At 32.0% G+C, this 71,484-nt stretch overlaps 1 protein-coding gene and 1 pseudogene across 1 annotated transcript; both read right to left on the reverse strand.

Annotated features, from left to right (window-relative positions):
• Positions 1-18,189: 18,189 nt before the first annotated feature.
• LOC127737126 (solute carrier organic anion transporter family member 4A1-like) lies at positions 18,190-34,271 on the reverse strand. Its single transcript, XM_052247660.1, has 12 exons — positions 34,216-34,271; positions 32,664-33,006; positions 31,309-31,516; positions 30,900-31,002; positions 30,094-30,215; positions 27,440-27,561; positions 26,171-26,309; positions 25,448-25,640; positions 25,087-25,237; positions 23,248-23,414; positions 18,948-19,012; positions 18,190-18,479 (listed from the first exon to the last, which is right to left on the reverse strand). Exons 1-12 carry the CDS (start codon positions 34,269-34,271, stop codon positions 18,190-18,192), a joined length of 1,959 nt encoding a protein of 652 aa, XP_052103620.1.
• A 9,249-nt stretch (positions 34,272-43,520) lies between these two features.
• Positions 43,521-54,723, reverse strand: LOC127737127 (solute carrier organic anion transporter family member 4A1-like; annotated as a pseudogene).
• Positions 54,724-71,484: the final 16,761 nt, after the last annotated feature.

Below are 71,484 nucleotides of genomic sequence, written 5' to 3' on the forward strand. Positions count from 1 at the left end.
GGAGCCTCTGATTTTTGTAAGTCTTATATGTTTTTCTTTAAATTTTGGTTCATTTATATGTTTCGCAGGTTAGTATGACGTCCATTTTCGCTGAACAAGTATCAAAAGCCTTTCTAAAATCCATGAAGGTACAAAACATTTTTTTTAACAAAGGACAAATTCAATAATTTCTCAAAATTTGTTGCTATAATCATCACATTGTGATTTAATACCTAATAAAAACAATCCGAATACAGTATTTTTACTTTTTATAGAGCTATATTTTTATTTTCTACTTCTTATTTCAAGTGGTTATCCACTCATGTAATGCTGCTGTGAATTTCAAAGTAAAAAATACTTGATAGAAGGCACTTTTTAACCCAATAGAAACAGCAGAAGATTTGTATTTCGATAAAAATATATGATTATGTGGATTTTTGCAAGTGTGGAAAGCCATTATCACAGTAAACGACGTAACTACTAATTCTTTTTATTTAGTAATACAGTGAAACCTGTCTAAACCGAACCTCTTCGGGACTTCAGATTTTGTTCGGTTTTGGCAAATGTTCGGTTTAATCAGGTTCACAACGCTTAAAATTTGATATTACTGGACTTCAGAACATGTTTGGTTTTTACAGGTTTTCGGTTTATGCAAGATTAGGTTTAGACAGGTTTCACTGTAAATGTTTTTTCATGAACATTTTTGTCAAGTACAGTTTGGATCAGAAATATGGGCATCAAATATATGTATACAAATATGACGGCGCAAAGAATCTCCTCAAAAGATTGATTGATTGATTGTTCGTTGCTTAACGTCCAGTGGCAAATATTTCATGCATTTTCAAGACGAGAACAAATTAACAATAAATACAATAAGTAGGTCCTGTAATAGAGGTCGTCCGGGATGAAGGTCGGGGAAACATGGACTGCCACGGGAAAATGAGTGTATATTGGATAGGGACAGAAACTATACAATATGAACTCCCCCGAAAGAGTTGTTGCAAGTGGCACTCTCTTAACACGAGGCGTCGGATTTAAAGTCCCCATTCTGACCGGACGTGGCTGCGAACTTGTACATCCCGCAAAGCCAAAAGGACACCCCACTTTTGCGAGGGTGTTACTTCCACAAGGAGGAAGGCAAATGGTGATCATATTTCTATTCCCCAGTCACCCTTTGGGTTTCCTCAAAAGATGTATACTATAGTCAACAAAAGTAACGATACACAAGTTTGAACTCCATTTTATCATAAAATATAATAAATAGGTTAAAAACTGTTAAATTATCCAATAAAAACATTCATATGCAAATCAAATGCATATAATTGAAAGAATCTCACCAACTTGGGAGGTGAGAAAATACCGTGTTATTGAACACAGGGGTCAAATTTGTTTTGAGGAAAATGATTACAAAAGTCGGCACTTAATTTCGAAGATGAGAATTAGGCATTCAAATATCTTCAAATGCATTCAAAATTTTAAGCAGACCATGTTTACGTTTAAAGTTTTAAGTTCTAATATCGATTTTTGGCTTTTTGGGTGAAAATACGAATTTTGAAATAACAAAAATTGCAAAAAAAAAATTCGCGTATTTGCCTCGGTTGCACGCCATTATTCCGACAGCCCATTACTCCGACAGCTCATTAGTCCGACGGCCCATTGTTCCGATAGCACATTAGTCCGACAACCCATTAGTCCGACAACCCAATAACTCATACAACCCATTGCTCCGACAGCCCAATAATCCGACAACCCATTAGTCCGACTCTTAGAAATAATTATTGCGCGGTATCAGGGTAAAATAAAAAATGTCTGTCTGTACTATAACGTATATGTTATTACATATGTACAGAAATAATTCCTTATATGTATTATATGATAGGTATAGTTCGAATACTGTTTATATACTTAATTCGAAATCTGTATATACGTTATTAAAATTTGTGTATAGAGGTATATGTATATTATTCAATTATGTATTCTCGCGCTATGTATTTACAGAATTCAAAAAACGGATATACAGAACTATTTCTGTATGGATATAATACTTCGAATTACGTATATACGGAATTGTGACGTAATAATTCTTTTCATATGCAAATACAGACTATACAGAATTTTAATTATATATGTATATATCGTATATATATGCATAATTCAAATTACTTTATACAGGGAATTTTCTATACAGATTCTCATCAAACTATTTTCAACAAATTAGGCGGGGTCAGAATACGATTTGCATTATAAAATACAGAATCTATTCTGTATATTGGATATTGTGTGGCTCCAATATGGCTAAATCCGACCCGCCGCCTTAAGGATTAGGTGGGCGTCTCTGTGTCTCATTTAAAACAACCTACGACTTTTTTAAAAAATTGATTGGTTGGTTGGTGATTGCTTTACGCAGCATCAGCACAAAAAATCTACATCGCGGCGAGAAAAAATCTTAAATTTGCTTAAAAGTGAGGCAAACTGATGGATGCATTTTTTTAACGCGACCTAAGGGATTCTACTGGGCCCCGTATTGTAATGCATTAACATCAGTGTACATTTTACAAGATATTGTCAATAATAGTAGTATCTGTTTTCTTTAATATTCGCATTTTGAAATTGACCTTCAGCATCACGCGCTTTTTTAAGAGATATTGACGCCAGTTTACTCCAAAATTATAAAAAAAATCTATACGTTAGTGTTATGCACAGTCAGATTGCCTCAACAATTTTCTTGACTTAACCAATGAATGGTAGACAAACCAAGCGTTATTCCAGGAGAAGGGCAATCTAATTAAAATATAGAACTCTGATTTCGTTATACTCCATATCAGTATAACGAAATCAGAGTTCTATATTCTAATTAGGAGAAGGGAAATCATTTGACAAAGACTAACGCGGGACAAGAAAGACACACAATGTTTTAAATACATGATTTTTTTATTAGTTGTTATAGTGCAAGTAGCTGCGAGTACTCTCAGATCTGTACTTTATGTATTTGTTGTAATGAGGGATGTATAAATACCCTGTTACGTCAATTGTTTTGTTATAAATTAGGCCGTTAGTTTTCTCAATTGAATTGTTTCATATTTTTCATGTCTGGACTATTTATAGTATAATACGGTATGGGGTTTACTCATTGTTGAAGGCCGTACGGTTGCCTATAATTGCTTACATCCACTTCATTGGAAATTTGGTGGTAGTTGTCTCTTTGGCAAGCAAACCTCATATCCTTACTTTCATATTACACAAAAACAAGCAATAAACACTTAAAACTAGTTAAACCAACGTATATATATTGACCTCCATTGGATTTTGTTTTGTTATGATTGTTTTTCACCAAAATATAAAAATGAAAAAGAATCCATTGTGATACATACAGCCATGTATTAAGCATATTGACCTAAGTGGTGGTGGAGGCTCCGTTTACATGTTTTCACTAAAAGAATATACGCTGGGGTTACGACAAATTACCCTGTCTCTATTTTCTTGTCTTTCGTGAAAAAAATAACATTTTGCTACGGATCCCAGGACAATTTCTGCATAAATCTATATTGATGTTGTCGGAAATCTTTGGATAGAACTGTTTGGGGGCATGATTGGTTCCTTGCATGACAGCCTTTCAAATTCAATAAAGAAGTAGTCCCAGTTTGCAATGGTCCAAGTTTGTTATTGAATAAAATATCAAATCAAACAATTAAGAAAAAAACATGACCCCCCTCTCACAAAAGATAAATGGTCGGTGACTTCAAGGTTCACGTATTTTGGACGATTATAATGATTTAAGCTGATTGGGTGATCTCGGGTAAGATGCTGTACACCGTACAATCGACTACTTTTTTTAAGAAATCAGATGTAGTCCACCAAAGAACATTTCTAAGATTTCCATCAATTGGTCATTGCCATAAAATTTGCATAATCAGGCGATCACTGCATACAATCTATTTTAGGAAAAACAAAGGGGCTCTGGATCTTTATAATAGATCTACAGCCCTGAAATTTCCAGAGGAAGTAGAAACTACATTCGAGTCATGAATATTGTTTGAAACGTTCACAAAGATGGTGAAGGGCCTATAAAAAATTATACAGAACATATCGAACTCTTATGTTTTACTTGTGTTTGTATTGTTATTTTCCATGCACATATTTGGCTTACATATCTTGTTAGTTTAAACTCACTTCATCAGGACCCTCGCCCTCAAGGGACTATTTGCTATCCCTGTTGTACATACAATTGTTCGCTTGTATCTTTTTTGTCCTTCGACAACTCCCAAGCTTCCTCCCCAACCCAACTGCATTATTAAAGTGGCCTGTTTTTTTTCAAGATTTTGATTTTAAGATAAGCTCGGGATATACCCCTACATATATATTGAGTGTCATCTCTATGTCTGAACGACCGTTATGGGAAGTGCCGTGTGCTGTCTATTTATTTCGTGGATTCGTGTTCCTGAACATGACATTCATCAAATGCACAGTGGGTGTCTTGGTAGGAGCAGTAGTTGCTCATCTTTTAGGAGCACATAGTTCGTCCTATTTGTCATCTATTTCTTCTGGACCCTGGGTTTGTATTTGTCTCGTGATTTTCCTTATTTTTTACTGACGCTTCATTTGTCGCCATTTTCCGCGACAAAATTAAATAAAACTTAGTTGAGTGATACACGGAGTTGCAAGTGTTACGACCGAAGAGGGCGGGTAGGGTTATTCAACTCTTAATACATTTATTTATGTAGTTAATAGTGGTGAAACTTCACTCCCTTGATACGAAAGGGGGAACCGAGAGTCAAGAGACAAAAACAAAACCGGGGACTAGAACAGCACAGAACGACAATGGACACACAAACGCCGAAATATAAAGACAAATAAAATACAACGGACCCGTAAAACGGAAAGGGGGAAACGAGGATAAGGACTCAGCAGTTGCAATAAGCATGATTATCAACTCCAAGGCACTGAGACAAATATCCTGCATGAGAAGAATAATTGGAATCTAAACGGACAACCACTAATATTATCGAGAACGGATTTGGCCTTTTGGAGAAAATTTACCCATGCATACACTTATGACAGATGCAGTGTCGGCATAATGAGCTGTCGGAATAATGGGATGTCGGAATAATGGGACGTCGGAATAATGGTTGTCGGACTAACGGGATGTCACCTTTGCCTTAAATCAATCTGGTTTTGATAAGAAAATAACACTCTGTAAATATTAGACCAATCGGGCAATTATTTACCTTGGTACAGTGTATCCAATTTCATTATATATGGAAAATACATTGCCTTGTATCGTTTCTTTTGTTAACTAGTATATAACAATTAACCGCTTCAATTACTACAGTGAAATATTATTTTCTAATTAAATGTATTCATTGCTGATAATATTTATGAAATTAAAAATTTCCCTTTTTTTTATTAAGACAACCAAACAACACAAAATTTCGAAGTTATGAAAAGGGTCAACTTACGGATTTTATCAATAAAACAGTGTCTAATATCTGAGACTACTGTGTTATAGTAGTCTCAGCTTATGTATAATCCAGCTAAACACCACTCGTAGTCTTTAAAAATGTGTGAGTAAATTTAGTATATGTAAGAGAATGAGAATCCCTTTCTTCATGATTAAGTACGAGCGTTAGCAAGTACTTATCATGATGAAAGGGATTATCATTCTCTTACAAACTTAGAATATTGTAAAGTGCTCAAGGCTCAAATGATCTCTTGATTGGTTGTATTCAAGAATTAGTTTCATTGTTAGTGCAATGTTTATGAGAAATGCATGACTACCTTTTTATGTATTTCATTTATGAATAAGTTTGTGATGTAAGGACTTTCTTATGATTTTTGAAAATATAATTCATTGTGTTTAAGACACTAGATGACACAACAGTACAATGAAATGGTGGGAATTGTATTAGTTTCGTGATTGTGAGTATGAACGTTATTCATGTAGTGTTTAAGTGAAGTATTACCTTTTTGTTTATTTACAGTTCAATTCATTAAATTCAAAATTTGAGTTAAAGCTAAATTTTTATTTCACAGCCAATATTTCAGTCCAGCTCTTTCCATCAATTGCTACTTCATTATGTCAGGGACATATTCGAATGAAATGCCTCTAAAATTTTTAAATATATTCAAAAGTTAAGTGAAATTCCCTTTTTTTATCAGAATATTGGAAATTACTTCTTATACCAAACGCGGATTTTTTTTTTACTTCTTTGCACTGCTTTGGTAGAGTTTAATTTTTAGTAATTTGAAGTTATATTAAAATATTCTAATTAATTATTGTAATTTTTTTGTTTGTTTCAAAATTAAAGTTTCATTTATTAGTCTCTTTCAATCGCAAATCCTTTCAAACTGATAAATGTGCTTCGGGGCAGTTGTAACTCATTTATAGAAACTCTTTGTTTTGAACTGTAAATAGGCATAAACAATAGGATATCCCTTAATGTTAATAAGAACATGATTTACATTCATTCTTCACAATTAAGAAGCATCAAATCCTATTATTTCATTGGTCGAGAGCAATATGCCATATTCTAAACTATAAATTAAAGATGTTCAATAAATTCTATTGTTCTAGAATTTTAAATATAAGTCCTTGTTAACTTTGTTATTATTATCGATATTTTAAATAAGGAGAAGTTTTGAATTCCATTTCTCTTTTTTTTTTTTTTTTAAATATTAATATTGATGATAAAGGGTGCGATGTTGTTATTTTTTTATTTTTTGCAAAAAACTCAATCAAAATACCAACTTTCTTAAACAGTCGTGGATTGATTATATACATAAAAAAAACAAGTAAATAGTCAAATGTTATGCTACACATTTTAGTAAAGTTAACATCTATTCATGAAATCTGATACAGATGAAATTAAACACTACAATATAACATCTCGGGTATTTAAAAAAAATCATATTTCAGACGTATTTCGTCATGGTTTCACATACATGTACATGTACCTATAAAACCACAGCATACGCAACAAAAGCTGATGATATTTATCGACCACATCCTGTTATCTGCATGGGATTGAAATATGTTATACAACATTTTTATTTATATACATATATACGGACATCAAATTGGAAAACCCCATTTTTTAAATCTAATTTTGACATTTGAGGTTAAGAATTAAAATAAGTGAAATCATTAAACAAAAGAGTACGTTTTAGCTCAAATGGTGTCCTCTGTAAAAGTGGAAAATAGAAACATAGGTTTTATAATTACTAGATTATTTCTGAAACTCATATAAATTTTATGTTCAATTTGCTGATAATGTATCTCAAAGAAATTGGGAGTGACAACGACATAGATCAAGACATCAAGGCCTAATGAACAAATATTTGAACAATTATCTGTCTGTTATTGAATACTAATTCAGCACTATAAAAAATAATCTTAAGGTTGAATTGGCGCCTATTAAAACGTTTAAACCCGCTGCATTTGTTTGCACCTGTCATAAGTCAGGAATCTAATGTTCAGTGGTTGTCGTTTGTTGATATGGTTCATAAGTGTTTTTTATATAGATTAGACCGTTGGTTTTCCTGTTTGAATTGTTGACACTAGTCTTTTTAGGGACCTTTATAGCTTGCTGTTCGGTGTGAGCCAATGCTCCGTGTTGTAGGCCGTACTTTGACCTATAATGGTTTACTTTTACAAATTGTGACTTGGATGGAGAGTCGTCTCATTGGCACTCATACCACATTTTCTTATATCTATAAACATATTCTCTATTAATTATGAAATTTAAGGAAACCAATTCTAAATATGAAGCTGGAATTTCCGATCGAATTACCGCGTGGTTTTAGTTCGGCCCACATCCTTTACTGATTTCACTATACAAATTTTCATTGAAATGATTTGACGAAATACATAGAGAACCAATCAATAGGTACACTATTGGTAAACTTACTACAGATGCATATGTGAAGGCTTTGTCGCCACATTACTTAAAACCTTTCTTTGAAAAAACAGGAATATAACCATTGGAAAAAAACTGTGTGCCTGCCATCACTTTGCTTCCATCAACGGTATTTACGACGGACACAGTTGACCCTGACGACGTTGTACAAAACAAACGAGCTGGCAATGACAGTGAGCATTCCCCATCTGTTGACAGTGACGCTGAACATGATGACCTACCTATTGACTCTGGACTTGTCTTACCTGACACTAGACTTGACTAACCTGACACTGGACTTGACTTACCTGACACTGGACTTGACTTACCTGACACTCAATGATAAATGATGAACCAGGAACTGGACTATACAAAGTTGTCGATGGACCGCTACAGCGTGTATGGACTTAACAAACATGAAGAATTGTACTTAATTAAATAATAAAATTTATCATGCGAAAGCACACCTTACATAGTGTTAGTTATTAATTTAAAAAGGACATATGGGACGTCGACTTGACTTACCTGACACTCAATGATGGATGATGAATCAGGAACCGAACTTTACAAAGTTGTCTATGGACCGCTACAGCGTATATGGACTTAACAAACACGAAGAATTGTACTTAATTAAATAATAAAATTTATTATGCGAAAGCACACCTTACATAGTGTTAGTTATTAATATTAAAAGGACTTATGGGACGTCGCTGCCGCTGTAATGCGTATATAAACAGGATAAAATATAAACAGGCTAAAAGGGGGTGAAGATGCTCATCCTAACCCTTTAACCCTAACCGCTACCGCCTCGGGTGACAACCGATAGCCTTACGGCACCGAGGAGTACCGAATGTGTGGTTGAAATGAGCTAGGTCTGGGATCCGGGCCCGTCTGTCCACCACATGGGTTCAAAGTTGCCCTTTAACGTATTTTCGATACCAACCACACATTCGGTACTCCTCGGCATATTCCTACGGCAAAGTTCCGAACCAGACCTAGCTCATTTCAAAGGTATTGACCGAGGTTATTCGCCACTCAAATATTTTTCTGGGATCCGGGCCTGTCTGGCCACCACAGGGGTTCAAAGTTGCCCCTTAACGTCCTTTTCGTATAAAAAAGTGGCTGCTATCATCATTGGTATTAAAAACGGACTGTCATCTTTTGAGAATCACGACAAGCCGTGAAAATGTCGAATTCCGCTGTCAAATTATATTTAACTACGATTTTGAGATTTTTGGAACGTTTGAGTCTTATACAGTTTTTTGGTTTTTAGACATATCATCAAAATTGGCTGCTGGAAAAAAAGTGGATGCTATCTTGATTGGCTGCTAAAAGTGGCTGCCAGCTTGTCTTATTCAAAGACGCAAAGCAGGTTATACTCATATCCATGATCTAAGCAATGCTTTTGGGTTCTATATTGACAAAAATGACAATATATTAGACATCAAAACACTTTTATTTCAAATGTTGTCACACAGTGTCAATTGCTAAAGCATTACATCCAAGTTCGATATTCTATCGATTTTTCGTGTGAAATATTTCTCGTCAGCTCTACTCCAATCGGTTCAAGTAAAGAATTTGCATTGGATGTTACCCAAACTTTTCTGAAAATTTTTATATTTGTTGCCGAGTATTATTGCATATCTAAATCTAAGATTTATTCATGTGTAAATGTAACAAGCTAAATTTCAACAACATTTCCAGACTATGATTCCGTTGAATTTTTCATTAGTTATCATGAGGGGTTTCCGAAAAATTGTCTAAATGTAAAAAAAAAGGATTTTTGAAAACCCCCTTCTGATCTTTGACAAAAAATTTCAAAGATCTGCATCTCTTTAGCATTCTACGACCGGCTTTATTCAAAAGAAATTATATTCATTTTCAAAATAAGGTATGCCGGTCCTTTAAATTTTTAATTTCACCTCACTGTTGTCACTGTACTAAATGATTTTTATAAAAAATTAAACTCTGTATTATTATGCAGATGACAATGCTTTATCTTACTGCACATGTAATCCATATTATAATGTTTTAATTTCTACTTTAGGATATGAATCACTTAAACTTATTGAATGGTTCAGAATTAATAAAATGCAGGCTAACCCTGACAGGTTTTAGCAGTTGGGGGAAAAAGACATATAACAAAAATCCATGTATACGTATTGAAAGTGCTCATATTTCATATGAGTCAACTGTTAAACTTCTTGGCATTGACATTGATTATCAATTAAATGTTGTTACTCATATCAGTAAAATATATAGGAAGGCATCTCAGCAACTAAATATTTTGAAACGTTTGAGAACTTTTTTGAACAAGCTAAATAAGCTAACTATATTCCGTACATTTATTTTTGAGCAATTTCAATTGTCCTTTGGCATGGCGTTTCTGTACATATAAAATATTTAAAAAAATAAATAGAAAAAGTGCACGAAAGAGCACTGAGGTTTGTGTATGAAGACCATTCATGCGCGTACCAGCAAAGCTGTTTGAAAAGTATAAGATGCCTTCACTGCATATTAAAAGACAAAGATCATGGCAATTGAAACTATTAACATAGTTAATAAATTAGCACCTGTCTGTTTACATGATAAGCTGTGGGGACATTATAGAAGCATTTAAAATACTGGCTGAAATATACGATAGTGAAGCAACTACCGATTTGTTTACTTTAAACAACAGTACAAGTAGAGGACATAAATTTAAAATTAACAAACAAAGATGCAAATTAGATGTGCGTAAACACTTTTTCACAAACAGAATAGTAGACACATGGAACAGCTTGCCAGAACACATTGTAACAACCACTAAAGTGAAAACATTTGAAAATAGACTAGACACTTACTGGAAAGATCATCCTATGAAATTAGACTATACAATTGGGTATGGACAATACACAAATAGAGTAACCGGAAAAGAAGACACTACAGTAGAAGAAACGATAGAGATGAACATAGTTAGATCATAGAAAATAAAACTTGGCGGTTAAAGTGTTTTTGTTTTTCTTTGTATTTAACATTTTCTCGTTAGGCAAAAAGGTTTTTAGACCGTTTCAAAAAGTATAACCGTTTTGTAACAACGTTCGCAAAACATAATTGATGTCATGCTCGGGTTTTTAATTTTATATCATAATTATTTGTTTCCAGTTTAATTCAAATGAAAATCTAAATAAATTATAATATGACCAAAGTATGAGGAAGGAAAAGTTGAAGTTTAAATTCAAATCTTGACCAAATGAGATTGATAAAAAAAGTACCGAGATCTTAGTTTTTTAAGCATATTTGTTTTATTTAAGGAACGTTGTCTATCTGTAAGTTTTAAATCGTCAAAAGCAACATGTATAATTTTTTGTTTATAGAATAAAATACAGAAAACTCATTGCTGGCAATTATAACAAACAAAGGAAATGCATAATGCCACAAAAATACGGAAATGAGAAAAAACATGAAACCCAAAGGTTCAACTACCTAGATATTTTGCGACAAAGAAAGCATCGGTAAATGATAAAATATAGAAAGGAAACGGAAACGGAAATGGAAAGAAATGTAACAAAAGGAGTGTGTATAAATATGCAAAAAAAGGGAATACATATTCAAAATCTAATTTATATGAAAAATCTGTGTAAATTTGGAATAAATGTATGATTCATTAATGAAACTGCTACCAAAAAGAAAATTGTCAATTATGGCCTGGAAAGACTTGCAACTCCTGTAAATGAATATTCATTTAAAAAATATGTATGCATCTACTTTGAGTTTTATTTGTAAAACTATGCAATTTCAGACAAACCGCAATCGGTTACCAAATTCACAACAGTAAATTTACCTCATCAATTATTGGCTTAAACGCTTGAAACGTTCTTGGAAATCGTCGAAATCGCCTTATTATGAGGAACGTCGTGTAACGCTAAGTAGTACCAACATCGTGCGCAACGTCACTTCTATTTTTTCAAAGGTCCAAATATAGGGATGTGCGGCATATTTTCAACGTTTATATGCCCCGAACTTCGAAGAGTTTAAACTTGCACTTAAATCCTATACTACTCCTACCTTGACTCTAGGGTTCCCACATATTCCAATTTTACAGATATGCATATGTATATTTACTGATAATATTCAAAAGTTATGTCTCTACGAGATGAAACATATAGGATCATATCTGGGAACCAGTATGTAAACAAATTTAATTATCTATGAAAAAAATTTAAAACAACACGTTTAATAATTTCATGCGTCCGAAGCGCTTTTTTGGATTTAACTTCATCAGGAACGCTCAAAGCCAAACATGCGAAAGCCGAGGATGTATAAGTACCGAAACAGTTAAGGAATTATATGACAAAAATACCTAAAAGAAAGCCAAATCCATCTAGGGTCAACTTTGGCTGAGGGAGTTGAAACCTTAGTTTCTTTATAATTTCAAAATTTATCAACGGGTAATTTTATATATCTCCCCAAAAAAGCGTGGTTTGAGAAACAGCTGTATTTACAAAGTGCAACCTTTAGTTTTGTCTTTGTTTTCTTGTAGATTTAGACTACAGAAAAAAGTAAAATCACAAAAATACTGAACTCCGAGGAAAATTCAATCGGAAAGTCCCTAATCACATGGCAAAATCAAATGACAAAATACATCAAACGAATGGACAACAACTGTCATATTCCTGACTTGGTACAGGCATTTTCAAATGTAGAAATGGTGGATTGAACCTGGTTTTATAGCGCTAAACCTCTCACGTGTACGACAGTCTCATCAAATTCCGTTATATTTACAACGATGCGTTAACAAAACAGACATATTAAAATGTAGAAGTGAAAATTACATGCTCGATAAACTTATTTGTTTAAGTCATGTAATACTTCATATTCTTAGATTTTCAATATTCTTATACTAAGGTCATATGATTCTATCACTTCAAATTAACAAATTAATAGTATGTCATAGTGATACTTTGTGAAAGGATTCAATGTATGTGCTGAAAGGAGGAATATATAAACTATAAAAAAGTAAAAGATAAGAAAATAAAATAACAACACAATACTGAAACGAAAACGCGCAACGAACGGTTCATAATGTTACGAAAACGCGCTACGAACGGTGCAGTACTGTTACAAAAACGCGTAACGAACGATACAGTAGAGTCTATTTCATCAACCCGTGACTATTTCAGAAAATCATAATAATTACAATGAACTTGGCATGTGGGAAATATTCTGGAAAAATATACGCTCTCTAACCTGCACTTATATCAGTTGTTAGTCAAAATTATTTAATGTTTACATGTTTGTTAGGTTTTTTAAGCGAGTTTTTGTGATCAGGGTTTGTAAACATACATTGGTTTATCGTTCAGTAAGTACGTACATACAGTTCGAGTTAAAATTAATTTTTTAATTAGTATAAAAATAAGAAGGTGTAGTTTGATGGCCAATAAAACAACTCTCCACAGGAGAACAAAATGACACAGAAATTAACAACTATAGGTCACTATACGGCCTTCGACAATGAGTAAAGTCCATACCACATACTAGAAGTCAGCTATAAAATGCCCAAAAATGACAAATATAGAACTGTGTTACAATAAATCACAGAAATGACTTTAAACTTACAATAAAAAAATCTGACAAAGACCCAGGCAATTTAAAGCGTTTGTAACTGATGGTACATACAATATAGTAAAACATTAGGCATCATACTTTTTCATAAGGACAAATTTTATTGCCAAGTTCATAAATTGAAATCTAGAAATGCTATGAACTAAAATTCCAACTCTTTGTTGGCCTTAAAAACAAAGTTGACCATAGGTAAATTTAGGTAAATTGAACTATTCTGTTGTCTATTTTATAAAGCGGGAGGTTTTGTTTTATTTAAGTGGGAGGTTTTGCTAGCCATTTGAACAGGTTCAATCCACCATTTATTTTTAACATGTCCTGTACCAAAAAGTAAAATAACAAAAATACTGAACTACGAGGAAAATTCAAAACGAAAAGTCCGTATTCAAATTGCAATTTCAAAAGCTCAAACACTTCAAACGAATGGATAACGACTGTCATATTCCTGATTTGGTAAAGGCATTTCCTTCATTTGTATGTATGTCGGCGTTAATGTTTGTTACATTTCAGTGTTCCCGTTGCACCTTTGTTTTCCACTTATAGTTGACGTGTTTACAAATTAACTGTTTGCAAAAGTAAGAATTATTCGAAATACTTTGCAACTGTTTTGATCTGAGAGTCATTCAAGCGTCTGACGTATGAAATTATAAGCCTGATACCTTTGAAAATATTTCTCTCGGTTTTAGTTTGTAACCCGGATTTGTTTTCTCTCGATTTGTGACTTTTTAACGATTGTATACTACTGTTGCCTTTATGCATTTATATAGCTCTTAATTTTACATAGTCTTTTTTACGTTATGAGATGTGAACTTGGGAAAAAAACATAGAATACTTACCAAGGAAACTGAAATAGGTTGCCGCAAAAATTATTAAGCAGAACACGTCCTGTAAATAGTTTGTGTCCATTATTTCTGTTTGAATATCACAAACTGTTCATGCAAAGAAATGTATAACTATCTCCATGTTTTAATAAATCTTATGTATGAATTGAACTGTTAAAAACCTATGAATGTAATTTGCAAGTAAAATATAACTTATCAAATATTAACAACAATTTGATGAACTTCACAAATTTGATTCTTGCTACATCAAATTAATATTTTGTAGTTCAATCATAACAAAAAATAACAATTAAAAGTATTGCCTTACACAGGGTAATAACTCATGTACGTACATTATATATCCACAGCTAAACATAACAAATACAGAACGCAGAAACATTAGAAGAAGAAACCAGTAATTGAGCAATTGCTGTTGAATAATAAACATGTTATTCTCAAAAACCAAATACAGTGTAACCTGCCTTATCCGACACCTGAGTATTCCAACATCCTGCTTTAACCGACACATTTTCATGGTCCCAAAATATGCCTATCCTTGCAGAAAAAACCTGAGTATTCCGACACCCTGCTTAATCTGACATTTATTTCTGGTCCCCCGGTATGTCGGATTAGGCAAGTTCCACTGTATTCTAAGTCTTAATTGATATAAATGAATCAACCCGCCTTCGTGTGTAACACAAAATATATTGTATATCAGCCTTCTTTGTTCTCAAGCATGTGCAAATCGATCACCAATAGTTATCAAAGGTACCAGGCTTATAATTTGATACGCCAGACGCGCGTTTCGTCGACACAAGACTCGTCAGTGACGCTCAGAGCAAAAAAGTTAGAAAGCCAAACTAATACAAAGTTGAGGAGCATTGAGGATTCACAATTCCAAAACGTTGTGCAAAAATACGTCTAAGTTAATCTATGCCTGGGATATTAAAATTTCTTAGTATTTCGAATTATGAATACTTTGCAAAATGGATACAATTAATATGCCATATATTTCCTGGAGTGTAATGAGATGATAAAAGCTAACGATTTAAACCTTAACATTAGCTCTGAAGATTTCGTCATTTAAGGGTTTTATTGACAGGTTGTATGTATTACTATAGAAACCAAATGTATCCCTTGAACAGCAGATTTGTTCCTGTATTATTATGAAGTAAACTTGAAATATCCGTCTTAATTTCATTTACTTTGATTTAACTGTAAGACCTGCTCTCCACGTTTTGCAGCTCATCAAAATTCTAACCAAATTGCAATTTGTTATATCACACCAAACTGTTCAACTGGGCAAACACTTATCTGCTTTAATACCAATACCATGATGATATTTTTACTTATAGAGTTAAATAATTTCGAATTTTACTATCATGCTGCAAAAATTTATCTAAGGGTTCGATGAATTTGAATGACAAGATCGAAGTTATTATTTTTTTATTTACATACTTCAGTTTTTAAAGAAAACTATTTCAAGATTTATGACAAATAAAGGCAACAGTAGTACACCGCTGTTTTGGTCAAAAGAGGAATTTTCGTCTTCCATTTTTTGTCTTCTTATGCAGATGGTAATGTTTCTTAGACACTTGTAACGGTGTGTAGACTTCCCAGCTCGTTGCTATTCCAATGTCTGACTTGGAATTGGTGATGGAATTTTGGGTCCTCGATGCTCTTCAACTTTGAACTTCTTTGGCTTTATAACTATTTTGATCTGAGCGTCACGGATGAGTCTTAAGTAGACGAAGCGCGCGTCTGGCGTATTAGATTATAAGCCTAGTACCTTTGATAACAATTGACGTATTAATATTCAACGTATGTATCACTATAAGACAGTGATTGTGATAGCGAAAAGTTTTCTAATTTTTTTTAAATGATACAATATTTGGTCTGCAAAATTTTCTGTAATTATTGAAATCCTATCAAACACGTTAAACCATCTCCAATTTTTTAAAGAGGTGACGTTGTTCATCGTATATTTAGGGTTCCACTAAAGTCAAAATATAGGACACTTCATAAACATCTAAACTTTGCCTGTATTTTTCAACCTATAATGAGTAAAGTCCTAAACTATGAGAACATATGTTCATTTAAACATACTTAACATATACACACTGTGTAAATTGTAAATAAACTTGAAATTGTTATGCTGTGGCCAAACCGGTTCTTGGGGTGAACACTAAATTTTCAAAAAATCTGGAGGCCTGCGAGACGACTTAATTTTTTTTAAAATTTGTATGGATGTATACTGTTTTATCTAATGCAGGACAAGCTCATGTTGATTTTTCAGAAAATGTATTGATTTTCGAGTTTCAATTAATTTCATGTATCTAGGTGAACAAATATCGAAGGTACAATACAGAAATTGGACAAATATGCCATTATAACATATGTATGTGACTAATCAACATGAGCTTGCCCTGCATTACATGTAACAGTATACGTCCATACCAATTTTAAACAAATTAAGTCGTCTCGCAGCCCCAAGATTTTTTTACGTTTTGTGATAAGATACGGAATAAATTCAATGATTTTATTGATTTTGCAATGGATACTGAAATTAAAGGTCACAATAAAGACATATTTGTTGATAATTACATTTCCTTTTTTCTTTATTTTGTTTATTGTATACCCAAATTCATTTTATAAAGGAAGCAGTAGTATACCGCTGTTCAGTTCAAAAAATCATTAATCGATTGAGAGGATACAAAATCCGGGTAACAAACTAAAACCAAGGGAAAAGCATTAACTATAAGAGGAAAACAACATAACAACAGAAACACTGATGTGCAACAAAAACAAACACCAACATACATAGAAATGAACTCATCATTGATACCAGGTTTGAAATTATGTATTTGCGCCAGACACGCGTTTCGTCTAAAAATGACTTATCAGTGACGCTCGATATTTTTTTGCAAATTACAGCTGAGGTAGAAAAGCCTCAGTATTTCAAAAATTCAAAGTTTTGTAAACAGTTAATTTATAATTATGACTATTTGAACTTTTGTGTATGAATGTCTCATTGGCAATCATGCAACATCCCCTTATTTTTGTATTATAACTGAATATGGCAGTTGTGTTGTATGTCTTTGATCCATGCTTATACAGTTTTGGCTGCTGGATCCCAATTATTGATACATTAACTTATCATATTATTATTTTTCCCATAAAATAAACACTTTTAGATCACAAATATTATCAGCAAGGCAAGATCTATTAAAAAGTTAAATGCCGTTATAGTTAGTAGACTGTCATTCTTCATGGGAGTGAATGCCCTTAAATGAGGATTTCTTTTACCCTCTTTTGTGTTTTGAGAAAAAACTAAAAAAGATAGAGAGAAGCTAAACAGATAAAAAGATCAGTAATACAAGATCAACAAAATAGAAATAATTGTCATGAAGTCAATTATCGTCACTTACGTTGGAGAGTATCTTTTGTTTGATATGCACATAGACCAAGGTGAGCGACACAGACTCTAGTTGTTTTAATTTTTTGAAACTGAGAAATGTCAAGTTGTTAGTAAAAAATGTCAAAATGGAAATGAAATTTTTTAAATTAGAATGTTCCTATCTGCTTTATCTTAATAACATCAACGGTACCAATTTTGCTACACTTGATGCGCAATTCGACAATCACTGTCTCTCCAGTGATGCCCGAGGCCAAAATATTTGAAAATCCAGACTTATAAGAAAGGATGAATAGCTATAAACAAAAACGACCAAAAAGTATAGCCACTTAGAATTTCAAAAGTTTTTTTTATATTGCATTAATATCAAAGTCCATTCCGTAAGCGTCCTTACATATCTTTTTCTTTAATCAATCAGAAAAATGCATGTTTTATCATGTATGATTGACAGTTTTTTCGTATGAAATGCCTCGATTAAGAATCAAAGCTTTGTAAATTCTTCCTCTATGTCAAATTTATTTTTCACTTTGTCACTTTCTGGTTGTGAGACCTTTATTTCTGTACTCTCTTTTCGAGGTTTATAAAATTTAGCTGCTAAGAATAAGAATATAAATCCCAACACTTTTAAGCATATCCACCAAACCATTATACGAAGTCCTAAATCTGACTTGTTATAAATCCAGCAAGATCCCTGCTCTCCACATGTATTCTGCCATACATCACATGAACTGTCAATTATTGCGCCCACAAATATAGGACCAGGAGTGGTACCTGCAACGCATCAATCAATACATTGTAAGATGTTTTATCAAAATCAATTGTATTTCTATCATTATACAAATATAACAAATATAATGGGGGGAAGTACCAATGTCAGTCGCAACAAGTTCAGGTATATGGAAAAAAAAAATATTGCATGAATTTTCTAATTTAAAATTAGGTACGGTGCTACACATGCATCACAAAGTAAGAATATGCAATATAACAGTGATTTGAGTGTATAAAATGAGGAACCAAGAGTTATCTAAAGTGATATTCAAGTATATTGTTCTGTAAAATAAAACAAAAAATGGAGGGTTTTTTTAAAATGATTTATAACAGAGAATCGTGGCCCAGTTTGTCACATTTCAAAGTCATTTATAAAAATTACAAATCTGTCTTCTATTCTACTGCTTTTGTATCTAAATTGTTATGTTTTTCTCAACATTTGTCCACTACTATTGATATTATAATATTTACCTAACAAACGAACAAGTAGCACCTGTAAACCAATAGCAAAAGATCTTTGATCATTCGGGACGCATCTGTATAGATTAAACAAAAGAAAACATAACATTTTATATGTGTTATAACAACCTGAAAATATTGTTTCTTATCTCACACCATTAAAGACAAACTATATTAGTTTTAAAGAATTTCCAAAAAAATAGTTTATTATAATATTCCAGCAGCGCATGCATACGGAGTATATATGTAACACTCAGAAACGTGTCCTTCCCCCCAAACGTGTCCACATTGACGTCACTGAACTGCAAAACATGTCTAGTTGTAAAAGGGCTCCAAAGCTTGTCATTTGTATAAACGCCTAAACGTGTCCATTTTTTTAATAAACACCCAAACGTGTCCAACCCCCCAAACATGTCCATATGAAGCTTATTTTTTTTTTAATTGGAACTATCATTCGTGTCCATATTATAAATACGTATGTTATTTATTGCTTTTTCATTAACTCATTTTACTATTTCATTACAAAATAAAAAAAAAGTACTTTATGTCTTTTTTAAACAAACAGTATAACTTGGATAAAAGTGGGGTGTCCGTTCGGCTATGTTGGATGTAAATGTAAGCAGCCATGCTCAGTTAAATTGTAGATATTAAAACAGATACCTCGTGTAGGGAGAATGTCACTTTCTCTGCGCATTAAAACCTTTATAGCATTTCACTCTTTCATGGTGCCATAAGTTGTATTTTTGAAGGCAACATTTTTTTTTTAATTTCCGCACATTTTATTTAAAAGGGTATCATATTACATAACGTAGATTGAAGTAGTTTCTTACTGAAGTCATAAAAAATGGTCTTTTCTCGCTCTTAAATTTTTTACGTGAAAATCCCAACTAGTATTAAATCCTGAATAACCGTAATACTTTTGTAGAACCTATCTACATTATATGTATTGTTAACAAGATGTCTTTCAAATAATGCATGAAATATTTGGCACTGGACGTTATGTCTTTTGATCGTGGGCCTTTAGTGATGTTGGAAACCTAAAATTTATTAAAAAAACCGGATAACCCGTTTATGATTTGAAGAGCTTTTAAAGTATTAGAACTGTTGACAAAAAAAAGTCAATTCTGCTGAAAACCCGCCGTGCAATATTTGGATTATTATAAAAGGCATCATCGGAGTCTATTAGTACAAAATAATTTACATAGTAAACGATTAGTTCAACTCTAGACTTATTTGTATGTTCGCTCTAAATGAGCATGAAATACTTGCAACTGGACAATAAGCAATTTCATCGAAAGTTAATTCATATGTTACAGATTAAATTTGCAATTATGATATTCATTAACAACCGGCATTGAACAGATAAATGCTAATAAATGACCACTTTATCAACTGTGTCCCCCATCATAGAATTGCCGTAAACTGAACTAACTAGATCTCAATAATGTTAATAAATGACAACTTCATCACCTGTATCCCCTATCATAGAATTGCCGTAAACGTTATCAATTTCATTTAGGACATACATGTATTAGCGCTAAAAGACGTGAGACGTTCTGGCGTTTAATAGTGGACACGTTTTGGCGAATAACAATTATTGGACACGTTTGGGGGTTATGAAATCGGACACGTTTGGGGAATTTTGAATATTAAGGACACGTTTGGGGAATCGGACACGTCTGGTGGAAGGACTCGTTTGTGAGTGTTACATGTACATATATTTACCAAATTGGCAATTGATACGATATTCAAGGACTTGTATTTCCTATCTTGATTTTCTAGATAGAGGGTTGCTGCTCACAAAGAAGCTATTAAACCAAGTTTTCCAAATGGTGAAGTTGAAATCATCCTTTCGTAAATTTTACGGACGCCATCACGAGTTGGTTGACCGTTACGGAATATTCGTTTTACAGATCACAACCAGTTTTTGGTGGGGTTCGTGTTGCATAGTCTTTAGTTTTCTATTTTGTGTCCTGTGTACTATTATTTTTTTGTTTATCGTTTTCTTTTTTTAACCATGGTGTTGTCAGTTTATTTTTGATCTTTGAGTTTAAATGTCCCTCTGGTATCTTTCGCCCCTCTTTTGAAACAGAATTTTGATATAATGTGAACAAGTGCACTTTAATTGCATTTAAAGAAAAAACAATATTGTAATATAGCAGCCAATATAAAAAGAAATTGTTGAAAAAGAACACGTAAATACTCATATTCTACAAAACTTGTGAGCAGAAATCTAATTTATCAAATATAACCATGTTTTGTAAATTATTAAATGAAATAAAAGGATTACTTCAAAGTCTAATTGAAAAATTGTCAATAGTATGATAGTTGTAGATACATTGCATACGGACAAATTAATGAATAAGAATGTGAATTATGTGCTAAAATATATTTTTTTCATAATAGAGTCAACCGTTTATCCCTGAACAATGGATTATTTTTAACACAGGGCCCCTTGTGTATACTTTCCTGGGTTATACAAGGTAAATTATATTCAGACAATTATCAATAAATGTACTTCAAGGCTTAAAGGATGGGACGAAATGAATTCTAAATAAGCATTTCAGTTACTATGGGCTTATTTTCAATTAATGCAATAATTTTCTGGAATGCATGGTCAATAAAATCAAATATGTGTATCATTTTAAAGAGTTATGAATAATTAATCTTAATAATTTGGAATGTTGTTATCAATAAATTATATTTGCAACTGAAAAAAAATCCTTTTAATTCTATCAAAACTTTTGACTTTTCATCCCTATATATTACCATTCCCCATGAAAATTGAAGAATCGTCTAAAAGATATAAAAAGTAAAATCACATAAATACTGAACTCCGAGGAAAATTCAAAACGGAAAGTCCATATTCAAATGGCAAAATCAAAAGTTCAAACACATCAAACGACTGGGTAACAACTTTCATATCCCTGACTTGGTACAGGCATTTTCTTATGTAGAAAATGGAAGATTAAACCTGGCTTTATTGCTAGCTAAACCTTTCACTTGTATGAAAGTCGCATCAAATTCCATTATATTGACAAGGATGTGTGAACAAAACAAACAGACATAATAGGTAAAAATGTCAAAAATAGAGATACAGCAGTCAAGATTGTTATAATCTTAAATCCCTATAAAAACAAACAAAGAATCACAAAAAGGCATATAGAACAAAGAACATTAGCAAAAAAAGAATACAAAAATTACAATAGCACAATAACATAATGACGGGATGTATAAATACAGATCCACGTCATATGTATAAAAGAAACACAAAAAGGCATATAGACAAAGCACATTAGCAAAAATGAAAGACAAGAATACAAAATTATTAGAACAAAAACACAACGAGGAATAAATAAGTACAGAGTCACGTCACAGAGTCATAATGAAGGACAAATAAGTACAGAGTCACGTAATCCACAATGCTTTTCAAGATAAAAAAGGAAGCATACGCTTTAAATTTTTACTTTGGGATGCCTAACGGCATATTTTGATAATAGTAAACAAAAGGGTAAAACCTGCAACACAGAGGAACAAGTGATCAGTATGCTTGAGTTTCTCATAGACAACATATGTGTTGAATTTAAACAAATTGTAGGCATCCTATTGAAACTAACTGCGCGCCTGTCATTGCCGACCTGTTTTTATTGTCATATGAGTCGGAGTTCCTTTGTCAACAACCAGATGGTGAAATTTATTTGTCTTTCTAAATTATTTAAACTTGACTGCTTAGTTCATTTTCGGTAAAATCCGTTTGGCGTGGCTCGGTATTTATACGTCCCGCCATTGTTTGATTGTGCTATGGTAATTTTTGTATTCTTGTTTTTATTTGTGCTTTGACAATTTGCTATTTTGTTTTTCTTTGAAGAAATATTTGTTTGTTTTGTTAGTGATTAAAATTATACAACAATGTTGACTGATGTTCCCTTATTTTTGACTTGTTACCTATTATGTCGGTTGCTTTTGTTCACACATTGTTGTCAATATAATGGAAGTGTATGAGTCATACAAATGACATGCTAACGAGCTACAAAACCAGGTTTAATCCATCATGTTCTACACAAGGAAATGCATATACCAAGTCAGGAAAATGATAGTTGTTTTCGATTCGTTTGAGCTTTGGATTTTGTCATTTCAAAAGGGACTTTTCGTTTTGAATTTTCCTTGGAGTTCGGTACTTTTGTTACTTTGTTTTCAATAATTATTTTAAATAGGATCTGTAAATCCGTTTGTATGTTTTTAAGGCAAAAATTAACTTACTTGCTTTGATAATAGAAATACAAATAAAAATTTTGATTAGAATAAATAATACCTGAATATTGCTGTGACGATTGGTGACATGGTTGAAAATGTGAACCACATTATAAGGAAGAATAATACACAAAACACATAAAACCAGTTGCATTTTTCAGAACAGGAACCAGACACTGCCAACACGGTGTTTTGAGCTGGGCTTATACAATCACAATTCATATACGACTGAAATAGATTAAAATATATAAAGAAATTATATTCATGTATTAATTTGATTGTAAAACTTAAAAAGAAAATGACGGTTACATTATTTCGTTTGGTTTAGATTTGTAACAGATTTCTTCATGTAATGTGCTGTACTTAGTACAGCCGAAATGTCAGAATTCACATACTAGTATGTTCCATAACAATGAGGATAACATATTAAGTTATCAATTATGTTTCCATTTGATCCTTTAAACAATTTAGCGAATTCTACTAAAACAGAGACAAAAGATACCAGAGGGACATTCAAACTCATAAGTCGAAAATAAACTGACAACGCCATGGCTAAAAAGAAAGTCAAACAGACAAACAAACAAAAAAAAGTTAAGAAAACACAACAATGAAAAACCAAAGACTGAGCACCATCAACCCCACCAAAAACTATGGGTGATCTCAAGTGCTCCAGACGGATAAGCAGATCCTACTCCACATTTGGCACCCGTCGTATTGCTTATATCAGTACAAACCAATTAATAATTCTGAAGGTCACATTCGGAAAAAGGGAACGGGATTGTAATTACAACATTAGGAACATATACGTTATCATATCTCAAACGAATATTCCATAACGGCCAACAAACTCATGATGGCGTTCGTAAAAATAACGAAGGGTTGATTTCAACATCACCAATTAGAACTCTTGGTTTCATAACGTCTTTGTGAGAAGCAATCCTCTATCAAGGAAATCATGAAAGGAAATACAAGCCCTGGAATATCGTATCAATTTGAGATATATACCCTGTATGCAGGCGCTGCAGGAATGTTGCTACATAGAAATAGAAAGTTCACAATGGGAAAGCTCAAAATATCTATTTTGTCGTAAAGTTTTGTTTTCAACCGACGTTCATTAACAATATCTAGATGAATTTCAAGATATGAAGCGGACTTAACTGTATCTATTGTATCCTTTAACTCAACTTAGATAATGAGAAAATAAAATCACAAAAATACTGAACTGCGAGGAAAATTCAAAACTGAAAGTCCTTAATCAAATGGCAAAATCAAAAGCCCAAACACATCAAACGATATTCAGATTTGGTACAGGCATTTTCTTATGTAGAAAATTGTAGATTAAACCTGGTTTTAAAGCTTTCTAAACCTCTCTCTCTTGAATTATTAATAATAATACTTTTAACATAGTCACCAAATTTGAAATATTTAGTTAGAGAACATCATCTAGCAGAAAGCTAGAGCATACTGTTGACTAAAATAAACCTATATAGTATTCATCTGTATATGAATAAAGGAACCAGTTGGCTAGATGGGGGGGCACAGTTTGTTCACATGAAAAAAAAAGATTGTTTGTTGAAAACACGTCCTCTAAACGTAACAAATATGTTGTCAATCAAGAAATCAAGCACCTTGATAATGTCATTTTTATTTTTAATCAGAATGATTTTTTTACGATATATGATTTATCCTCCCGTAAGACAAGATACTTGTATCTACATTGGCCATTCTTTTTCATGGAAAAAAGCGGACCAACTCTTTTAATTTTAGTTATCCATTTATCTGAAAGTGGTTCGACTGATGATTAGTATATAGTTGCGTTATTTTTCTTCTCATTTAATCGCTTGCAAAAATTATGTTGTTTACAGAACTCAAGTGTTTAAGAAAATACAAAATATACTACCTTTGTTCCATTTGCAATAATAGCTTCTTTACAACCTGCATGACAAGGTGAAAAGTAAACTAATTTGTTTTCATCACATATTGGTTCAAACCCTGCTGTTGTGCAACCACACTCATTATTACAACCAGCAATCAAGGTAGTTCCAACTTCTCTGAAAATAATATTCTTTGTTAAGTTTTCCGAACTCAGTTTAAAAGATAAAATTTATAACTTAACTTCAGGGAAATTATGTCTTAATATATTTACGTAATTTCTATTTTGATTGCTACGTTTTGTTTACTTTACAATTTTTTCCGTAGTAATGTCCTTGACTATTAAAGTAATAGTATTTATATGACAAGTCAGAAAACTAATAACTCACACTTTGTAGTTTGTTGACACTCCAGCAAGTGGTTGACTCGGACAACTTGCTAAGAATGATGGTCCAAGTAAAGCTGCGAGGCCAATACTAATGCAACAAAAGTATATTATTCCACGAAGCTTCAGATTTAGCCTCTTAACCATATATCCTCCAAATATCATTCCACCGCCAGATCCAGGGATTGTTAAAGCACCTGTCACAAAATAATGAAATAATAAAAAAAGACTTTTGTTTGAGATGATATGCTAATCTCAACACGTTTTATTTTGTTTTGTTTTCTGTTGTTGGGTTTTTGCTTCATTGACGTAAATACCATGTTAATTCATACATTAAAATAAAAACATTATGTAAGGCAACTCAATCAGCCTGGAAATACATGTACTTATATCAGTTTAAACCTTTGTTGCGATAATCACTTGAACCTTTATAGTTTAAAAACACGCAATTTTCAGACCTTGCAATTAACAGTCGGATAGTTTCAGCTGTTAATGTTAACCAATCGTAATGTTACAATCGAATTTTAATGTCTTTTTCTGATAAATAAGTCGTTCATTGTGTTACACACAGAATAAACAATATTCACATAAATGAGTAATCGCCCTCCGAAAGATGCAGATCCAACTGTTATTATCTTTTTACCTGCCGTTTATTCACTAGTGCTTACTCGATCGTTTCAAAGTATACATATATATCCAATAATTAGTATTCTCATTTTGGAATTACCAATAATAATTCCTGCAGTAGCTAGGTCAACATTGAAAAATTCTTGTATTATTTTTGATACAAACGTTGCAGTGCCACCAATAAGCAAAGTTTCACACACACTGCTCAAACAAAGGAAAACATATGTAGGGTTCTTGATCTGAAAGACAGTTTAAAAATCCTTGAAACATAGAATATGTCTTTCGGTCATAGGATACGTATTTCTGATATATGTCAGTGTTTCTGTTTGTAAATGATCGTCGGTTAAACCAATATCATCTTTTTACTTGGTTTCTTGAGGGAAAAAAACATGTTCATCAAAATAAATCCTACATGTGGCGAAATTATAAATAATACTATAAATTGCGTCATCATAGTTTTATTTTTAAATAAAAAGTACAAGAACAAAAACACCGCACTTCAAAGAAAATTCAACACAGAAAATCTCTTATAAAAAAAAGGCAAAATCAAATGCCACGGTACATTTCTTTAACATTCATTTGAATTCCATTATTTAGTCAATAGGAAACATGCTTCAAATGATGTATTGTCGAGAAAACCTAAACACGAGAGTTACGTTCACAGATCATTTTATTCAATAAATTCGTTACCTTGTTAATGTGCATTAATATAAAAATCACACAACAATAAAACGAGGAACACAGTTGAATAACAAAATATACACTTGAATTTTTATAATGTAAATAAATTAAGCTTGTTTGGTTGTTGGACCATAAAATATAAAGAGTAACAATATGCATTACTACACAATCAAATCATTCTACAGGTTCGTAAAGGTTATAGTAGCTTATAAAAAGTTTATAGTTTATTGTTTGACTAACAAAAACCAAATCAACACGAATTACACAGTCAAATAGTGCAACGTTAAAAGACAATTTCGATCAATTTCGATGTATATGTGTGTTTGTTTGAATGAATGATTTAAACATCAGTTTGGTTGCAAACCTTATATATCATGCTAAAATATCTCCATCCAAAATAATAACTGTAACTACTTGAAGGACATTAATGCAAAAAGTTTGTCATTATGTTTGATATTACTTTTTATTAAAATCACGTGTTATATCAATGTGTAGCAGGACAAAATAAAAAAAATCTATTTCACATTAAAATTTTTAAAACAAACACATGGACAGGATTGGGTATTATGTTTGCATATGGTTATCACCACAAAAAGAACTGAATATGCAACACAAACAATTTACCCTCATGTGTACCCTCATAGATATTCTCAAGATTATTCAATAATATTATGAATTCAAACCTTACCAAAAGCTGAAATGATCGTGGAAAATCTTTCCAGTTTTTACCAAATGATGCTTGTGCAGTGATTTGTTCCGCATCATTATCGTACGCTTCAGACTGTCTTTGCTTTTGAAGCTCTTTATAACCTTGTCAATATTAAAAACAAAATCTGACAAAAGGAAATTTTGAATATCATTTTATTTACGCAATAACCTGTTTTTTCAGTAGCCATATTGCATTTCCAAATAGCTATGTCAGTCGTTGATGAAAAAAAATTATGATTCATTATAACATGTTGTTATACCAAAGAGGGTTATCATGATTGACTTCTTCGTAGCTGCTCTTGCCAATGCAAATGTACAATTGTTTCAAGCTTATGATTCAATGTTCAGAAAAAAACATTTGATAGATATAAGAAGATGTGGTATGAGTGCCTATGAGACAACTCTCCATCCAAGTCACAATTTGTTAAATTTTATCATTATAGGTCAAAGTACAGTCTTCAACACGGAGCCTTGACTCACACCAATCAGCAAGCCATGAAGGGCCACAAAAATTAATAGTGTAAAACCATTTAAACGGGAAAACTAACGTTCTAATCTATATAAAAAACGAGAAACGAGAAACACTTATGAACCATATCAACAAACGACAACTACTGAACATCAGATTCCTGACTTAAGACAGGTGCAAACAAATGCAGCGGGTTCAAACGTTTTAATAAGGTATCAACCTTCACCTTTATCTGGAACAATAGTGTAACATCACAACATAGAAAGACACACTATAAAATATTAATTGAAATGGCTTGACTCAATCAAAAGACATAACAAGTGAACATACACTGAACGAATAAATTTGATCTACGATACAATGTAAATACAAAATCAATAAAATAAGGGGTGAATAAATAAAGGAAACAGTAGTATACCGCTGTGAGATGTTAAACAATTAAAAAAAACAATAAACTTGAACAAAAAGCCGCCAAATACAATGATATACACAGGTAAATGAAAATAATTTTGTTGTAAGGTATACAGTTTTAATGAGGAATGTAAATATTTTTAACAAAACAAATAATTTTGTTGTCCATAGTACGAAGAAGTGAAAATTTATTATAATATCAAACATTTATCTACTGGTATTTACTAGTAGACGAGATATAACCCTGAATAAGTAAACATTAAATAACAAAAAAGCATAACAAATAGTATCAACAGGTCGAATTAACGAGAAAGTACGATTTGAGAGTACTCGCAGTTACTGACAGTTATCTAAATGCCATAAACAATTAATAATAAAAAATCATGCATCAGAAACTAAAATCAACTAGAACACATTCCATGGATTAAGTATTTTAACGTCATGGACAGTCAAAGAAGACATGACTTGTGCAATGCAAAAAAAAAAAAAATGTATCGACAGGCAGTAGGATAGTTTGGAGTTAACTTTTTATAGATGGAAATGAACACGGGTGTGATTTTATATCCCGTTAGAAAAGAATACAAATTAAGTTACGTTTTAATTTGCTGATGACAAAATCGATATTTGTGCCAATGTAAACTATATTCAAAGATCTAATTACAACATTGGTAAGATAACCTTCACTTATTTACTAATCAAATCTTTGTATCTATGAAAGAATTTGATAAAAGTTTTAAGTTATTTATGGTAACGAAGTCCCTGACTTAATAATTTACCAGTGATGCATAGATTACGTTCGTTAAAATCTATGACATCACTACACACACGGGCATAACGCACGAGTTGGGATATAGACACACAGTTTGATGGAGCCAAAGGAACATCGCTGTCTAAAAAAGGAAAAATAAAAATAGGGAATGAAAATCGTCTCTGTTGTCGTAAATTTATATAAGGAGTTTCTCTTTAGAAGTTGAAATGTCTAAATCTAGAAAAGCACAACTACTGCTGTTTATGTTAGATTTAGATAAAGTAAGTTCCTTTGGGTAAATTTCGGTAGTGAATTTAGAGAACGCTGGATTATTTAACGAAACAATATCATCAAGATAACAGTAGGTATTGTTCAATGTATCAACCAAATGTAACAATGACGTGTCTTTACTGAGTTTGGTCATAAACTGAGATTCATAGCAATATAGGAATAAATCTGCTATTAAAGGGGAACAGTTAGTGCCCATAGGAATACCTACAAGCTGTAGATAAACTTTATCGCCGAAACGTATTTATAGCTTTTATCATATCTTCACATTTCCAGTGAGTGTGTCTAGCATACTTTCCTTTTTCGTTACAGAAAATGCTTTACATCAAAACAAATTTGCAATGAGATTTTTCAAAAGACCTTTTAATTAAATATGAAAACTTTTTCTTGGTAAGATTGTGTAGAAGTGTAGTGTAGAGAGTAGAAAAATCATAACTGTCAACAGAATTAAAAGGAACATCACGTTTTTTTGTGAAATTACCTTCAATATATGAACGCTGTTGAAATAAAGTTGGAAACCAATAATTATGAATAAAGAGTATAAAGCCAATTTTTTTTCATTGAATAGACAAAAAAGTTTTATTTTAATCATATAAATAATGAACTACTTGTTACTAAACAGATGGTGTATTAAATGTCTGTAGATATGTTAAAGTAGTGAAGAAAGTTTTGTAGATACTCTCGATATATCTTAAGCTATAAAAAAATCAGCATTTACCTGGAAGACGTCGAGGATACCCAAGTATTGGAAAAGAAACTAAAATAAATGCTGGAACAGCTATTATGATTCCAATCCACCATGCTCCTACCCATTGCGGATCTGATGATGTCAGTGGTAAGCTGAAACAATAAAACATTAATATTGCTCTCCTTTTATTAATGATTAACTTGGTTATATACACATGATAAACAGGAACTAGTGAGGTTAAAACACATACAAAGCGAATGGGTTAAAATATGTCATAGAGACCGAGAAGGCACGTGAATCAAAAATTTCAAAGATATCGAGAAGGCATGTGAATCAAAATATTTCAAAGATGCCGAAAAGTCACGAATCAAATCATTTTGAAAATACCGTGGAAGAACGAGTATCAAAATAAGTTTAAGAACATAGAAAGAACATGAATAGTAAAACTTTAAAGGTTTACACAGGAACACGTACCGAAAAAGTTTGAAAATACTTAAGGAAGAACATAAATTCTTTTCTAGGATAGTTTGACAAACATAAATGCTAAAAGATGGAAGATACTAAATCGGAACATAAATCAAAACATAGGAAGATACATTGGAAGAACATGAATAAAACAAAGACTGCAGATGCATAAGAAAAACATAAAGGGAAAATGGTTTCTTCTTCGGTTGAAATATAACTATTAACTAGCTCTCAGTAACAGCGAATACTTTTAGATTGGTTCTTTGTTTTTTTATTGTTCTTAATCCTTTGTCGACCAAATAATTGCACAGTCATTCATACATTGTCAATAGTCGACTGAAGACGCCTTTGTGTATAACAAATGTACTTACTTTGCTATGTCAAATTTGTCTACGTCAACAAAGACGTTCAGAACATTACCTCCTACGATGTAACCTATGGCAACCCCAACTGCATTTGAGCAAAATGTTAAACCTGAAAATTAATGTACAGAATATTGAATAATATTATGAACCTTTCATTGTATCTCGCTACATTATGAAAATGTATGTGTAAGAGAACGCTCCGGATTATGTCACTTTCGAATTATTTCATATCATCATTTCTAACTTCCAATTTAACATAACTTAAAAAAAGAAAGCAATTTCAAGTACTTTGTGTAAGCAATCTGTTTTATGTCTTAAATCGCTGAGAATTTATAAAAGAAAAATTCATAACACTAATATTAATTTTTTCAGATCGTAAGTATATCTATTCATCAAACAACAATATTTATCTCACCTATATAAAATGATGTTAATTTCTGTTTACAGTTCTCGTCTATATAACTAAGCCCAATAGTAAACATGGGAACAGCACCTATTCCTAATAACATCTGTCCAACAATAAACAAGGCATAATAAGCTTTGAAGTATTCTTTGATGTCATCAACGTCCGATGAACATGAAGACGTTGTATTTCTTGTGCTGCAAAGGTTGTCACTCCAATTCTTAGACGAATCTAGTGAAATATGGAAAATTAGATATCGCAACTCCCTTATTTCAATATTATTTACCTCATGATGGCGAAGTCGTAGAAATGAAACATATCTTAAATTTACTTTAATCACATATTTATTAGTATTGACTATTAAAGCTGTTTTAAGTAATCAATTGCTTAACTTCTGTTTTCAGAGAACCTTTTGATATATAAATAAAGGCAACAGTAGTATACCGCTGTTCGCAACTCATAAATCGATAGAGATAACAACAAATCCGGTTACAAACTAAAACTGAGGGAAACGCATCAAATATAAGTAGAGAACAACGACACAACAAAAACACAACAAAAACACAACATAAAAATGTAACACACACAGAAACGAACTATAATATAAAAATGGCCATTTTCCTGACTTGGTACAGGACATTTTAAGAAAAAAAATGGTGGGTTGAACCTAGTTTTGTGGCATGCCAAACCTCCCGCTTTTATGGCAACGTCAAACACAACACCAAAACGACAACATCACATGACAGGACCACAATACAAATAAATGGGAGAACATATAGGACAAAGAAACACACGAATAATAGGTAACAAAATGTACTAGGCATAAAGTTCAATACGCCAGACGTGCGTCTCGTCCACACAAGACCAACCAATGACGCTCAGATGAAAAAAGTTTGAAAGCCAAAACAAGTACAAAGCTGAAGAGCTCCGAGGACAAAAATTTCCAAAAAGTTGCGCCTAACACGGCCAGGGCTTCTGCCTAGGACAAGAACATCCTTATTATTTAGAATAATTTATAATTTTGCAAACAGTAAATTTTATAAAATGACTATATAATAGATTACAGACAAAACCGAAGTGAGGACTAACTACAGAATAAAAAACGGATCTATGATAATATATATGTGCTACCATTTCATTGATTTTTAAACTGACCTCATGATTTTAACAACAAAAAAACAGTTTGTCTTGGCAATTTATAATCATGAAAATCATTCCTTAGTATCTAAATTCATTCAAGTTCCTATCGTAACTATACGTGAAGATGTCTTTAAAACTGTGTAATTGATACCTCTCAACTATCGAGGTCTGTTTTACATAAGCTCTGTGTATAAACAAATAAGAAATCTGCTTAGATGTAATGACACGTGAGAAATATTCATACCTGAAATTGTGTAAGCATACTTTTCTCCGATAAACTGCGGAAGAGAAAATACAAGACAACCAAACGCCATTAATAAGATTCCAGACCCCATCAGTTTAGGTTTATGGCGTCTTTCTCCAAAGTAACCGATAAAGATTAATAGTACGAAAGCTCCAAAATCATTGGCACTGACGATGATGGCCGATTTTGAACTAGACAGTTCATAACGTTTTTCTAGAGCTGGAATGATTACATTCACCACGCCACTTACAATGAATCCACCGAAAAAGTTGAAAATGCATTGCCAGAAAACGTGCCATCGGATTGAATTCAGTCTCTGTATACAACTGAATATAAAAAGTCATGTATAATTTGTAAAAATGCAGAAGATACCTTAATGACAATAACAAATATAATTACAATAATAACAGACAACATCGTGGCCTTAAAGAAAAACATAAAAAGACAAACAACGATCTACAAAACGCTACATAGAACAACACGAACCGCACAAAAACGGGGGTGATCTCATGTGTGTCAGAAGGGTAAGCAGATGGTGATGGTAAGGGTGTTCGATAAAAACATAAAATAATGGATTAATGGAAGTAAAGTAAATTATGATAAATTATAAGATAATGACAAGATTAATATTTTGTACGAAAAAGATCAGATACAAGATGCTGAACATCCATCGTTAAACAGACTTATTATTATTACAATGTGAATGAACATCAAGTCAGGAGCCTGTAGTTCAGTGGTTAACACTGATTGCTGCCTTTCATATTTGTTTTTCGTTTAATTGTTTTATCACAAATAAGACCTTTGTTTTTCGCTTGAAATATATTTTGTCATTGAGGGGCCGTTTAAAGCTTATTATACGATATGGGTTTTGTTTTTTATTGAAAGCCGTATGGTAGCCTGTCTACGTCGTTGACAATCATACTACCTTTTCTTATTTTTATAACAAGTAATATTTTGAACTATTAAACATACCCAAAAAAAACTATGATTAGTTATCATCAAACCAAGTCAGGAATATGGCAGTTGTTATCAGATGGTCCGTTTGCATTTGTAGTTCAGTGTTTCTGTTGTTCCCGTGTTTCATGTCTGTTTGTTTTGTTCACACATCGTTGTCAATATAATGGAATTTGATGCTACTGTGATACAAATGAGAGATTTAGCTAGCTATAAAACCAGGTTTAATCCACCATTTTCTACATAAGAATATGTTTGTACCAAGTCAGGAATATGACAGTTGTTATCCATTCGTTTGGTGTGTTTGAACTTTTTAATTCTGCCATTTCATTAGGGACTTACCGATCTGAATTTTCCTCGGAGTTTAGTATTTTTGTGATTTTACTTTTTCCTCGGAGTTCAGTATTTTTGTGATTTTACTTTTCCGTCCTATATTTGATGTGTTGCTCTCTGATTTAATTAGTAACCGGATTTAATTTGTTATTCATATTATTTCTTGCTTAAACAAATTTAACTATTATACTGCGGTATATTACTGTTGCCTTTATTTAATGAATACTATATATAAAAAAAAAGATTACCTAAATTTTATTGGCCCACACCCATAGCGGCGATCTTCATTTTGATTGGCGACCATTCTCGATGACACAGGCAGAAGAACTTGTAACAACTAGCTAGTATGTACAACAAGTCCTTTTTATCTATAAGATTATTTAACATTATGAACAACTTCAATACAAGTAGGTTCAATAAATACTATTACATATATTTGACATCAACCAAATGTTTATATATATATATATATAGAAAGTGTTACTTCATATCCCACATCACATTCCAAGATCTAAATCGCGACGTTAATATATTTCTATTTGGTACATCTGTTACATTGGTTGAAAGTAGTCATGCGACGCAAAAATTTTTGAGATACATCGTATTTAAAAAAAAAAAAAAAAAAAAAAAAACCAGAAAATCAAGTGTAACAATCCAAGTTTTTCCCTATTGATATGGCATTTAGAAAGTGACAACGTTAACCATAGCATCACTCTTTAAAATGGCATTACGAAAGTGACAAACCTCTTATCACACTATACATACTATATTTAGAAAGTTAAAAACCCTGTTATTATCCTTTAAATAGGGCATAAAGAAAGTGATAACTGTATCATTACCCAATAAAAACAATAATCAAAGACCTGATGTCTGATAATTCTATATTACACGTACACAATTAAATGAACTGTTTAAACCACTGTCAGAGTTATAAGTGTTATTTATTATAATTTTTGAACAGTAAATGTAATCAAAATATAATGACACCATTACGACCTTCATTGATGTGTTTAGTGATAAACCAATCGGGGAAATACCATCCTCGTATCGACGATTCTTATTGTCTTAACATTATAATGTACGACTTATTGTCAATGTTATACGAAATATTGGGGTTATTTCTGGCATCTCTATTATTGCGTATAAAGTTATTTGTATGAAAATAGTTTAGATTGACCTTGGAATACAAGTCTGATAAAACCTTGGTAAAGTTAGATATGGTATTCACATTTGTTTGAAGTGCATATAAATCGTAACACTAAATATGAAAGACAATTCAATCCCGCTTAGGCACATTTTTATTATTGAACAGAGACAGTGATGAGGTACATATAAAAATAGATTTCGTCACATCAAACATTATACGAGGTTATGATAGATATGAAATGAAAAAAATTGAATAACATATGGGAATATCTAATTTTAATGCTAGATTTTTATAATTATGTTTCTAAGCCTACCTCTTCCTGTTTTGTCTTATCCTTGTTTTTGCATTTTTATTGTTTATTATTACATAAAGATCAAACACAACTCAGATAAACATTCAGTTTACATATAAATGTGTTATCTTCAGTGTCTCTTCATATCTCAAATCTATGAGATAACCATTTATCAGAATGGTCCCTACTTATCACTGAAAATGTCATTTATTTTTCACTATTATCTATATTTAAAAAATAAGATGTGGTATGATTGCTAATGAGACAACTCACCACAAGAGACCAAAATGACACAAAAATTAACAACTATAGGTCACCGTACGGCCTTCAACAATGAGAAAAGCCCATACCGCATAGTCAGCTATAACAATGTAAAACAATTCAAACGAGAAAACTAACGGCCTAATTTATGTACAAAAAAATATAAACGAAAAACAAATATGTAACACATAAACAAACGACAACCACTGAATTACAGGCTCCTGACTTGGGACAAGCACATACATAGAAAATATCTATGTATGTTTTTATTTATGACATTCTGGTAAAACATAAAGGCAACAGTAGTATACCGCTGTTCGAAATTCATAAATCGATTGAGAAAAAACAAATCCGGGTTACAAACTAAAACTGAGGGAAACACATTAAATATAAGAGGAGAACTACGACACAACAGAAACACAACATTAAAATGTAACACACACAGAAACGAACTATAATATAACAATGGTCATTTTCCTGACTTGGTACAGGACATTTTAAGAAAAAAATGGTGGGTTGAACCTGGTTTTGTGGCTAGCCAAACCTCTCGCTTTTATGGCAATGTTAAATATAACATTAAAATGACAACATTACATGACAGGACTACAATACAAATAAATGGGAGAACATATAGGACAGAGAAACATACAAATAACAGCAAACATAATGTACCAGGTTTAAAATTAAATACGCAAGACGCGCGTTTCGTCCACACAAGACTAATCAGTGACGCTCAGATCAAAAAAGTTCGAAAGCCAAAACAAGTACAAAGTTGAAGAGCATTGAGGACCAAAAGTTCCAAATTGTGCCAAATACGGCTAAGGTTATATGTCTGGGATAAGAATATCCTTAGTATTTAGAATAATTCATACTTTTGTAAACAGTAAATTTATAAAAAAAAAATGACTATATAATAGATATACATGATAACACCGAAGTGGTGACTAACTACAGAATAAAAAAGGATACATAAAACAACATAAACCAGCACATAAAAATTCACAGCCGAGTTAGCCAAAGAGATCAACGCAAAAAAATGTGACGTCACATTTGAATTTCTGAAATTTCCCCAAAATAGGATAGAATTAGGAAAGAAATCAAGATTTGGTTTAAAATACTCATATAACATTTATTAATAACAATGAAAATTACAATACTAATTAATATAAAATGTGGTAGTAATTAGACTAAGTGGTGCATTTGTCGATTTTTAAAATTCTTTTAAAACTTTTTTCTTTATTTTCATATTATTTTATGTTCCATGAGACATGTTTTCGTCTTATTTACATGCATTGTTAGGTGAAGATGCATTAAAAACAAAGTTGTTTTTCATTTAAAAAATGTAGATTGAGCTATTGTTGTACGGTCAAAATTTTATCAATACTTTTAAAATTCTATTGGCTCTGGTTGACAACAACAAATGGAAATTTTGAACGACCTTGACTAGCTGTAAAGCCCTTGCACGGTCGGTATCTGGTTGAGAGTTGTCTGATTAGTATTTATACCACATCTTCTTACTTTTATTTGGTTGCAGGCTTTGTTGTTCTTACTGTGAAGATGCAGTAGAATGAGCCCCCGAACCTGTGGTATATGAACTTATAGTTTACAGTTTTTTATTATTGAGACAGTTTTCTATATCTTCTATTATATTCAATTTTAACTCTCTATTGGACAAAGCACATATGATAAATTTTGAAATCCCAGTGTACAACATATACGACATATACACCATGAAAAATAATATCTTCATTTTGATCGGCGATGACACCGGCAGAAGTACCTGTAACAACTAGCTAGTATGTACAACAAGTCCTTCTTATCTAGGTTTGATAAATACTATTACACATATTTGACCGAAACCATATATCATGTTTTCTCTGACTGTATATGACGTTTTCTCTGACTGTTTATGAAGTTTTCTCTGACTGTTAATGACGTCTTTACACTAAATCCATTGGATGTTGGATGTGTAATGATTGATACTTAAGTCTTAGATGAAAGATTTTTTTATATTAGTTGTTATTGGCTTTGAACTAGCTGCCAGTAACTGTTAGTACTCTCAGATCTGTACTTAGTGTCTTTTTGTTGTTGGGATGTTAAAGTACCGGTCACATCCACGTGTTTTTGTTACTGTGGATTCATTATAATTCGTTGGATACCAATTTTCGTGAATTTCGTGGGTACAGGTGAACAACAAAATTAAATGTTAAACGAATAACAGATTTTCTATAGGATTGTATGCAGACTCCTGCAAAACCACGAAATTAAAGAGCCTAGGGTACTAATTGTGCACCCTTACTGGCCGATTTGTTTTTGTACTCGTATGAAGCGGAATTCATTCAGAACCTTCTAAAAAACAAAAACAATTTCCCATTTCTCAGCAGTAACATACCCTCTGCCCCTTCGTATGGTGTTTACATATCTCAGTTGATACGTTATGCTCGTGCATGTTCACACTATACGGACTTCATATACAGAAGTGTGCTCTTTACGTAGAAACTGATCCAACAAAGTTATAAGGAGGAACGATTAAAAATGACACTCCGTAAATTTTATGAACACCATCACGAATTGGTTGATCCATACGATGTGTGTCTGTCTAAACTAACTAAGGACATTTTTACCACGTCTTAGATTGTTGTTTGCCATTTACGTCGTCTGGTCTTTTACTTACCGAACGTGACGACCTATTCCCGAATGTGTCTGTTTTGCTGAGTGTGATTTCGCATTACTTTAAGACTTGTCAGGGTACTTGTTATCCAACATTAATATATTTAGTTATGATGTTGTATTTGTAAATCTGATCGGATATTGTTAAATGTCTTATCGTTTGTAGCTGAATTCTAATTTTTTTAATTTTCTATTCGTATATAAAAGTAAAGATAATTAATCACCCAGTTCATCTATAATATTTTAGTTTGAGGCAACTATACGTACACGATTTATTTGTTTTACAGTCTGATTAAGAAGAAATACCGTCATAGCTAGATAAAACAATTAATTATCTAATTACTAACACAATTCTATATTAATAAAATTGTAATTGTTACATATTTGTTTTTCGTTCATTTTTTGGTACATTAATTAGGCCGTTGGTTTTCTCGTTTGAGTTGTTTTACATTTGTGAAATCGGGGCCTTTTATAGCTGACTATGCGATATGGACTTTCTTCATTGTTGAAGGCCATAAGGTGACCTAACGCTGTTAATTTCCGTGTCATTTGGTCTATTGTGGATAGTTGTTTCTTAGCCAATCATGCCACATTTTCTTTTTTGCATAAATGTGACCGGCTATGACATTTCCACGCTATTATTTTGTTGATGTTGCTTAATCTTTAGTTTTCTATACTAGTCAACAAAAGAAAAGATACATAAGTTTGAACTAAAATTCATCATAAAATATAATAAATAACAAAAACTTTTAAATTATCCAATGAAAAACATTCATTTACAAAGCAAATGCATATGATTATAAGAATCTGACCAAATTGGAAATTTAGAGGTATTTAGCACAGGGATCAAATTTATTTTGCGGAAAATGATGACAAAAGTCGGCACTTAATTTCGAAGATTATAATAAAGTATTCAAATATATCAAAATGCATTCAAAATATAAAGCAGACCATGTTTAAGTTTTATAGTTTTAGGTTCTTACATCGATTTTTTAAATTTTTGGGTGAAAATAACACTCTTTGAGAATTCGACCAATAGGGCAATTATTTACCTCGGTACAGTGTATCCGATTTCATTTTATATGGAAAATACGTTTTCTGTATAGAGGTTAACTCCTAACTGTCCTACTGCCTGTCGATACTTTTACTTTTAGCATTGCACAAGTCATGTCTTCTTTGACTGTCCATGAAGTTAAAATACTTAATTTGTTTTAGTTGATTTTTAGTCTCTGATGCATGATTTTTTATCAGTTGTCTCATTGGCACCCATACCACATTTTCTTATATACAGTCATTGATTAATACTAGGCATGTGACTTTGCATGGTGTATTTATGGGACACTAGCTACGTGATATAGAAAAAAAAATAGATTTTTATTGTTTAATCATTAATGAAAGTGAAAAAGTAAAGTAAAAATTTGGTTTTAGCAACCAGTTTGGTTCAGTTTTGAAAAAATAAGAAAATAAACATTGCTAATGAATTATTCACTAGCAAGTGAATAATTCAACCTCGTTTTATGAAATGATTTTACTTTGTATACACGTATTATTTGTGAAACTTTTAGTGTTTAAAAAGGCGAATTTTCTGTATAAAGTCAATAATTATGTAGACTTTTGAAGCCCAATCTATGTATTGCCTTAAATACGCAAATGAAAGATTAAAGAAATATGCCAATACAGAACGACATGTTTATGAAATATTAGCAAAATCTTTGGAAGACAAATTGTTATAAGTAATGGCGAAAATTGAACTTTAAATATCTGTCTTTTTCTCTCAACCCAGTTTTCCCCTATTACTTATTATGATGTTGACCGGTCATTGTTATGTATTAGTTTACCTTCAAACTGTTCATGCTTTTCATACATGTATATTAATTAAATCAGAACGTGCATGAATGTGTAGAGTAACTTAAATGACCGTCAAACTGGCCACTGGACGAGTCCATATTATATTTATCAATGAAACTAAAGGTATCAATGGTAAGAATTGCCACTTCTTAAATTTTCACAAAATTTTCCAAATACACAATAGATAAATTATTTTTTAATAGCCTATTGCGGAGATTTAGAGAAAGCTTACACATAAGACGTTGTATTCCATTAAACAAGTCATTTTCAGAAGATACATGCCGACATACGCCAGGTAAAATTATTGTTTATCTTAACAAAAAAAAAGAACATTTTTCAGTCACATTGAAATATATATACTAAACTAAATTAATCAGTAAATAAAGTCAAAATATGTCCGATCTGCCTATTTTGGACATCAAAAGTCAATATGATCGTTTTAAGGTCAATTTTTTCAACCTCACTAAATGGGTCAATATCCCTAATGCGCCTTGAAATGAGGAACTCAAAAGTTGTGTGTAAACAAAAAATCTCTGTGTAGTGATATTGAACATGTTTCTATTTTTAACAAATGACTGAGCTTAACCATTTGTGGTGATTAGGAAAGTAGAGGAACATAGAATAAATGTGTAAAAACTATGGAGCTATTAAATGTGTTCAAAGTATTAAATTTTCAAAGAACTTATTGTGTCAAAAAAGGGATTTTTTACCACGAGGAGCCGCATCACGAAAGGATGTTCAGGGTATGCTAATTTACGGAAAAAGTAATCTCACTTCGTACCCCGAAAATTTAACCACATATGTGAAAATGTCACAGCTTCGAAACGAGCTATCATACATATCCAAGTTTACGATATGGACTGAGCTACAGGAAAAAACGTTACCATTACCGCCTATGTAAAAACAATTAAAGATATTGACCCAAATCTTGTTAGGCACTATAGTTATATTATTTTTTTTTACTCGGTTTTGGCTTGTGACCCGTATTTGTTTTCTCTTAATCGATTAATGACTATTGAACAGCGGTATACTACTTATGTCCTTATATAGACCGTAGACTAGGTTAGATATATCCTGCCCGATTCGTACCGAGAGTAGTATTTAATATCTAATTTTTATCTTAAATTTCCTTGGAGTACTTTTTGTTAATGTAAAACGAAGAAACCTCGGCTAAATTCCTTCTAAACTGTTCTATATATTGTATATGTACTTATTTTCACGACTTTCGCGGTAGGTAACGAAAATATATACACGCGAATTCAAATGCAGATTTCTTACATATTAACACTCATCATACTCTCGATGCCCTTTTTGTTTATTTAGTTTTTACTGTTAGCTTTTTCCCAGATGAATACAGTAAACACACTTTCTTATTGCTCAAGTCCATATATATTTAAAACTAGAAGATTTAAAGATTATTATTGTAGTCTAAAATTCACGTCATTCAATGTTATGAATAAAAAAAAAATATTGGATATTAATTTCAATTTCTTTACTTTTCTTTTTTCATTCATGTACAGACATTCATTCAATAAGAGAGGAATTTGTATAAAAGACTTTTTATGTGTTTCCCAATCCTTGCATTGAATTGCTGGTTGTGTTTTATTTATTTGGACAAACAGACCATTGATGGACGTACAAAATTCAAAACGTATACACCTATAACTTTAGTTCCAAATGGTGAAGTTGAAATCATCACTTAGTAAATTTCACGGACGCCATCATGAGTTGGTTGACCGTTATGGAATATCCGTTTCACAGATGATATCGGATATGTTCCTTATGTCGTAACCACAATCCCGTTCCCTTTTAAAGAATGTGACTTGTCGAATTAGACTACTTATATTTATTGGCTTTGTAAAAACATGAGCAACACGACAGGTGCCACATGTGGAGCAGGATCTGCTTACCCTTCCGGAGCACCTGAGATCACCCTCAGTTGTTGGTGGGGTTCGTGTTGCTGTGACATTTTTACCTTTTGTGTTTGTTTTGTTCACACATCGTTGTAAATATAATGGAATTTGATGCGACTGTCATACAAGTGAGAGGTTTAGCTTGCTTTAAAACTAGGTTTAATCCTCTATTTTCTTTATCAGAAAATGCCTGTACCAAGTCAGGAATATGACAGTTGTTGTCCATTTGTTTGATGTGTTTGAGCTTTTGATTTTGCCTTTTGATTAGGGCCTTTCCGTTTTGAATTTCGGAGCTTAGTCTTAAGTTTTCTTTGTTGTGTCTTGTGTAGTATTATTTGTCTGTATGTCTGTTTTCTTTTATAGTCATGGCGTTGTCAGTTTGTTTTCAATCAATGAGTTTGAATGTCCCTCTGGCATCTTTCGCCACTCTTTTGGCGATAGTAAACAGCACATCTTCTATCCAGACGTAAATTGTTTATTCATCGATTTAGGCTCCAAAATTAATATCAAACCATCAAGTAATAAAGAGTAATAATTCAAATTATTGACATTTACATTTAATGATTGAGATCTTGTACACAAAGGCTTTTAATGGACCTCAATCGTGACAATATAATGAATAATGAATATATATACATATATGTTTAAAGCGTTTGATAAGATTTTAACTACGTTGTTCTTTTATACCACACTTCACTTAACGTCTTTTAATGAGAATATCATTAAACTGATATGAAGCAAATCTTTTGGCAGTTTGTGTAGAAATATTTTTTTTTATTCGTTGTGTACAATTTGTTAACAACTTATTGTTTTAAATGGCGAATTTGATGGATAAATTCAATAACTTTGTTCATTTTGCTATGTATACTGAATTAGAGGTCAGAATACATACCTATTGTGTTTGTCAAAACAACGGAAGTTGTTAATAATCATTTATCTTTGTATTGGTATTTTGATATTCGTTACCAAAAAATTCATTCGGATATAGAAATCAAATAACATTTGCACAATACAATGAGATACTACAAAATTAAGTGAAGATATCATTGAAATCCTGTCTCTCGTTTGAGATGAATTGTGGATTAAAAAATGTCGAAACCTTGTGTTATAATTTATCTATGGGACAGTTAAAAAATAGATCAGATAAAAGAAGGACCATAATGTTAAGATTTAAAAAAAGGCGGAAACGTACTATTTGATAATAAGAAAATTCCCTATCGGTTATATCGTAAATTAGCTATTTGATAACTGCAAAAATACGTTATAACCGAAAATAATTGGAAAATATCAACATTGCATTACTATTCAAAGACAATTCCTTAACTATCCTTATATATCGGTTTCTCAATTCAGTCCGCAATATGAAAAATTTATCATATATGATTGACAGTTGATATACTTTTAAAATGCCTCGATTTAGAATTAAAGCTTTGTAAATTCTTTTTCTTTGTCATATAGTTTTGGTTCTTTGACACTCTCTGGTTGTGAGACCTTTATTTCTGTAATCTCTTTTCGAGGATTATAAAATTTAGCTGCTAAGAATAAGAATATAAATCCAAACACTTTTAAGCATATCCACCAAACCATGATACGAAGTCTTAAATCGGTCTTATTATAAATCCAGCAAGATCTCTGTTCTCCACATGTATCCTGCCATACATCACATGAACTATCAATAATTACGCCCAAAAATATCGGGCCAGGAGTGGTACCTGGAATGCATCAATGAATAAATTGTTAAATGCTTTGTCAAAATCGATTGTATTTCTATCATTATACTTTTGTAAGGGGAAACTGTACCGATGTCAGTCGGAACAAGTTCAGGTATATGAAGACATGTATTGCATGAATTTCCTACAATTTGAAAGTCGGTGCTATACATGCATCACATAGTAAGCATATGCAATATAACCATGATTTGAGTGTATAAAATGAGGAACCAAAAGCTATCCAAAGTGATATTCAAGTAAATTGTTATGTAAATACAAAACAAAAAATAGATGGTTCTTTGAAATGACAAATAACAGAGAATCATTGTCCAGTTTGTCACCTCCCAATGTTATTTATAGAAATTAGAAATCATTTTTGCTTCTATTCTATTGTAAGAATGGACTGCTTTTTTAAGTTTATTGAAATATGATTGTTCTCAACATTTGTCCTCTTCTATTGATATTATAATAATTACCTAACAAACGAACAAGTAACAGCTGTAAACCAATAGCAAAAGATATTTGATCATGAGGAACGCATCTGTATGGATAAAGTAAAAAAACATGACTTTTTTGTGTGATAAAAACATGACATTCAATATGTGTGATAAAACCATTACATATTTGTGTGATAACAACATGTAAATGTTTTTTTCTCTCTCACTTCACACCAATGAAGACAAACTATACTAGTTTGAAAGAATTCCGAAAAAATTAGTTTAATATGATATTTTGAACAGAATATTGCTGATATAATGTGAACAAGTACACTTCAATTGCGTTTAAAAAAACAAAATTGTAGTATAGCAGCCAAACTAAAAACATTCTAATGTTGAAAAAGTAAAAAAGAACACGTTAATACTCATTACTAACTAAAACTGAGGGAACACACATCAAATATAAGAAAGTCTTACTGAAATACTGTTAACAGTATGGTAGTTGTAGATACATTGCATACGGAAGAAACCTAACAAACGGAAGAATGAATAAACATATTATCAAAATTAAACATAATAAAATAAAAAAACGATCCATATATACAACACATATTACTTTGAAGGAGTATAATTTCGTTCATGATGTTGACATTGAAGTAATTGAACAATGGAATAACATGTTAAAGTGGTTTTTTGTTTTGTTATGTTTTTAAGTTTAGGTCAATAGACAGCATACATATCGCTATTGGTAAATTATTATTTGTCTTGTTTACTTGTAATGTGAACTAGGATAATGAAAATTGTTTACCACCAAACTGAACTGTTCAGTGTTTGTCACATATATGCACACAGTAGCTTTGAAGTATAAGTTCAGTAGAAAATGTTCTGGTTAATTATATAGATAAAAAAGTAAATAAAAAACTTTAATCTATTAAATCTTGTTTATATTGAATACACAAGTTTCACAAAAATCCATACAAACAACGGTACATTGCCGTCTCAACTGCATGTTCTACAAGGGAATTCAAAAATTCTCTCTGCATAGAAAGATGGTCTTCGGAAATACTGAGTACGGGTTTATTCTCGTAACGGTATTAATCATCTGTTGATTCTAAAAAATAACTCTAAAGAACTTCTGGATAATACAAATCTCAATCTCTCTTAAGATCATTTTAACTCTATCAAAACTTGATTTTCAACCCTGTATACCATAATTCCCCATGAGAAATTGAAGAATCGTCTTAAAGATGTAATCCAAAATGCTTTTCAATCTAAGAATGGTAGCATACGTTTTAAATTTTTACTTACACTTGATACCAAACGGCACATTTTAATTATAGTAAACAACAAGGTAACAAGAGGAACAAGTGATCAGTATGCTTGAGTTTCTTATTGACAGTATAATTGTTGAATTTCCTATGGAAACGAACTGTGCGCCTGTCATTGCCAACCTCTTTTTATTAGCAGTAATATACCAACTTCACCAGCATATGGGATATACATTTTCCAAACTCATTCGGTATTAATGAGCGTCAAGCTACTACTCAGACTTTCCAAAACGTACTCAGTGTCTGAGCAAAACATTGATGAATCAGGGTTATATCAAAGATAAAATTGAGAATGGAAATGGGTAATGTGTCAAACAGACAACAACCCGACCATAGAGCAGACAACAGCTGGAGGCCACCAATGGGTCTTCAATGCAGCAAGAAACTCCCGCACCCGGATGTTTCCTTCAGCTGGCCCCTAAACAAATAAGTATACTAGTTCAGTGATATTGGACGTCATACTAAACTCCAAATTATTCACAGGAAACTAAAATTAAAAATGATACAAGACTAACAAAGGCCGGAGGCTCCTGACTTGGGACAGGCGCAACAATGCGGCGGGGTTAAACATGTTTTTGAGATCTCAACACTCCCCCTATACCTCTAGCAAATGTTGAAAAAACAAACGCACAGTAAAACTCAGTATAATAGAAGTCCGAGTCCGATGTGAGAATAGGAAACAAAAGAAAATAAACAAATGACAATAATACATAAATAACAACAGACTACTAGCAGTTACTGACATGCCAGCTCCAGACCTCAATTAAACTGATTGAAAGATTATGTCTTCATTATATGAATATCAGGCAAAATCCCTCCTGTTAGGGGTTTAGTATTATACCGTCATAAAATATATGAGAAGAACAAAACCCGTGTCATGCCAACAACTGGTTTTAGAATAAATGTGTTAATTCCGATGCAAAGACCCTATAAGTGAATCAATATTAAAACCAAAATATGCAATCTTTAATGACCTGACAACAGTATCGTAACTATATCCCTTCTTAATAAGTCTGTTTAAAGGTTTTGTTAGCTTTTGAGGTATATACTGAAGAACACGTTTTTCTAAAACTTTGTTCAAAAGATACCAAAACCTTCTTGAAAAATATTCCGTATCAAAGTCACATATATACATGATTGTCTTGAAATGTAGATTCTTGGTACTGACGTTGTTTATCATCTATATATGTGTTATAATGTTCTTTTCTTTGTCTTTGTAAATTATTTAACCTTGACTGTTTAGTTCATTTTTGGTAATATCCTCTTGGTGTGGTTCGGTAGTTATACGTCCCGCCATTGTGTAATTGTGCTATGGTCATTTATGTATTCTTGTTTTCGTTAGTGCTTTGTCTATTTGCTATTTTGTTTTCTTTAATCGTGATTAAGATTAAAACACAATGTTGACTATTGTATCCTTATTTTTAAAATTTTCCTTTTATATCTGTTTGTTTTGTTCACACATTTTTGTCAATAAATGGAATTGTGAGAGACGGAAAAAGGGAACGGGATTGAAGTTACAAAATTAGGAACATATACGTTATCATTTTTCAAACGGATATTTCATAACGGTCAGCCAACTCGTGATGGCGTTCGTAAAAATAACGAAGGGGTGATTTCAACTTCACCAAGTAGAACTCTTGATTTAATAGCTTCTTTGTGAGAAGTAACTCTCAAGGAAATCATGATAGGAAATACAAACCTACAATATCGTATCAACTTGAGATATATACTCCGTATGCAGGCGCTGCTGGAATGTTGCTACATAGACAGTTCACATTGGAAAAGCTGAAATTGTCTTTTTTGTCGTAAAGTTTTATTTTCAACCGACCCTCATTAACAATATCTATATGAATTTCAAGATATGAGGCGGACTTAACTGTATCTATTGTATCCTTTATCTCAAATTCGATGGGTAGATGCGTTTAACATAGTCACCAAATTTTGGATTATTTAGTGAGAGAACATCATTTATATAGCAGAAAGTTATAGTATACCGTTGACTTCTTTTCTTTCTTCCTAAGAAGTTCCTGTATATGAATAAAGGAACAAGTCGGCAAGATGAGGGGCACAGTTTGTTCACATTAAAATGCCGATTGTTTGTTGAAAACACGTCCTCTAAACGTAACACATATGTTGTCAATCAAGAAATCAAGCATCTTGATAATTTCAGTTGTTTTTAATCAGATTGATTTCTTTACGATGTAGGATTTATCCTTCCGTAAGACAAGATACTTGTATCTACATTGGCCATTTTTTTTCATGATAAAAAGGAGGACCAACTCTTTTGATTTTTGTTTTCCATTTATATGAAAGTGGTTCGAGTTAACATAATTGTGACGATAAGTATATAATTGCGTTATTCTTCTTCTGATTTAATTGCTTGCAAAAATTATTTTGTTTACAGAACTCAAGGGGTGATTTCTGGGTCGTAAAGTTATTGTTTAAGAAAAATATCCTACCTTCGTTCCATTTGTAATGATAGCTTCTGTACAACCTGCATGACACGGTGAAAAGTAAACTGTTTTGTTTTGATCACAAATTGGTTCAAACCCTGCTGTTGTGCAACCACAGTCATTATTACAGCCAGCAATCAAGGTAGTTCCAATTTCTCTGAAAATAATATTTTCTGGTAAGTTTTCCGAACTTAGTTTAAAAGATAAACATTATAACTTAACTTCAGGGACATTATGTCCTGATTGCTACGTTTTGTTTACTTTACAAATTTGTTTCTGTAGAAAAATATCCTTGACTACTAAAGTAATAGTATTTATATGACAAGTCGGAAATTAATAACTCACACTTTGTAGTCTGTTGACACTCCAGCAAGTGGTTGACTAAGACAACTTGTTAAGAATGATGGTCCAAGTAAATCTGCGAGGCCAATACTATTGCAACAAAAGTATATTATTCCACGAAGCCTCAGATTAAGTTTCTTAACCATATATCCACCAACTATCATTCCACCACCATATCCAGGTATTGTTATAGCACCTGTCATCAAATAATAAAAAAATACTTTTGTTTGAGACGTTATGTTAATCTCGACACGTTTTTTTTTTGTTTTTTTTTTTAGATGCTGTTCGGTTTTTGTTTCATTAACGTACATACCATGTGTCCGTTTTTTTAAACATCAACATAAAAACATTATGTAAGGCAACACAAGCAGTCTGATAATACTAATATTACAATAAACCTTCGTTGCATTTAAGTATATATCTATATCTCTCAATTATTTTGCGATAATCAGTTGAACCTTTAGTTAGACGGGATTTTCAGATCTTCCAATTAGCAGTATGTTATTTTCAACTGTATATGTTAAGCAATCGTAATGAAAAATGGAAATTTAAGGTCTTTTTCTGTTGAATAAGTACTTCATTGTGTAAGACAAAGAATTAAACAATATTCACATAAATAAGTAATTGCCCTCCGAAAGAACATGATATATCTATCATTATCTTTTTACTTGAGGTTTATTTACAGGCGCTTATTCGATCATTTCAAAGTATACATGTACATGGTATTCTCATTTTGGAATTACCCATAATAGTTCCTGCAGTAGCTAGGTCAATATTGAATAATTCTTGTATTATTTTTGATCCGAATGTTGCTGTGCCACCAATAAGCAAAGTTTCACACACACTGCCCAAACATATTAAAACTTATGTTGGGTTCTTGATCTGAAAGACGGTTACAATATCCTTGAAAAATAAAATATCTTTAGGGCATAGTAAAATGGATTGCTGATTCGTTATCTTTTGAATGTGTATTGATGTAAAAATTACACAACAATAAAAAGAGGAACTCAGTTGAATTACAAAATATATACTTGAATTTTTACAATTTAAATAAATTAAGCTTGTTTGGTTGTTAAACCATAAAAAAAAGAGTTTAAAGTTTATGGTTTGACTAACAATAACCAGATCAACTCGAATAACATAGTCAAATAGTGCAATTATAAAAGACAATTTTGATGTATATGTGTGTTTGTTTGAATGAATGATTTATACAACATTTTGGTTGCAAGGCCTTATCAAGCTAAAATATCTCCAATCCAAAATAATAACTGTAACACTTGAAAGACATTTATGTGAAAAGTTTGACATTATGTTTGATATTATTATCTATAAAAACCACATTTTATATCAATATGTAGCAGGGAAAATTAAAAATCTATCTCACATTAAGATTTAAAAAAAGACAAATCCATACACACCATTGTGGATTATGTTTGCATGCGGTTATCACTACAAAAGGGACTGCATATGGAACACAAACAATTTACCCCACTATGTACCCCTCATAGATATCCTGAAGATTAACCAATAATATGTCTGAATTAAAATCTTACCAAAAACAGGAATGATCGCGGAAAATCTTTCCAGTTTTTACCATATGATGCTTGTGCAGTGATTTCTTCTGCATCATTATTTTACGCTTCAGACTGTCTTTGCTTTTGGAGCTCTTCATAGCCTTGTCAATATTAAAAACAAAATCTGACAAAAGGCAATTTTGAATATCCTTTTGTTTACACAATGTGCTGTTTTTCAGTAGCCATATCGCATATCCAAATAGCGATATCAGTCGTTGAAGAAAACGAATCATGATTCATTAATTTTTGATATACCAAAGACGATTAACACAATCGGATTCTTCGTAGTTGCTCTAGCTAATGCAAATATATAAAACATTTGTGTGAAGCGTATGATTCAATATTCAGAAAGACTTTTTTTTCTTCTTTGTTTCTAATGCATCTACTAGTGTAGATCGGTACTCTCTTTTTTAGAAAGCTCCAGATTGATTGTTTCCATCCACTTCTTTGATCTTTTTTTTGTTTCCTATTTTTTCTTTGAGAAAAGCCAGTTAATTTTCACCTTGTCTTATGAATTCAGATTACATTTATTTGTATAGTAGTTATTTCCTATCATATTTGCTAATTCTTCGGTACGTTTTGTCTAAATTGTGCAAGAACAAATAACAATAAAACATATATTATCATTTGATTTCCGTGTATTCGACACGTTTTTTGTGGAATTACCTTCAATATATTAACGCTTGTGAAAAAAAGGTTTTGGAAAACCAAAATTAGTAATAAAGAGTATAAACCAAATTACTAAAAATAACAGACAAAGTTGTGCAAAGTAAAAGTTTCCTGAGAGAATCGTAACCTTTGTTTGAGACAAATTCCATTATTCTTTGAAATTAAAAAGACAAAAAAGTTTTATTTTTATCATATGAATAATGAACGACTTGTTACTGAACGAATGGTATCTTAAATATATGTAGATATGTGTTAAAGTAGTGTAGAAAGTTTTGAAGATACTCTCAATATATCTCAACTTCAGCTATAAAAAATCAGCATTTACCTGGAAGACGTCGAGGGTACCCAAGTATTTGAAAGGCAACTAAAATAAATGCTGGAACAGCTATTATGATTCCAATCCACCATGCTCCTACCCATTGCGGATCTGATGATGTCAGTGGTAAGCTGAAACAATAGAACATTAATATAAATCTCCTTTAATTAAGATTAACTTAGTTAAATCAATTTTAAAGATACTCAAGATAAACAGGAACTATAGAACTTATAACACATGCAAAGGCACATGGGTCAAAATATGTCACAAAGACCGAGAAGGCACGTGAATCAAATATTTCAAAGTTATCAAGAAGGCACGTGAATCAAAATATTTCAATGATATCAAGAAGGCATAATGAATCAAAATATTTCAAAGATGCCGTAAAGGCACGAATCAAATCATTTTGTATATACCGTGGAAGAACGAGTATCAAAATAAGTTGAAGAACATAGAAAGAACATGAATAGTCAAACTTTGCAGGTACTAAACAGGAACATGTACCGAAAAAGTTTGAAAATACATTAAGAAAAACATAAATTCTTTTCTAGGATACTATTGACAAACATAAATGCTAAAAGTTTGAATATACTAACTGGGAACAAACATCAAAACATATGAAGATACATAGGAAGAACATTAATAAAACAAAGACTGCAGATGCAGAACATAAAAACATAAAGGGAAAATGGTTTTTTCATCGGTTGAAATATGTCTATCAACTAGCTGTCAATAACAGTGAATACTCTTAGATTAGTTCTTTGTGTTTTTTATTGTTCTTAATCTTTTGTCAACTGAAAAAGTGCAAAGTTAATCATACATTTTCAATAAAATTGAGAATGGAAATAGGGAATCTGTCAAAGAGACAACAACCCGACCAAAAGAGTAGAAAACAGCCGAAGCTTACCAATGGGTTTTCAACACAGAGAGAACATCCCGCACCCGGAGGCGTACTTCAGCTGGCCTCTAAACAAAAATGTGTACTAGTTCAGTGATATTGCACGTCTACTTTGGTATAACAAAAAGTTATTATAAATCATAATTTCTTTTCTCCAACGACTGATAGTGCTATTCGGAAAAGCGACATGGCTACTGAAAAAATAGGCCATTGTATAAATAAATTGATATCTAAAATTATCTTTCGTCTACTGAAGACGTTTGTGTGCATAACAAATGTACTTACTTTGCTACGTCAAGTTTGTCTACGTCAACAAATACGTCCAGAACATTACCCCCTACATTGTAACCTATGGCAACCCAACTGCAGCCGAGCAAAAAGTTAAACTTAAAAATAAAAAAGTACAGAATATTGTCATTTTTTATTAACCTTGTATCTCGCTACCTTATTAAAATGTTGTGTTAGAGAAAGCTCTTTTTGTTCCCGATAAAGTCACTTTCAAATTATCTCATACCATCATTTCTAAAGTCCAATTTTACATAACTTAAAACAAGAAAGCATTTCAGTTCTAACAGTAATTTTTGTAAGCAATCTGTTTTATGTCTTTAAACGAGAGTAAATTGAAGGAAAATGCATAATATTATTATTCGTTTTTTCAGATCGTAAATATATTTATTCATCAAACAATAATATTTTTCTTACCTATATAAAATGATGTTAATTTCTGTTTACAGTTCTCGTCTATATAACTAAGCCCAATATTAAACATTGGAACAGCACCTATTCCTAATAACATTTGTCCAACAGTAAACAAGGCATAATATGCTTTGAAGTATTCTTTGATGTCATCAACGTCTGAGGAACACGAAGACGTTGTATTTCTTGTGCTGCAAAGGTTGTTGCTCCAATTTTTAGAGGAATCTAGTGAAATATGGAAAATGAAATACTGTAGCTCCTTCGTTTCAATATTTATTACCTAATCGTGGTTAAATCGAAGAAATGATCATTGATGATACATATCTTCAATTTACTTTGATCACTTATATATTAACATTGTCTATAACAGCTGTTTTAATTAATCGAGTGTTAACTTCTCTTTTCAGAGAACTTTCCAATATATCTGCTTCATTTATCTTTATTAAAACTAGAAGATTTTGAAAACAAAGTTTGTTTTAGCGTTTTATAACCATTAAATCCCTGTCTTGTTATCTAAATTCATTCAAGTTCCTATCGTGGCTATACGGGAAGATGCATTTACAAATAGTGATACCTCTCAACTATAGAGGTTTGTTTAATATAAGCTCTGTGTATAAACAAACAAGAAATCAGATGTAGTGAAGGGTGAGAATTATTCATACCTGATATTGTGTAAACATACTTTACTCCTATAAACTGCGGAAGAGAAAAATACAAGACAACCAAACGCCATTAATAAGATTCCAGCCCCCATCAGCTTAGGTTTATGACGTCTTTCCCCAAAGTAGCCGATAAAGATTAATAGTACAAAAGCTCCAAAATCATTGGCACTGGTAATAATGGCGGATTTGGAACAAGACAGTTCATAGCGTCATTTTAGAGCTGGTATAATTACATTCACCCCGCTATTTACAATGAATCCCTCGAAAAAGTTGAAAATGCATTGCCAGAAAACGTGCCATCGAATTGAATTCAGCCTCTGTATACAACTGAATAAGAAAAAAAAAACATAATCATGTATGACTTGTAAAAAAGGAGAAGATACTTTAATGACATAATTACAATAAAAACAGACAACATCGTGGCCTAAACGAAAAACATCAAATAGACAAAAACAATCTACAAAACGCTATATAAAAAACTTAAAAAAAAAGCAACACAATCCGCTCCAAAAAACGGGAGTTATCTCGTATTTTCTAGAAGGGTACGCAGATGGTGTGTTCGACAAAAACATAAAGTAATGAATTAATGTACGTATAGTAAAAAATGTTAAATTATAAATTAAGTATTTTGTACGAAAAAGATTAGATACAAGATACTATAAAATGCCAAACATCGATCGTTAGGCAGAATAATTTAATTACAATGAACATAAAGTCTGGCTTCAAAGTCAGAAACCTGTAATCAAGTGGTCAACACTGTTTTCTGCCTTTCATATTTGTTTTTCGTTTTATTGTTTTATGACAAATAAGACCTATGTTTTTCGCTTGAAATATATTTTGTCATTCAAGGGCCTTTTATACCCTATTATACGATATTGGTTTTGCTTTTTATTGAAAGCCGTATGGTGACCTGTCTATGTCGTTTGGTCCCTGGTGGATAATTGTCTTAACGGCAATCATACTACATCTTCTTATTTTAATAACATATAATATTTTGAATTAATTAACAACCCAAAAAAAATATGATTAATGACCATCATGAAAAAATTCAATGCAAAAATAAAAAAAATATACAATGGTCTAGCCCACAACAGACATTAATGAAAGAAAATGTCTATACTTAATGCTGAAAATGGTTAACGCTCTAAGTCACTTATTGGAAAAAAGTATTTGATCAGTTTTAGCAATAAAACATATGGTGGTCGTTATATAGCAATAAAACCAGGTTCAACCCATCAATTTGTTCGTAAAATGTCCTGTATCAGTTGACAGTTGTTATAAGACAGTCCGTTTCTATGTATGTAAGCGTTTGCTTTTTGTAGTTTAGTATTTCTGTTGTACCGATGTTTTCCTCTAATATTAAATGTGTTTCCCTCAATTTTAGTTTTTTATCCGTACTTGTTTTTGCTTAAACGGATTGACCATTGAACAGCGGTATACTACTGTTGCCTTTATCTAATAAACACTATATAAAAAATTAATTACCCAGATTTCATTGGACCACATCCATAGCGGCGGTCTTCGTTTTGATCGTCGACCATTCTCGATGACACAGGCAGAAGTACCTATAACAGCTAGTCAGTATGTACAACAAGTTTTTTTTATCTGTGTGTTAATTTTGATGTTATGAACAAGTTCAATACAAGTAGGTTCAATAAATACTATTACATATATTTGACCTCAACCATTTATATATATATAAAGGTATAACTTCATATCCCACATCATATTCCAAGATCTAAATCCTGAAGTTTGGATACATCTTATTACATTGGTTGAAAATAGTCATGTGACTAAAAAGCAATTGAGATATTTAAAAACAAAAAACAGAAAATCGAGTGTAAAAATCCAAATATCATCCTATCAATATGGCCTTTAAAAAGTGAAAACCAGACCATCACTCTTTAAAAATGGCATTAAGATAGTGACAACCCTATTATCACACTATAAATGAGGCATTAAGAAACTGGCAATCATGTTATTACCCTATAAAAGGGCATAAAGAAAGTGACAACCGTAGTATTACCCGTTAAAAACAATAATCAAAGACCTGATGTCTGATAATTTTATATTACACGTACAGGTTTTAATCGTCAGAGTTATAAACGATTCTTATTGTCTTAACTTTATAATGAACGACTTATTGTCAAAGTTATACGAAATAATGGGGTTAACTTATTTCTGGCATCTCTTTCATTGCGTATAAAGTTATTTGTATCAAAAAAGTTTGGATTGACCCTGGAATACAAGTCTGAATAAAAAAAAAACGCTGGTAAAGTTAAATATGGTATTCACATTTGTTTGAAGTGCAAATAAATCGTAACACTAAATATGAAAAACAATTCAATCCCACGTATGGACATTTTATTATTCGACAGAGGCAGTGATCATGTATATTTTAAAAACAAATTTCGTCACACCACAAAATTTGAGGTTATGATAGATATGAAAGGAATATGCGAGAAAAATACGGGTATATCTAATTCCAACGATGGATTTTTTTTTATCTACTATCATATTTCTTAGCCTACCTCTTCCTGCTTTGTCTTATCCATTTTTTCAATTTTATTCTCTCCAATTACAAAAATATCACACAACTTAGATATAAATTTGTCTAAAGGTTCACATATAAATGTGTTATCTTCTTTATCTGTTCTTATTTTAAATCTTTGAGATAAACATTTATCAGAATGGTCTCAATTTATCACTGAAAATGTCATTTATTTTCATTATAATCTATGTATTTTTTTATTTCTTTTATAAAATTCTAGAAAAATTAGTTGTGCATTTGTCGATTTTTTAAATTCTTCATAAACTTTTTTCTTTATCTTTATTTTTATTTTTGTTCAAAAAGTCACCTGATATGTTATTGCATCGAAGGAAAACCTTATTGGATTGGGGAAGAGGCATTAAAGATAAAGTTGTATTTTATTTTGAAATGGAGATTATGTACGTTTTCATGAGCTATTTTTGCAAATGTAAGGTCATAATTTTATCAATGAAATTAATATATCTTAGGCTCCGGTGGAGATTTGTTTCGTTGGCATTCACACCACGTCTTCTTGTTTTTGTATTGACTTCAGGGTTCGTTGCCCGTGCCGTGATGATGTAAAAGAATGTGACCGTGTGTATGTGGTATTTGCCCGTATATTTTACATATAGTATATTTTACTTGTGAGAGAGCTGTCTTCGTCTCCTATTATATTTAATGTTCCGTTTCTTTAAATGTATTTCTGTGTTTTATCCTTACCCTTTCACGTGTCTGTAGTGACAGATTGGATTTCAATTCAAGTAAGGCTATGTTCTACATGTAAATTGTTGAGTCAAGGATTTCGTCACCACAAATTACTTGAAATATTTTCTAAATTCTTTCATAGATACATGGATATAGTTTGAAAGTTTGGCTATATCCTGTAGAAAACTTATTACAAACAGTATAGCCCATCCTTTTTAAACCGTGATGATGTTTACCAAGCCCGTATACTAAGATGCAATCAAGGTAAACTTGTCGACCATTTAACTGAAAAGTTTCCAATTCACCACAGCCATGAGGTCTTTGATGATTATTTTTATCGGTATAAATATTGATTTTATTACCAATTAATCAAACCCCAACTAAATATTATTGTTCTACACTTATGCACATTTACGGGCCTACAATCTGTCGGTACCTATATTTTGGCATTGCCCAATTATCTAAACATAACGGTGTGATAGACACAACAAAAAACAAAAGGAGCAGAATATGCCAAGAGTTCATTCAAAACTCATAAGTCGAATGAGACCTGGCAACACCATGCAAAAAAAAAAAAGACGAACAAATCTTACTTGCTCCGGAAGGGTATGCAGTTACCGCACCACATGCGACACCCGTCATGTAATGAAAAAAAATATCGAGGATGATTATACAGAATAATTCAATATCTATTGACAAATGAATAAATGTTAAAATTGATGCCGAAATTTCGGGCACTTTCCGTGATGATATTTCAATAATTTCTATAACACGTTTATTTTTCTTTATGTAGAATTTAGGGAGGGAATGCGATGCTATAATGGTATAGGAGTGTCACATTGTCAAGACTCAAATATTAAATTAGTGCTTCACAGAAAAGAGAAAAGAAAAAAATCAAATTCCAAGGGTAGGAAAGTTCCTGCGTATGAAATATATACAGTATAAGTTATAACTATATTCCAGAATAATTAATTTTTGATAACAATGATGTTATTGAATTTTTTTTTTTTTTTTTTTTTTTTAAATAAATAACTAAAAACATAAACTTTGTGTGTTATTAAACATAATTTTACTTTTTAACCTTACATCTATTTCGTCAACCTGTCCAAAACCGATATTTATATTATTATAAAATACTTAGTTTACATAATATTTACATTTCATACTTACCATTTGGGATGAAATTGTTCTTAGGGAATTTCAGAAAACATAATTAGAAATATTTTCGCAATTTTAATGGATAAGTACTCTTTCGTGTTAAAAAATCTGATATAACATGAGTGTACTTATTTTCGTTTTCTTTCTTTTTTATATTTTCAATTGAAGTAGAAACTCCAGTTAAAAATAAAACTCGTTTCAATTTTGTTACGTTATTTTTCAACATTGAGAACCTTGGATTACGAATAAAAAGAAACAAAATGAGCCGTAACGACACGAATGTCCCTATTTGCCACCTTATTGCAATTAGTCTAGCTCGGCCTGTAAGTTTTCAATATACACCGATGTACCAAAAACATATCTCCAGATCTGCAGCGTTACAAAAAAGTCCGTACAGTACAACGTTCATGATAGTGCATAGACCGTCATTCTGATAAAATCGGTCACAGGAAACAAAACACAAACTTAATCTGTAAGTCTGCATTCTACAATTATACAATAATGTTCGAAAATCAGAGCAATATCCAGCATAAAGAAAAAAAATGACAACTGTTTGATTTCGGAATGACGGAATCAATGTGTCGAAACATCAAAAACGAATGCCAATTTATAAATCAAAATGAAGTTCAAAGCTGTCTGTTTGATACGTTATGTTCGTGTTCACACTATACTGACTTCATATACAAGAGTGTGCTCCTTACGCAGAAACTGCTCGAACAGAGTCATGAGGAGGACAGATTAAAAATGACACTCCGTAAATTTTATGGACTAAACTAACTAATGACATTTTTCCACGTCTTAGATTGTGGTTTAACATCTACGTCGTCCGTCTGCTAAGTACCGAACGTGACCTATTCCCAAATATGATTGTTATACCGAGTGTGAATTTGCATTGCTATACGACGTGTCTCGGTATTTTGTACATCCAACATTCATGTATTTAGTTTTGATGTTTCTATTATGGTTTCAGTTGGATAATGTGTTATCGTTTATAGTCCAAATAATTATAAAATTGCCTTTCAATACGTCATTGTCATGAAAATTGTTTTGACTGGTAATGTGAAAATAATTGTATAAAGTTCGAGATTGCATGTTCGTTACGTCAGTAAGTATGTCACTGTTTGTGGTGTCTGTCGTTGATGGAAGATGTTCGTTGTTGTTCTGCGGTTTGCATGCTGTGTCGACTATTATATTATTTGTTTGTGCCTTTCTCTGTGATGAGTGTTCTTGCGTGTGTCTGTACTGTATTTCTGTCACGTAGTGTTGTCATTTTAGCGATATTTTTTAACATTGTCATTTAAAGCGGGAGGTTTGGCTAGCCATAAAACCAAGTTCAACCCACCATTTTTTCTTGAAATGTTCTGTACCAAGTCAGGAATATGGCAGTTGTTATCAAATAGTTCGTTTCTATGTATGTTGGCGTTTGTCTTTTGTTGCACTTCAGTGGTCCTCTTGTTCCTTTGTTTTCCTCTTATAGTTGATGTGTTTCAATCGGTTTTTGTTTGTAACCCTGATTTGTTTTCTCTCAATCGATTTATGACTTTTGAACACCGGTATACTACTGTTGCCTTTATTAAGCAAATCTATACAAAGAATATGTATCACTTAAACACAGCTGGTATCTTTCGCGGATTTGGCTTTGCTTTAACTCCTTTTTGGTTTGACAGCTCCTAAACGTTTATATAAGTTTGTTTTTTTTTAAATATTATTGCCTGGTGTATCACTGAAGAAACATTTAATGTCAAAACGCGTATCATGTGAAGAAAAATTGGCAACGTTAATATTATTTTATATTGATGGCTATGGAACTCCACAGCTGTCGTATGTGGAACTCTGATATTACGTTATGTTGTTCTGTTATTACTTGATGATAGTTTGTCTTTACATAATATGATTTTGACATTACGTAATTGTAACGAAGTCAGTAAGTGGATAAATAATTTTTATTATGTAATTACAAAGTTAAGACTGATTCTAAAGTTCAAATGTTCGAATGTTCACAAACTGTCTTTAAAGTTGAATTGTTCGAATGTTCATATCGTCAAACGGACACGTGATCGTATAGTGGTATAACTGTTCAGTCCTGATGGAGTACATTCGGATATTAGGTGCATGAGTTCCAGCCTACCCACGAGGGGGGAGACCTTGGCGGAATCTCCTATCTGAATCTATCTGTGCGAATCTATATGTACCAATCTATCTCCGTTCGAGTCCAAAGCTGGATCGTATATAGTTCAGTGGTCCATACAAACGGTCCATAGCTGTAGGCCGGTTACGTAGTAGTCTGGTTGTGGAGTAATACTAGTCTGTGGTTAATTGTCAAACTATGCAATTAACCCCTGACGGATACATGTTATTTCACAGTAGACATGGTCATTTATTGGCTGCAGGATATATGTCTATAATATTCGTACAGATTGTTATTAAGTGTCTAAAGGTTACATGTAATCGTTTCGGATTTGCTGTATTTAGTTACTTCCTGATGATTAACGTATGGAACACAATTGTGTTACATAATGATGTTTTGATATAACTCAATATGGAAAAGTTATTACTTAATGATATTTCGATATTACTTGATATGGTTTCGTATTGACTTGATATAGTTTTGTCATTACTTAATATGGTTTTGTCATTACTCGATGTGGTTTCACCATTATTTAATGTGGTTGTGATATTAGGCAAAGTGGTTTTAACATTACTGGATGTGTATGTGACTTGACGTAATGTAGTTGTTTCATTACATGATGTGGTTTTGTTATTTCGTAATGATGATTTGCCAATTCTTTAAATGGCTTTAACATTACGTAATGATGTTTCAAAATTTGACGATTTTAATGTGTTTGTTTCAGTATTTGATGTGGTCATGTCATTCTTTGATGTGGTTGTCCCATTACTACTACGAGGTAAAACCACGTGACCATTTTGCAAAAAATATGTTCTATTTTTAGACCGATTTCCATATGTCGTTTGTGTAATGCGCTTTGGATGAGTACCGCTATCCATTAAGTTAAAGTTCAAATTAAAGTTCAGAACGACAGACAAAAATAAGAAAAAAAGTACTAGAAAATTAACAGTAATTCGGACATATCCCAAAGCATTTGGTCCTGCCGTTTTTTCCTTAGTTCTCAAATGGAAGCTGTAAATTAATAAATAAAGTAAAGATTCTTATTTACCCTGTGTCTCGCCGGATAATTCTGCTGTCAGTGTAAAAGCGTAAATTAAATGTTGACTGACTAAATTAACCGTACACTTAACGGAGGAAAACATGTCTTTCTGTAGATGTTTTTATCTTGATCTTGAAGAATAACTCCTATACAAGTTTTATAACAATTCATGGAGGTTTACAAATTGATCATGTCAAAACAGTTTAATTCAATAATATTTAATGCATTAAAAAAACCTTATATAGAAATAAAGAAATGTGGTATGATTGCCAATGAGACAACTCTCAACCACATACCAAATTTCGAGTTGAACTTTGAGTTTGAGTCACATTTAAAAATAGAGTTCCGAATTACAATTGGACTTCAACTTTAAATTTGAGTCACCTTTTGGCGTAGAGTTCGAGGTAAACCCTTATTTGAGTCTCATTTGGTCCGGGTACACAGTTATCGTCCTTTGATTTTCGTTGTCCACGAATATAGTCCCTAGTGTGGACAGTGTGTTACTTGTCGATTTTTTTTATACCCCTTCCAAATTTATTTCTCCATGTTTTATGACTCAAATAGTAAGTAGGGGGGTAAAATGACACTGTAAAAAAATTTGGGTCATGAATTTTAAAGTAAAGTAGTGATTTGGTCCAGCTGAAAAATGTTAAAAATTAGCACTTCGGAAGCTGTCAAAAGATTTGAAGACCCCCTTAACATGAAATTGTCCATATTTTGAGTTAGAGCCGATGAAGTTTTCTATAATTTTGATATAATTTGTCCCAAAAGTAGTACAACACACTGTAAAAATATTATTGAGAAAGCGCAGGTGGGATTTTTTTAATTTTCATTTATTGTCTAAAAGAAATGCACTACGAAATAACTGTGTACTCGGACCTAAGAGGTGAAATCAGGAAATATAGAATCTGTACTTTGGCAACTTCCCTGAATGATTTGATGGTGTCAATTTATCAAATAGCATAAAACTGAAGGATTTAAACTTTTATTTGATAGAATTTCTGCAAAAATAACCAATTTTGGCATTTTATGGTCAAAATAAGCATTTCATAGCTTTTTCAATTTTGATGCATAAGTGGCATTCTGACTTTCTATCTGACAGGTTTTTATGTGTCAATATTTGTGTTTCTATGCTTCAATCCAGTTGTATTACTCATTTGTGAACTCTGAATCTACAGAAAAGAAGATTATCTCGGACAATATGTGCAAAATGTGTTGTATCTATGATCCTCGTCTAACGCCCTGTTTGGATCAAGTTAAATGTGAGGAGCTTGGAACATAAAAGTTGAAGTCTATTATGAAGACCTCACTAAATTTGTATAAAAAGCACTTAACAATGTCTTTTGTATCTGTTTTATGCCACACAATATCTTTCTTTTCTTCTGTAGGATAGCAAGTGGTTCAAATATAAGCCTGTTGAGACTAAAATTGCATGCATGTTTTTCACTAAAAAGTGAAAAATCTTTGTATCAGACCATACTGTCTGCAAAAAAAGTTGAATGCAAGAGTCTTTTTGTGCTCAGATTTATTTTATCATGTCACCTGAGTATAGAAATGATAGAAAAGACACAAAATTTTATTTCCTATAGCTTCAATATGCATTTGTAAATGTAAAAATGTGATACGGCCTAAATTGACCCTAAATTATTTTCAGTCTTACTTGGCCTAAGACCCTTTTAAACTAATGTGATATGTTATTTGTAAGTTTTCTTTCCATTTAAAGTACATTAAATACATATGTAAGGATTATTTATAACCAAAAAGCTTTACAAATTTAAAATTGCTGGAAAATATTACATCTTCATGTAAGGCTCCCCCTTCATTGGAAAACCTCCATTTTTAGCCACAGGCTCATATAAATTTGACTTTTTAATAATTATGATAAGTCTGATAAATCAAATGAGTACTCTGTTGCTTTTAATACATAATATTTTATATATTAAGGCATTTCAAAAGTATTTTTTTGCAATATTTTAATTTTTTAAGCCCCAAATGTTGATAGTTGAAAATTTTCAATTTTAACGTCTAAATTTAACACGCAAAGTTGAATATAGAATTAGTCATATTGTCTATAATATATATCCTATTGCCATGAAACTTTGTAGGCAGTCTTATAATTTAATAAGCTTTGGTCATACCAAGTTTCATTAAGATTGGTCAATTTTTTCTACCCTATTAGGTCCGGGTACACAGTTATCGTCCTTTGATTTTCGTTGTCCACGAATATAGTCCCTAGTGTGGACAGTGTGTTACTTGTCGATTTTTTTTATACCCCTTCCAAATTTATTTCTCCATGTTTTATGACTCAAATAGTAAGTAGGGGGTAAAATGACACTGTAAAAAAATTTGGGTCATGAATTTTAAAGTAAAGTAGTGATTTGGTCCAGCTGAAAAATGTTAAAAATTAGCACTTCGGAAGCTGTCAAAAGATTTGAAGACCCCCTTAACATGAAATTGTCCATATTTTGAGTTAGAGCCGATGAAGTTTTCTATAATTTTGATATAATTTGTCCCAAAAGTAGTACAACACACTGTAAAAATATTATTGAGAAAGCGCAGGTGGGATTTTTTTAATTTTCATTTATTGTCTAAAAGAAATGCACTACGAAATAACTGTGTACTCGGACCATTTAGATTAAGATTAAGAGTTGAAATTCGAGTTATCTATTATGAGTTCTATTTTTTTCATCGTGGATCAAGGGCTTTTGCTCGAGCTTCCAAAAAAGAGGGTTCAGGGGTAGGTATGCGTACAAAAGATAAACACTTTTACAGCATACAAAACACAACATAGAAATTGAAATAAAGTTAGATGTAGTGTGATTGCCAATGAGCAAATTATCCACCATAGTTTAAACGCAGTGGATGCAAGCAATCATAGGCAACTGTACAGCCTTCAACACACCGTATAGTCGGCTACAAAAGACCACCACGTGAATATGTGAAAGAATTCAAACGAGAAAACTAATGGTCTAGTTTATAGCTAAAAAATCTAAGAATAAACAGCTGCCGCATTAGCGCATGATACGCCCGTCGTCTTGTGTGTGAATTTTTATGCAATAATCATAAATAGTTTCTGACATACGGCGCGACTTGCGAAAACCCCCTCTTTTAAAAAAAAAACAACTCAATATCTCTAAAATAAAATTTTGAATCAAAACCAAAAAGAATACAGATCTTAAGATTAATATAACTAAGAAGTGTGTAAAGTTTTAAGCAATAATCATAAATTGTTTTTGAGATACCGCGCGACATGTGAAAAAATACATACACCTGTTTTAGTCCCGTAACTCAAAAAGTTTTAATCTTATTTTCAAAAAAAAGTATACAGATCGTTTGACCATCATTAGAAACAACTATGTTAAGTTTTATGAAATTTGGATAAGTCGTTCTCAAGTAACGGTGCGACATGTTTACGCCGGACAGACAGACGGACAGACGGACAGACGGACAGACGACATTTGTATACCATAATACGTCCCGTCAAACTTTTGACGGGCGTATAAAAACAAATATGGCACACATGAAACAACGACAACCATTGAACTACAGGTTCCTGACTTGGGGCAGACATTTAAAAAAGTGCACGTGGCGGAGTTTAACAAGTATGTAAGCGCTAATCCCTATCCTAACCTAGTGTTTCATATCACAGCATAAGAAAAAACGTAAAGACAGTTTTGATTGGCTCAATCAAATAGATCAGTATGACTGGGTAACATAAATCCATCAGCGTGATCTCGGGTGCTTTGGAAGGGTAAGCGGATTCTGCTTATATTTTTAACTTGTGGCACCCGTCACGCGTGAAATTCGTGAAAGTACAAACCCAGAGATTTGTTTTGTTTTGGAAGTTAACATTCGAGGAAAAGATGACGGGATTGTGGTTACGACAACTGGAACCTATTCGTCGTCACCTGTGAAACAGATATTTCAAAAAGTTTTTTTTTTCAATTAGTGCGTGGTATATCAGAAACTGCAATTAATAAAAAAAAGTTTAATATTCATATGTTCAAATGAACATACACACTAAAAAAAAACCTGGAGAATTCTTATTTTATAGAATTGATGCTTTATTGCTTAGCACTAAGGAAAAACCGGCAAGTGGTTTTGGGATATCCCCCTTATGTCCGAACTACTGTGAATGTTTTAGTACTTTTTTTCTTAATTTTGTCTGTCGTTCCCATTTTTCATACTAAATAACTATGAACAACAACTTGAACTTTAATTTGAACTTTAACTTAATGAATAGCGTCCCTCATCCAAAGCGCATTACACAAACGACATATGGAAATCGGTCTAAAAATAAAACATATTTTTTTCAAAATGGTCACGTGGTTTTACCTCGTAGTAGTAATGGGATAACCACATCAAAGAATGACATGACCACATCAAATACTGAAACAAACACATTATGTAGTGTAAAATCGTCAAATTTTGAAACATCATTACGTAATGTTAAAGCCATTTAAAGAATTGACAAATCATTATTACGAAATAACAAAACCACATTATGTTATGAAACAACTACATTACGTTATGTCACATACACATCAAGAAATGTTAAAACCACATTGCCTAATGACATAACCACATCAAATAATGGTGAAACCACATCGAGTAATGACAGAAACATATTAAGTAATGACAAAACTATATCAAGTCAATACGAAACCAAATCATGTAATATCGAAATATCATTATGTAATGACTATTCCATATTGAGTTATATCAAAACATCATTACGTAATGTCAAAACCATATTATGTAAAGACAAACTATCATCAAGTAATAATAAGACAGCTGTGGCGTTCCATAGATGGCTCTCGAAACATATGGTCATAAGCGTACCTGTTTATTCATGAAATACGAATTGTGTGAACAGATCCAACTTGTCTAACTGTCTTTGTTATTCATTAAACGTGCACAAATGCACCCAAAAGTGAGGAAAATTATAAAAAAATATTATTATAATGATGAATAAAAATTTTGGATATTAAATATCCTTAATAAGTTTCCGATGCATTATATTAAATGGCGACCAAAAGATTGCATCAACCGTTTGAAACCCTGAACGACAACTAAACTAGTAATCTTTGTAGAAAACGTGGCTAGAGAAAAGGTACACATTTTTTTAGTCTATAATCTTGCTGATTCATTACTTTACTTTTAAATAAACGTAAGCTTTTTTGAAACCTCCATCATTTAGGAATATCCATCAGTTCGCATTAAGTCTGAATCTCAAAATCTCAGTATCAACGTACCAACGTACCAATCTTACGTTGCCTTGTATTAATAAATCCTATGGTCATTCTTTTGTAATTCTTCGTCTTTCAGTCTCGAGAGTTCTTACTGGGATATGTCCCCTCCCCAAAAAAAAATAGAAATTAAAAAAAAAATATCGCTATCAAGTCTTTAAATGTACCAACAGTTTGTTACGTGGCTGCACAATTCTTTTCATCACTGTTATCACAGTGCCATGACGGACAAAATACGCTTAAATCTGAGAGTCTAACTGGAGTACATTGATTTTGGTAAGAACGAGAGCAATGGAGAGCTTAGAACAAAAACATATTTAGTGTTTATCTTTTGTCCGACATTAAAGATCTGTTGGAATGATTCTTTTCTACATTTGCGTATTTAAAAGGTTAATATTGTCAAATAAAATTATTCAACATCCTTATATTATGTTTGTTTTGTCTCTGTATTTGCTATAACCAAAATTGGTTTTTGTTTGTTTCGCAATAAAGAATTATATTATTCTGTAGCAAATATCCATAATCCTATAGGTTATAATTAAAAATATGATACTAAAAATGATGCGGGCGACGTGCTCTGGTTTATGTTGATTTATAGTATTCGCTTTCTGTTTTTGGTGTTTTGATTTATTCAGTCACGATTAATTTTTCGTTAAAACGTTGCATATGTACACTGGGTGTCTCGATTCCAAAATGGCGGAGGGATCCGAATCGTTATATTTCTGTTGAAGTATTTTGGTTTCAGACTTTGTAATATTGTCTTACTTGTGCGTTTGATCGGTATACAGTCTACGGCAGTACATTTAGTAAACTTCACTCTCAAATCAATTATACAGGGATCCAATTATCCACATAACGCGTAAATGACGTCAAACGGAGCGTACATTAAAAGAGTTTTGTCTTGTAATGGAAATGATATAAATCAAACGTTTTGTAGTTAATTTCTATGTATTTTTTTAAACTTCTTTTGATCTTACGTGTATTTCATTTATCATGAATACATTTGTAGCAGGTAAACGTCTTCTTTTTTATTTCGAAATTTCAAAAGTTCCACAACTCTTTCATACTAAACTCAGTCGTATATTACATGAAAATAAGAAGATGTGGTATGATTGCCAATGAGACAAATCTCCACCAGAGACCAAAATGACATAAAAGTAAACAGTTATTTGTCACTGTGCGGCTTTCATCACCACAAAGCCATACCGCGTTGTAAGCCATAAAAGACTCCGAAATGACAATGTAAAACAATTCAAACGAGAAAACTAACGCCCTGATTTATGTACAAAACAATAAACGAAAAACAAATATGATATAAAGAAAGAAATGACAACCACTCAATTATCAAAGTGCCATTGACGGAACAAATATGATAAAATCTGAAAGTCTGACTGGTATAACGGGATTTTAGTAAGAATGAGAGCTTTGAACAAAAACATATTCAGTGTTTATCTTTTGTCCGACATAACAGATCTGTTGACATGATTCTTTTCTTCATTTCTGTATTTAAACGCAGGATTTATAAAAATAGTTATGCATGCATAATATTGTCAAATAAAATTAATCCACATCATAACATTATTTTGAAGCAAATATCCATAATCCTTTCGGTTATAATTACAAATGGGATAATACACGTGCTCTGGTTAATGTTGATAGTATTTGCTTTTTGTTTGTGTTTTGATTTATTCAATCATGATTTAATTTTGGTTCAAGAACTTTGATGAATCTTTACTGTTAATATAGTTTTTGACCACTTTATTACGATGAAATCTTTAAGAAATGAATTATATTGTGTACGAACTATAGTCTGCCACGTTTTATATACATATTGGGTTTCCCGATTTGAAATCGGCAGAGGGATCCGAATCCGAGGAACAATTACACTTTGTTTATTGCAATACGTAAGTAAAATTTGAGATTATGCTCCCTTCGATTGAGATCCAAATTTTACTTTCCACCCATGACAATTACAATTAAATTTAATCCACCATTTTCTACATAAGGAAATGCCTGTACCAAGTCAGGACGATGACAGTTGTTTTCTATTCGTTTGATATATTTCAGCCTTTGATTTTGCCTTTTTATAAAGGACTTTGTGTTTTTAATTTTCTTGGAATTCGTTATTTTTGTTAATTTACTTGTTAACACTTACTTTTAAAGGCATCTCCTGCAATAGGAGTCATCCGGAAAGGAAGTTTGGACATTATGAACGCTACTGGGCAATAAGGGTATATTTTATAGGCACGGAAATCAAGCCTTGCAAGAGGACCCATCGAAGAATTGCTAAGGGTTATCAACGTGCGAAAAGATCGACACTTTCTCTACACGAGACATCAGATTTAATGTCCCGTTCTGACCCGTCGTGCCTGCGAATAAACACATCTCACACAGTCAACAAAACATCCTACTTATGAAGGTATTAACTGCATGTCGCAAGACGAAGAAAGGGACAAGTATTTCTACTGGCTTTTTTTTTTTTTTAACTTTTTTAAATTCGAGCGTCATTGATGAATCTTTTGTAGACGAAACGCGCATCTGGCGTACAAATGTTTAATCCAGGTATCTATGAAGAGTTTATTTCATACCGGTTAACAGGTTAATCGGTCGAAAACGTATCCAAGTAACCGGTTAGGTAAAAATCTTTAATTTGACAACACTATTACAATCATGATGATAACAAAAAATGTCTTTCAAATAATTTTGCACTCTTTTTGAAATGACGACTTTATAGATAGGTATCCAGCAAAGCTTCTCGATTCTTATCGTTATCGTGCTGATCTCTTAACAAAAAGATTAAATAAAATTTGAATTTTGTTTTCATAAATATTACCTGGCAAAGAAACGTTTTTGGTAAAGAGAACACTTTAGGAAAAATCAAAACGGAAAGTCCCTTATCAAATGGCAAAGTCAGAAGCTCACATCAAACGAATGGATAACAACTGTCATATTCCAGACTTGGTACAGGCATTTTCTTATGTAGAAATTGGTGGATTAAATCTGGTTTTAGAGCTAGCTTAACCTTCCACTTGCATGACAGTGGCATAACATTCCATTATATTGACAAGGATGCGAGAACAAAACAAACATACATAATAGGTAACAATGTAAAAAATAGGGGAGCAGCAGACCAAACAAACAAATAGGATTATGTTCCTTTTGATGTTTCAATGTAAACATACGGAAATGTGTATATAAAATCCACATTCTGTCTCCTCGTACGCTTATAGTTAATGATAACATACTTAATAGATAGGGGAGTACTGCATGCAGTGCCACATGTAGTAATGAATTCCATCAAAGGTTTTAAATAATGATAATAGTTAAAATAAGTAAAAGAATGTACCTATTTAAGTACACCTTTTTGGGTGCTCTCGTCTTCAGGGACCATCATGATGTCTTTTGGAAATTAAACTTCCTCGTGACTTTCAAACCATAAATGCTAGCACAACAGGGACACTCAAGCGTAAATAAATGTTTAACATGTTATAATAAAAAAGTGTGTGTAATAAAGTCCTTAAACACTCCGCAGACGGTTTGACCTGATTTGCTACAAATCTTCTTTCCACAAAGTGTAACGAAATAATAAATATTACTGCTGTAAAAGACATCTCCTTCGGATATATGTACAAAATGGCACATCACTAAGTATATTTGCTGTTTTGAAACTATATAACAGTATGAGAATTCCGTAATTCATAGACGAGCAAAAGGTTCATAAACCTCAACTAATATCCATCAAATTAATAATTTTAAATTATACCAAATTATCGATACTAGTGTTCAAACGCCTCAAAATTGAAGTCTGTATGGATAAATTTGAACCCTGTATTATTTTATGTGGCATATATAAACGCACACACACACACACACATCTTTTACTTAACAGGTACTCACGTATTATTAAGTTCGTAGTAATTATACATCAAAGACAAAATAAAACGTGGTATTAAATACATTTAAGTTTATTCATTTTAATTTTTCTTTATTTTTTGCATTACCAAGTGGCTGCAAGTTGAATTCTATGAAATGAAGTAAATTAAACATTTATCAAAAACAAAACAAACAAATAATTGTATCCGAATTCAAGCAAAAATATTTATTCCCTTGAACTAAATTCATACTATACTTATCTTTCTTTTTTCTTTTTTCTAAATTTTCCAACGTCTTCGTAGCTTGGTTCTAAACAAATGTGAACTGTTAAAGTGCACAAATTTTTACGGCAAACTCTCACATGCTCGAATAAGAATAACAATAACAAGAAAAGACGACTCGATTTGCAAAGCCTGTCAGTACAAGTATTTGCTAATTCAATAAACGAATTTAATTTTAAACTAATTAAATTCTATTGTTAAAAAGTTTTCGTTATTAATATGCATACTATGTTTGTCATTGAACGTTTTAAAAATACAATATCAGATATTCTTAACACCGGAGGACCTTTTGATTGTCACTTTTCCCCGAAAATCTCAAGTTTATCTAATATGATTCTCCCGACATCCGACCCACCACATATAAAACGTATGGAGAAGAATAATGATAACCAACGGGATATTTAGGGACGTTGTACACAAACAACAAATATGTATTTGTTGTTTGTGTACAACGTCCCTTAATACGAGATTTCATAATGTCTTATGCAAAGAAGAAAATATTTTAATATATATCGAAAATATATATATATCTATATTACTTATGTATGCCATATTTCAATCTTAAGAATGTTTATCAATGATATATTTCAATCATAGTAATTATACTAGTTATACTGTTACCAGGTTAGTGAGATACAAGAGAAGGTCATGAGCACAGTTGAAACCTGCACTACCAAGCAGAACACTGAGGTCACACACGCGCAAATTTCATCTCGGTAGATCTCGGAGGGGATGTGACGATAAAAAATCATAAAAAAATTCCTGAATAGATATGGTGCTTCATTGCTTTTAGTGATTAATGAAGTTTAAAGATCTTTCTTGTTTAATTGATAATTTGTTTCGAATTAATTGCAGTTATTATCCATTACAATTTGATTTCAAGATATATATTATTTGTTTGATCGCAATTAAACAGGGAGGATCGAAATGTAAACAAATGTTCAACCCTTCCACATTTAATGTGCATGAAAATGGTCAGTGGTTGTCTAACGTTACATGTGTATGTTAGAGTCATTTATGGCATTTATATTGAGTACCGAAAAAATAACTCCATATAATAAATGTTGATTAACTAATATTAGAAATAAACAAACGAACAAATGGAATATAAATCGTATAAAAAATAAGGTGACAAAATACCGAACTCCAAGGAAAACTCAGAACAGAAAGTTCTTTATCAAATGGCAGAATCAAAAGCTCAGACACATCATACGAATGGAAAACAACCGTAAATGTATGTTAATACAGTACCTATTAGGTTGGGTACATTTACTGATTGGTTTGCAGTTCCTTTATAAAGATTTAACCGGTATATATGCCAAACCCAATAGTTGTTAGC

The sequence above is a fragment of the Mytilus californianus genome, unplaced genomic scaffold (assembly GCF_021869535.1).
Source record: "Mytilus californianus isolate M0D057914Y unplaced genomic scaffold, xbMytCali1.0.p SCAF_4, whole genome shotgun sequence".
NCBI lineage: Eukaryota > Metazoa > Mollusca > Bivalvia > Mytilida > Mytilidae > Mytilus > Mytilus californianus.

Bases quoted from the DNA above. Each gene is read 5' to 3' on its own strand.
- LOC127737126 (XM_052247660.1), bottom strand. From the start codon at position 34,271: ATGGTCGCCAATCAAAATGAAGATCGCCGCTATGGGTGTGGGCCAATA. The intron at 25,641-26,170 runs GTAATTCCAAAA...ATTTTGTGACAG, and splicing joins TACTGCAGGAATTATTATTG to GTGCTTTAACAATCCCTGGA. The intron at 25,238-25,447 runs GTGAGTTATTAG...TATTATTTTCAG, and splicing joins GTGTCAACAAACTACAAAGT to AGAAGTTGGAACTACCTTGA.